The following is a 70735-nucleotide window of genomic DNA, read 5'->3' on the forward strand; positions in this document are numbered from 1 at the left end:
CACAGCGCAGTATATTAAACCACCGCTGCCTGCCAATTTGCAGGGGTGTTGCAGGTGTCAGTGTGAGTGTGAGGTGAGCTGAAGCTGTTCAATGGCCCCATTATGAACCCAACACGTACAGAAAAGCACAAATATCCTGAAAAAGAGCCTCTCGCCATGATTAAACTGCATCTGTTCAGGGCTGCAAGTATATAACCACTCACACATACATGCACACACATACATGTGCTGCACACACTGTGAAAAACCACGTTATGTGAGAAAATGTTACGCATTTAACATCAAATACTGGTTCTTCTCATATGCCATGAATTAATGCCATGCTTGCACCATAGGTAGACATAGACATAAATGGAAAATCTACACAAACATGCAAGCAAACACATGCATGTGCACACACATACATACAGTGACACAGATAACTGCAAGGTTGCAGCTAAGTTTAACTGTTAATATATTTCATTTGGATGGAATTTTGTAAGGAATTATTTTGTTTTAGGAGGAAACAACATATAGAATACTCCTTGTACTTTCGCAGCATGGGAAAAATATTTTACACAACTTAAAAGTGTATATTGAGGATTTAGGAAACTTGACACATTGTCTGAAGTGTCAATGTGGTTGCGTAAAGATTTCTCCAGTGATTTTATCTTTCGTTTGAAGCCCAGAACATGAAAAAAAAAAAAGAGAACAAAGAGTACCAAGATGGCAAGAAATGACAAAATAGTGTAGCATGAAATATGGAGGAGTAATGTGTTGGGAGGGTTTCGTTGTTATTGTCCATCAGTCTCAGCCAAGTAACTCTAGCCTCTGTGGGAGAGGGGACTAAGGAAGGAGACAGTCTTTCAATTTTCCCTGTCTGGTGTTTCTCTGTCACTATCCCTCTGTTGATGTCTCAGAGTTTCTCTCAAAACATCCCTTAGAAAGTACAATTCAGTAGCATATTTCATTTCAACTCTGGTAGGTTAGTGTTAAGCACTAAGCTTTCTAATTTAACCCGACAGTCAATTTGAGGGTCATTAGCCATCAGAAAGTTAACGTTTAAGCCTTATTATGTTGATTTCCTTTTGATGTCCTGGACCCTGAATTATGGATCTGTTCAGTTCAATTTAATCTCACAATAACCAGGTGGCACCACAGAGGGGTTGGTGCCAAAACGTGTTCTCCTAAATCTCACACATGAACATAATTCATTTCCATCTGTCACTACAGTTTTGACTGTTACAATGTCAAATTGTGTTCCACCCTCTTCCTATCTCATCGCAGAGTCAAAATCCCTCTCAGTGAATCAAATCAGCTCCGTTCATCGAGTGCATATCTCCGCCTGCTCTCCATGTGTGGGGATGCTCCCTCATTTTGGTAGAATTGATAGCTGGTTTGCATGAGGAACAGTAGGCTGCTCGTTTTCACTCTCCTCCTTTGTACACAATAAAATGTCTCTAACATGTCAGGGCCTGGAGCTGAACCCACATTTGATTTGTGAGTTAAAGGAGCAGAGATAATCATAGGGCCTCTGTCTTAAATGACCAAAGCACTTTGTGTTTATGGGCTCACGATGCAAGCCAGTGCAGCAGACTAAACTGTTTTTAATTTGTCCAACAAGGTTTTAGTTAGGGACCCAAGGAGTAGGGGACTGGGGGGGAAGGAGAAGGGGTGGAGGGGAGTCGGGTGAGAGGGGGGGGTGGCAATGAATCAAACTGAAAAGTGTCGCCACAGGAGCCTCAAGATGCCCAAATGGAGTCAATTACCAGTAAAAACTCACTGTTTCTGAGCTGCCCAGTGGGAGACAGTCGAAGTCCGAGGTGCCGAGGTTGCATTGTCAGACAAAGACGGTGAAAGAAAAGAAGATGATGATGGTAACACACATACACACACACACACACACACACACACACACAGGGCATGGGAGAGAGAGAGAGATTCTCCTCATCCCCTGTGAAGTATCTGCGATGTGAAGCTCCAGCTGCTGGGCCCAGAGGGTGTCTGAGTTTATTTGGATTTGGGTTTCCTTCATCTATCAATGCCAATTATCAGAATAGGGTATAATTGGTTGTTATGAATGCCCCGTTCTTTTCTTCTACTTTTTGTTTAGTTGGCTTGAGGGCCCATGACAGACAACAAAGAGGTTTGTACTTTCTTTGTAGTTGTTTTTCCTTCTGACAATGACCTCACCATTGTGCTGCAATCTGAACAAGACACTTGAGGGCAAAACAAATTTGGCTTTGATTTCAGCCTGGACTTAAACCTTACAACAACAAGCTTAAATATCACTCTTCATTTGCTAACATTAACATCCCCGGGTGTGCCTGAAATGACCTAAACCTGACAACTGTAACCAAGTCAGTCTAAATGTGAAATGACGTCTCAATACATAACAGACAGATACATACATATAACAGGGTAATGATGTTTAACATTCTTTAAATTCTTCTTTTGTAGTGCAGGAAAATGAATGAGAAACACTCCTCTCCTTCAGCATCTACTGCCGAGGTGCCTTTGAACAAGGCACTTAACCCCCGACTGCTCCAGCGAAGCTCAGTGACCAACAGTAGAAGACTGTGCAGCTCTCAGGTGAGAAAGTGTGTAACTGTGCGAGTGTGAAACAGGGCGTTGCTGAAAAAAACCATGCATGCTCAGTCAACTTCCCCGGATAAGTAAAGATAAAAAAATAAATAAAAAAAATACTCAGCACTAACATCTGCTGCTGTAATTAGAGATAATGCATCCCATCCATCCTGACTGGGCCTCGCATGGAGAGGAGCAGCAATAGGATCAGGATACACACGACTGGAGGAATCAGCTCACACTTGCTTCGGCACAGCCAGTCTCATTAGCCGGCAAGAGGACAGGACTGCACGTCAAAAATGTGATCCAAAACTGTTAGCCAACCTGAGGGCTGTAATTCGTGCTGAGCTACTTCCAGACATAATCAACTCTGACTGGAGCCTTAAGGAGGACTTCACTTCACTCTGCTTTCCCATCACCAGCAACCAGCCACTGCAAACACAGACTGCAGGGAGAGAAGTGGATGGTACCAAAATAGCCAAGGGGATCAAAAGAAAGGGACCAGATAAAGCATGGGATTAATAGATTATATTTTAAAATAAAGTCATGTCAGCCAACATCTTTAGATGAAATCCATGTAAATGTGTGTAATACAGGTGCACTAATACGAGGGATTCTATTCTTTCTTCCTTAATATCGCTTTCATAGTATTCATCATTGGAACTTATATATGCTTTCTACGAACAACCTCATTTTCATGTATCACCCTTTTCCTCCCTTGAGGTGAAAGGTTTTACCATGAACTAAATCATGAGAGGCTGCACATGCTATACATTTATTCCTCCAATTTTCCATTTTATGCCTTATATTAATGACTGATATTCCTCTTTTATATGACTGGAAACAGAATATTGGCCAGTTGATCTGACAGGCCACTAAAATGTGATTTATGTTCAAAGCTCCCCGTTTGCAGCATTTCCTCAGTCTCCAGGCTCCACAAGGCAGATTCTTGACATATCTGAAAACCTTAGCAGATACACTTGGCCTTAAACGGTGAAGGCTGGTCTCAGATAATTTATCTCTGTCTTAAGCTACCAGTAAATAAAGAGCAGACACGCTACTGTGGTAACTGTATTTCTCTTTGGAAATATTGATTTACTTTGTTCTATAGCTGAGCCCTGTCTCAGTGGAAATTTAAAAGTAGTATAAAAGAAGAGTATAAAAAAGAAAACAATGAAAAGGATATGGATGCACTCAGTTTAAGAAGAGCTCATATTATTTTACACCAAACTATTAATTTTACCATGAAATTCAATGACTATGATACTGTAAAGTCATATCACAATCATTTTGACAGAGTAGGCAAAATTGTTATTTTTAAAATACAAAACATAATACATGCTTTAATATGTGAAGTGTATTTTTCATTCAAATTAGATATATTTACATGATATTATTTGACTGTTTTTGTAATAATATTTGATAACGCTTTTCCTCTTATGTCTCCCATACTCTGTGTCCCTTTCAGCTTTCCTACTGTCTGAATAAAGAAAACAAAGACTTAAGTGAGTGGACTGCCTGCTCTAATCAAAACATTACAACAAAGCAATAAAATGATTGTAGAAAGTCCTTCCCTATTATTTACGAAGTATGCAGTAAAGTATTATAATTTACTGAAAATTAGGCCTAAAATGTTGTTAAATTACAGTGTGCTGTCATACACACAATAAATTTGCTTTAGAAAAAGTTCAAAAGTGCAAAAAGTGAATCTGCTCCGATTATGAGGGTGGGCTGTACATATGTATGAGGGTGGGCTGTTTTACTTTCTATTTGTTCTATTTGTGATTGTGAGCTCTATCGGTCAGTTTTGGTAATAAAGTTGCCAGCAGTGTGTGGAAGGCAAGGATGTGTGAAAGTCCACTGAGGTATTACATTCTAATTCACAGTATTTCACTAACACTAGAGTGATTTATAGGTGTGTATTCACATTATTTAATTGTCAAATTAATTAATGATTTTTGTAGACTTTAGAGTAAAGGTTTAACAGAGCATCTCACTCTGTTAAATACCGCCCACCCCCCACCCCACCCCACTAACCGGTAAGCAACCTCAATGGTTAATTCACTGTGAGTTATAACTGCTGCAATGCGAATCAGAATTATTCACAGTTCTGTCATTGCTATGTTATGCAAACATACTGCACATGTCAGCTTCATAAATCTTTACATAAAATATCTGGTGTGGAGAATTATCATAACACAGCGAGAAAACAAACAGAGCCTTTTAGCTGTTGAGGCAGTATTGATTTGATTTGCTTCTTAAAAGGGGAAATTTATAGATGTGTGCTGTCTTCTCCAGAGAGCGATATTAATTTCCCCATGGAGGAAAGGATACTGTCTGAGAGGCGTAAAGAATTGGGTCCAGACTCTCCAGGAGCCTGGGCCCCAGTGTAGACGTATTACATGTTATTAAAGGGGAAAAAGTTGTTACAGGGCTGTTTCTCTTGAAGGTAACCCAAAGCTATCCAGTTCTGTGGTCACACTAAGAAAATTTATTTCTCACAGCACACTAAGCACCAACACAGCTGACGACACTAAGCCCCCCTCTTCATTTCCCTGCCTTCCTCTCCTCTTTCTCCTGTTTTCTTCTTTCACACACTCTATTCACGGGAGTTGCAACCTCAGCTCTCACTTTCTCGCTTTTACACACCTGCACACACACACACACACACACACACACACACACACACACACACACACACTGAGAACAGTGCAAAGGACAAATGGTACACGCTTCTAACTAATCTTAATAAAACACATTGGGAAATGTACACTTGTGCTGCAGAGTAAGAGCATTTTTATAGCCCAGGCAGGAAAACACTATCTTGTATCTGGAGAAGGGATTTTTTAATTCACAATTTATTTGTATTTCCTTTACTTTTAATTAAAGAGTTTTCATCATTTCTATGTGATCAATGAGGTTTAATGAAGAGACTGACAAAATTAAAAAATTTTTTTGAGTGCATAGACTTACAGTTATTGCATTTTCAAAAACATCATCCATTTTTAAAGGTAATTTCAGATTAACTCCAGTAAACCCCCTAGTGCTAAACTTGGTCTAGATTGCCCCCCCCTACTTAACAACTGCTTAAATCCTTCCTGCGTCATTCGAATCAGTATAGCCCGTATTGCATCCCCCATTGTAAACATTTAGTTGAATTAATTTGGGGATGCAGGATGGTGTGGTGGGAATTCATCTACAACAACACAGCCCAGATAATTACATGTACGTTAACAATCTCTAGTGAAATCTAGGAGGTAAATTTGTCCCTACAGTAGCTCACATTTTGATAAACCTCCCCTTCTGTCCTCTCTTACCATACACATTTTTTGAGGAATCAATTCAGTGTCCTGGCAGCTACAGTCCAGTGGACCAAATAATGCGTGAGCTGCATCTGTGGAACAGGAAGTTCTTCCCAGCTAAAATCGCCGGTGGATGCTGATAACAGAGTTCCATAGGGTCTGTGTAATCAGTGTTTGGGGTGACAGACAGACTGAGGAGGTATAAGAGAGCTGAGCTGTGAGGGAGAGACGGTACATCTATTCTACAGACTGACACCATGCTGCAGAGACTGGCCTTGTTGCTGCTTCTGGCAGCATGTGGTGAGTAGCATGTCTTGATTCGAAAATCCAAATCGAACAGAAGTAAGATAATTGTTCCAAAATACAGATGTCAGGCATTGCAATTAATACTGAATCAACTATGGACAATTAGCTCTACTATACACTCTCAAATCAAAATCTACACATAATATGGCATCTTTTATTGTGTGTTTGTAGTTTATGGATGTGGTACACCCACTTTCAAGCCTAATACCAATAGAGTGGTGAATGGAGAGGATGCTCGCCCCCACAGCTGGCCTTGGCAGGTAAACATATATTTTTTAATGAAGTCCTGAAAGTAATCATAATTGCATATTTCCCATGTATTCACAACTCACAATTATTTTTCTCAGATTTCCCTGCAGGTGAAGCACGGCAGCCGTTTCCATCACACTTGTGGAGGGACTCTGATTGGTCCTCGCTGGGTCCTGACCGCTGGCCACTGCATCTGGTGACTAACATTAAGACACGCTGGCTACTGTATGGTCCGAGGGCCACTCTGGCCTCAGAGTAATAGCTGGGAGGTTAATGAGTACTGGCCAGAGAGAGGTCAATGACCCAGCAGAGTGAGCCAGCGTTTAGTGTTGTGCTGTGAGGTTAAAACAGTGCTGACATTGTGACGCAAATGACAAAGTTATGAGGAAAATTATGTTAAAATTTTGAAGGGAGAGAAATTGAGTGACATCTGGTTTACAGGCCTGGAGATGTCTACCGTGTGGTCCTGGGAGAGCATGATATGAGCCAGCAGGAGGGAACTGAACAGATCAGAGATGTGCTGCGTATTGTTGTCCACCCCAACTGGGACATTGACCATGTGGGTGACGGGTGAGTGGTTGTCTTATTGGTCACTTAGCTCAACAACATGCATCCCTGAATCCCCACCAGCTCCATGGGGTGCTGTTCTGTAGATGACCTGCACTCTGACCCCCCTATGGAGGGGACAATGAAAAGGGGGAGGGGGTCAATAAAGAATCATGTTATCACCTATAACACCCATAATAATGACTTATGTTGCTTGTTAATTAACACCTGTAGGCAATGAACCCAACAAAAAAATACTATATTACAAGCTATTTAAAAAGTACTGTAACCTACTTACCCATATATACCATAAGCATTTAACATTATCAGTGAATATCTTGAAAAAATCATCTGAACTATGTTGATTTTTTTCACAGCAATGATCTTGCCCTGCTGAAACTGGATAAGAGTCCCATTATGAATGACAGCGTTGGCCTGGCTTGTCTCCCTGAGGCTGGAGAGATCCCTGCCCATGGGGCACCATGTTACATCTCAGGCTGGGGAAACCTTTACAGTAATGTCACTGTGTCCTAGTTCTGACTGTCATCTTGTCTGAATGCTGTTATATGGTTATGCCACTATGTAGCATTTCAATTTGTATGGACAATGAGTAGGCTTCTCACTTGTGGACAATGTCAGCCCTTAATAATGCATGCTGCCACTGCCAGTTGCCATTCATGTTTGACTACAGAAGTAAAACGTATAAAAGCTGCACAAGGCTTTTTTGCTCGTTTAAAACGTATAGTCCAACATAGTAAAATCAAAATACATAAATTGAAGATGAACACATTGTACAATCTGCCACTTACACACAGCACATGATATATTTATGTGCTATTGACCAGCTTTATCGTCTCTGTGTCGTAGCCCATGGCCCCATGCCTGATAAGCTGCAGCAGGCCTTGCTGCCTGTGGTGGAGTACAGTGTATGCAGCCGCAGCGACTGGTGGGGCATCAATGTAAAGAAAACCATGATCTGTGCTGGAGGAGACACCGTATCTGGCTGCAATGTGCGTGAGGCACCAAAACAAAGCAATTTGTACCTGTCATAACCAAATCACCTGTCATGAACAAGGACAACTACACTATTTTCACCCCTCTATCCCCCCCCCCCTCTCTCTCTCTCTCTCAGGGGGACTCTGGAGGTCCTCTGAACTGCATGGGTCAGGATGGTAAGTGGTACGTCCAAGGTGTAACCAGTTTTGTTTCCTCTCGTGTCTGCAATGAGGTGAAGAAGCCCACTGTCTTCACCCGCACCTCCGCCTTCACCGAGTGGCTCAGTGATGTAAGTTAGTCAACACACTAAGTGTATTTGACCTACAGTAACACCTCACCTGCTCGAATGTTCTGTCTGTAGATAAACAGACATGTACTGCATTGATAAATCAAAAAATTTTATTCATCAATGGCACATGAGAAAACTTCTGACTTTGTCTCCTCAGATCATGCTTCGCTACTAAGGATCTACTGGACACCAACAGATGATCAACTATGAAAAAAAGTATTGTCTCATGTCTCAATAAATTTTATTTTCACTATCCAGATTCAGCTAATTCCTGAGTTTCACAACAGGGTCAGCATTTTTTCTTGTCTTAGAAAAGATGAAAGAGAAGTGTAGTAAAAAATGACCACCTCTGTAAAAATGCATCGCACCACTTCATATTTCATCCCTCCCGTTGTGTGATAAGAAGATGAATGGCTGACCATCTTTACGCGTGGAGGACTTATGAACCAGTGTTATCGATCAATCATCACCGAGGCCGGCCAAGTGTCAGCGTTGGTGAACCTGCAGCACACCCCAGGTGGGAGTTGAGCTGGGAAAGGGGCTTTTCACATCAGATAAATAGGCAGCAATAGCTAACCTTGATGCCAAAATGCTCTCCCTCAGCAGTCTGCTGGATCAGATAGCAGGAGCATCTCCAGCCATTTTTGACAAACCTATATATCCAGTATCTGACAACAGTTTTTATGTTATTTTCAACATGATACATAATGATAATAATGCAATCTGATCAGTCCATAATCAGCACACAATTTTGTGTTATGAGTCATATCTGCAATGTGATTGATGGGAGGAAACAAACTGACATGTAAATCAGAAGATAAAGTGTGAACACTGCCAAAGAAGCGTAGAAAGATAATTTACTGTAGCCTACTCAGCTGTGTGATTGTTGAGTTTAACTCGGCTTATCTGACAGTATGGTATTACTGTGGGTCTAGAGAGAATTTATCTAGCCCGCCGTATGTCTGATTTGTCAAAGGTCAGTGTTAAAAGCTAAACTATTTGCTGTCACATGGTTAAATTTGTAATAAGCCTACATTTGTCATTTGTTACCTTTACTGCGGTGAAGCTTTATGCCCAAGGACATACCACATCGTAGCTTACTGTATAAAAATCCTGGGCCCTGTTTTCATAAGATATACCAGACTGACCCATGTTTGTCTTTACCAACCCCAAACTGTTTTCATGACAAAATTGTGGTGTAAGGAATTGTTTTAGGTCTTCCAGCTGAGGAAGACCTGTCCCAGTTACAGATAGTGGGAGCACACTTTACCACCTAACTTCACATCCTTACAGGACAGAATACACCCATGCTGTTCTAAAATTTCAGACAATTCATTCTGGATTTGTCAACATGAAAGTGTGTGGCAACAGTGGCGTGTCCAAGCCATTTTGACTGGGGGGGCAGAGGTGGGGCACAGACACAGTGCAGGGTGGCACTGTGTGTGGCAGTTAACACAATTAGAGAATGTAGAAGAATGACTGTTTTGGTCATAGATTCACTGTTATCTCTCTGCCTACAATACAGATAGGCAAGGAATTCTGGACAAAGTCATATCTAACAATAAAAATATTATCAGATTTGGGTCCACTAGAAAAAATATAATCAAATGGAGGTCCATGACCCTAATGTGTACTAAATTAGGGGTCCTTGATACGAAAAAGCTTGAGAATCACTGATGTAGCCTATATGTCCCTTATGTTTGTTGCTATGTAAATGCAGATGATTGAGGTGTTATGGACGCTCCTCTCAGCACTTGTTAGTCCTTTGCACAGTTATTTGAAACTATTTATGAATTCTCAGGTTACATGGAACAGTCTAACTGGAGATTGTAGTTTAGAAGGAAGGAATATAAGAAGATGAGGGAGGCAGATAACTATGTTAGGAAGATTGTGGACATGGACTCTTCTGCCCAGAACCAGGTCCAGTTCATGTTCCTGGGCTTGGCCGAACAGGTCCAGGCGCAGGAACAGGTCCAGAATAAATGGAGCAGCCAGGAACATCTGATGATGATAGAGGCAGAAGAACATTTCAAGATGCTCTAGATTCAAGATTCTAGAGGACTTTTGGAAGTACAATGAATATGCCAAAACAAACATCTATGCCTACAAAGTCAGTCTCCACTTCATTATACATGGAGCAGACAGAGCAGCTCCAGACACTGTCTCTTAATGAATTAACAGATCAGAGCTTATGTTCTGGTTTCTAGCTTTTGGAGAGAATTGTTTGTGTTCGTGAATATTGATTTAACTATCTAAAATCTTAGGATTAGATTTCTATTAAAGGCTGATGTTTTGCATTAAACTATGTGTGAAATAAATCTCCTAATCTTTATCTGTCCCCATCTGCTGGTAGATAGGGGAACCAGCTGGATTGTCACTACAGTGTCAGAGCAGCTCCACTCAGTGGAATGTAAAGGAGCTAGAAAGAGGTCACTGCATTATGTCAACTACTATGATCACTACTAACACTCAAAATTATAGAAATCACAGACATATGACATATATGATATATAAGTGACAATTAACTTAATGACAAAAAGCCATTTTTCTTTGATTAGATTAAAGGTATAATTCCATTAACATAACATTATTTACGTATATGATTCTGTATACTTAATCAGAATACCACTGGTCTTACTCCATTATTATCATCACTACTTTAGTGACCAGTAAAAGATGTTAATTGTTTAATTGTTAATGATTATTTCCTCATTGGTAATGTCCCTATTACAGCATGTGGGCCATGAGAGTCAACACAACGCTCAACACCACCTATTGTACCTCAGTATACCATCTATGCAACATGCAGCATAGTGAGAAGACATCGCAAAACTCCAGAAGTTAAATTTTCTATACTCCATCAAATCATTTGTTAATGCTTCAGATCAGTGAAGCCAAAACAATATAACTAATGATATACCAGTTGTCAGTAAATTACACTCAGGCCAGTCGGGGGCAGTAGTGTCTCACACAAGTCAACAGCAATATTATATTGTGGAAAACATCAACACATTTTGACATAATTCAGCACCTAGAAAAGCACCTTATTCTTCACAATAGTTTGTTTATTTGTTTTTTTTCAGAATTCATTAATCAAAACATTCACAACTGAACTAAAACAATAACTAAAGTAATTTTAGTTTGCTCTCTCTAGTCTTACAATTTTTAAATCTTACTTTGCAGAGTGTAGGGTTACCCCATTATTGCAACATGTCCAGATGCCAAACAGACCCTAGATGTGACATAATGAATCTATAAAGAAGAAGGTGTTTTCCATGCTGCTAAGGTCAATGTAGGTGAGGTTATCATTACTGTCAAGATCAAATAACATTTTGCCTTCTAACAAGAAGAATCCAAATATGGTGATAGTGGACAATTAGTAGTTAGTAGAACACAGGCTGAATATGCTGAATCCTACTCTCCATCACATCCAAATTCATTGTCAGTTTGGTGCTGACCTTCATAGCAGCTCAGACTCACCACCCTCAGAGATTCAACCAGTTCGGACAAGTTCTGGCAGCTGAGTTTTATGGCTTTATGGATTACAGCACAGCCTACTCATAGTGTAGTACTAGAGGGCGGCCCCCAGCGGTAACAAGAGGGCAAACTCTTTGACCTTCGGTGGACTGTGCCAGCATGGCAGATACGTAGCATCAACTCAGTGGCCCTGAGGGCAATCATTGACTCTGATGCTGTCATGGAGAAAAAAACATAAAACATTCAAGACTGAAGGCAGTGGAGTTTATTTTGATCCATAAAAGGAGAGAATTGGTAAGCATACACTTAAAATCAATCTTGGAAAAAAGAAAAACATGCTGTGCTGACTGGTCTCATTGTGGGTTTTTTTTTGTTTTGTTTTTTTTTGGGCAAAAAGCATTGTGTGGTTACAGACATAATTTCAAAGCATTTTGATTAGAGTGTGGGTGGAGGGACAATGAAAGCAACATTCCAAAGGTTAAAGGTAAGGCTCAGCTGATCTTTCCATCGTATGTGGGTCCTCTGGAGTCACATGAGGAAAAAACCATTGCATCAAACCTAATGGGTTAGTCAATGAATAACTGGGTGAATTGTAAAATATAGCCACATGAAGATGCTTCTTTACTCTTAACTCTGGGTTACATTTTTAGTTTCAGTCAACGTTATCTCCTGCACAGCACCATATCATCGTGTCAAGTATTTGTGTACACTTTGGATAGGTCAAGGACAAACCTACACAGACAGTACTCTAGGAAAAAATCAAATAACTATCACACAATATTATCGGGTCATAATTGCACAGAAGCTAACTCTCTGGGTGAGCGATCAAACAATAAATTCTAGGTAACTCATGATAAACAGGTATTTAATCACAGCACTGCACCTGGATATATTTGTTTATTATCTGTACAGTGCTTAGTGGCTAATAATTACACCTGTTTAAATGCAATTACACAATATTTAAAGAAATCATTTTCATAGTGATTTATATGAAGATGGCGCTTTTACCATCAACAGGCAATATTGCCTTAGATAAATATTGCAGTTTGTATGCTTATATAAAAAATTAAAAAGAAAGACATTTGAGCTTTTCATGGTCAGATTCACACATGCTGTGTGGGGAGTAGATGAGATGGAATAATACAAGATATAAACTCCATGAGATGCAATAAAAAATATTTTGTGCCTTGTTTAAAAATGCATTATTGGTGATGCAGGGTAAATCAAATCTTTCTTTTTGTGAAGTATTACGTAATTTCAATCAGGAAGACTACTTATCATTCATTCATGCTTTCCCTTTACCCAATCAGAGTTGGTGAACACGTTCCCTCTTTTTCCAGAGAACCAATCAGAGTTAGCCGTCACTTCCCTCTCTTTTTCAAAGAGCCAATCGTCTAAGTGACGGGAGTATATACACGTCACCTTCTATGCTACTGTCCTTCTCTCAGATCTATGCCGTATGCTGCTGTCATTCCAGTCGCTGTGCTTACCTTCGTCCCTCCACCACCCCATCACCACCAATGTCCAGGCTCCAGAGGAACTCCCCAGGGGGACATCCTAATTCCTACGTCTATCCCGGATGTACTCCTAACTTCACGAATGGGAGGAGTTCCTGCATGGAGCTTACGCCAAAGTTTACATCTTGTTTCATGTCATGAATAAACTTTTTCATTCGAGCATTCATCCTAGTCTCTCCTGATTGAAATATATTTAGCCCCCCCAAAGTATAAGCTACCTGGTCAAAATAATCAATTCAATAACATTCATATGATTCAAGGGTTTTAATGCAGCATTATATATTTTTTATCAACCATTATATGATTTTCAGCGTTATATTTTTTGTCATGTACACATGTAGTCATAGTAGAAGCCACACTTTTTACTGTGGTGCTGCTTGTCACAGTGCAATATAATTGTTTCTCCAAACCCTGAGTGAAATTGATTTTGAACTCAAAATGTATTGTAATGTAATAGTCTCTTTTGAAATACGAGTCTTGTATTTCAAAAGGACTTTGGCTGATTTTCATCTTACCTTGCAAACAGAAAGTTTTCTCCATTAGTGGCCATGCCTCTTCTGCTTCACTGATTATGTGTGGAGTGCCTCTGGGCTCAGTACTTGAGCTTCTTTTTAAGTACTGTCTCCTAGCTATATTATTGTTTGGGAGTGCATCTACTTTAACTCCTATGCTGATGATATTATGCTGTATCTCTCTGTCAAACATTCGCAATAGGTTGGCACTATATGTCCTATATTGCATGAGTGGATGTCCATCATATTATTGGTTGCACATGGCATGGGAATTTAAATTAGCCAAGAAGTTAAAGTAATTTTCAGTAAAGGTGTTTAGTTTATGTGTTGACTGAAGGACAACTTCCACTGGTTTTCTTCTGTTGTGTATGTAATGTGTGCTACAGTACATGGGAGCTAGCAGCTGGCCTGTAAAGGTTACTACCACAGGCGTTCCAGACATGCAGTTCAACAAGGGCCTCAAAAAACCTTACAGTCACTCAGTGACTTCAGCAGATCTACAGGCATCTAGATGTAGAGGCTTGTCCTGCTGGCAAGCATAAAAATGTCTCTAGGGGCAAAAACAGATTAGATGCATCATGAGGGACTCTTACAAAGGCTGCCATGCTTGGAGTTCAATTTCAGAGACCAGTGCACCATCTAAATCATAATCACCAAAAAGGAGTGCTCAGCTCAAACTACAGAGTATTCCATGACACTCTAAAACTTTAATCATTAACATGTTTACAAACTTTCATTTCAAAGTAAAACAAATCGTTCAACTAGTCTTATTAAATTCACTATATTATATGTAATACTTTATAGAATTAATTGGAGAATTACAGAGATTGAAGTCATAGAAAAGATTGCTGACGTGGGTAACCTTGAACTCAAATGCACTGATCATCAATCAATTGAACAAGTAAGAAATACTTTGCAGGAGACCTGTCAAGTTGAATTATTTTCCAACAACTCAATGAACTTTTTTATATTCAAGCACAGCATTAGGCCTGTAGTTATTATTTTATTACAGTTTGGATCTAACAGAAAATGATTCTTGTTTAATCATTTACTGATATATAAAAGACTATATACTTGATTTAATTCCAAAAGTAATATGCAGTGTTGTTATAGCCATATCTTCTGCCATAAAGGTAGACTAATAAGCAGAAAATGTGTGTGTGTGTGTTATCTCAGAAGCCATAACCGTGTGTGTGTGTGTGTGTGTGTGTGTGTGAGTATACGTGTGCCCACGTGTGTGCCAAATATAAGAAGCTATAAACATGTTTGCGTGAGTGTGTGTGTGTGTGTGTGTGTGTGTGTGTGTGTGTGTGTGAGAGAGAGAGAGAGAGAAAGAGAGAGAGTCTGTGTGAAGGGGGAGTGTGTGGAGAATGTATAACACTTGAGCACTGTTGTTTTAAACTAACAACAGTGACAGTACAAATATTGCAGTTACAGTTGTGGTTGCTCACATGATGATCGGAAAAACAAACAAATCCTGCTGATTTTTTGTATTACTGACAAACTGACTGACAATTTTTAATTTTCTTCCCAACGCATGTGGTATTTTCATGCAGACTTCTTGACTGGAGCACTGCCCAGATGCAATACGCCCAAAAGACCCAGTTATTGCTCCAATGTGACACCAAATAATGAGTGCATAAATATGAAAATTTGGAGGAATTTCATGTAACTGTGCGGCATGGCAACTTAGGAAAGATAGCAGACCGATAGAAGATTTATTTTGTAAAATTGATATGAGGGAATGCACCCTAGTGCCCCATTTACAGCCACCAGGGGGCAGCTTTCTCGAGGTAATTCTTGATTTATGTATTGGCCTATGCCCTGTGCCTTGGGTTAGGCTCTATGCCTGCAGATTGCTGCTGTATTTCAGTGGCCTACAATAGTTTTATACTGATAGCTCTGTGTTTTATCCATAGTCTACTGGAATCAGCCAACAGTGTTTCACATTTTCTTCAAACTGAATCTTGTTAGCAATTATTAATTATTAACACCAAAGCTCTCCTATTGTTTTTCTTCCCATGGGACATTGTGATGGGCTTTAACTTTAATACAGTTTTCCACACATAATTCAGAACATCTTCTGATTGGTGACTTTCAGTTTTATTATACTGCAGTGTGCCCCACATTTCATAAGGATGCACCTTAAGGTCACTTGTAGCCGGCACATGTGTGCGCGACCTTTGAACGGCCAGCAGCGGGTTCCCCCTGTGCGGCGCTGTATAAAAGCAGGACTCAGCCTCTGCACAACAGGTAACCCAGGTAAAGCCTCCTAAGCCTCCTCTTCACCGCTAAGGGCTCCTGAAAAACAAGCACTCCGCTGCAGGTGCGTATGCTGCCATCATTATTATCCTTATCGATAAGCCCAGATGATCACATATTCACATATTATATTACTATGAAATTATTCTAATTGAAGAACTGTCTCTCTGACTTATAGACTAACTTTTTACACTTTGTAAGAGCCTATGGTTTAAATAATTTATCATGTAGAGCTAAAGGTCCAGGGACCGCGGGAGAGTGTGTAGGGAAAGCTACTGTGGGATATTTATATGCACAATTACTTTAATTTGTGTTTTAATTAACTTGGAGATCCTGAATCCTGTTGATAAAGTGAAGCTCGCTGCCGGTTGCTGGCTTTTGTGTTTCTAGTTGGCAGGATGTCTTATTTTAGTCTCATTAATCTTTGAGATTTAGATTACCTGTTGATCAGCTAGGTGGTCGCGATAGGTGGTCAGGAAGGTGGTCAGCTAGGACGGTGATCATTATTTTGCCTGAATTTGTCTTTTCCTCTATTTGTTGTAAAGCACTTTGAGCTGCATTTTATGTATGAAGAGTGCTATATAAATAAAGTCTTAGTTATTATTATTTTGATGAGACGCTTGTCTTTAACAAACAATATTTTGACAAGCACAGGTTGATACCAAAATAATGTCAGGAAATTAAAACGTTACAATATATGCTCCAGTTTTGTGTATTTTGAGAGGGGCTGGTGTAGTCTAGTTACACAGGTGCATCATTACTACTTTAGCAGCCCAAACTTTTGTTCTATTGTTAGACTTCAAATTAAAGGCTGTCAGGTCTTATTATTATTATTTTTTTTTATTGTTTTAATTTTTTTACTTTTTATTCACCAGATAGCCATGGCTCCAAGGCCAGAAGTGGGGAGCGATTCTTCTCCCTCTCTTGGTATGTTCTTTTCACTGGGATGGTTTATATCTCCTCTAACAGTGTTGATACCCCCTCTTCTAACATGTCTCCCTTCTCTCCATTAGATGAGAATAACACTCCGACTAAAGATGCAGCCATTCTGCCGGCCTACTCCACAGTGGACCTGGTGGATGGGGATCCAGATGCAGCAGATCCCTGGGATCTCCCAGAGCTGAAAGACACCGGGCTCAAGTGGTCAGGTGAGGCATCTCGCCATTCTCAGTGCACAATGATGTTAGGGTAGGGAATGCCTTGACGTCTTTGTAAAACCCACTGCTGATTCACTTCTTTTTTTTTTTTGTTAACAGATCTGGACACCAAAGGAAAGATTATGAGGGTAATGTCAGCTATAGTGAAGTTTGCCCTGCTGCTTGGATTCCTCTACATGTTTGTCTGCTCCCTGGATGTTCTCAGCTCTGCTTTCCAGCTAGTGGGAGGTAACATGAACCTCTCTCAATTCACAGGATGTTTATTTTATGGCATTTAATATCTTGATTATTAACTGTCAACACAGCATAATTGTGTAGCATAGAAGTCAAGCGGAGATAACCAGGGTTTTGATAAAGACTGTGACAGGGATTGTTGGGTCATTATCCACACCCATCACTGCACATTTAGTTAATTTGTTTGATCACGCCACAAACTGTTAGTGTTGGTGGACCTGCTTATGTAATGCGTGAGTGTGTATGGAGTGGTGTCTGCTATGTTTTTGACCTGAGGGTGTTTGTGTGTGCACAGGCAAGGCTGCTGGTGACATCTTTCAGGACAATGCTGTGTTGTCCAACCCTGTGGCTGGACTGGTGATCGGGGTGTTAGTCACTGTGCTGGTGCAGAGCTCCAGCACCTCCTCTTCAATTGTGGTCAGCATGGTGTCCTCTGGATGTAAGTACATGCATGGAGATAAACACACACACACAAACACAAACAAGCAAATATCGGCACATGCACAGGCATGCACACAGAGCCATAGTTTATTATGTATTAATATAATGTAATTTAATTTCTTTAGTGCTAGATGTCCAGTCTGCAGTGCCGATTATCATGGGCGCCAATATTGGAACATCTGTCACCAATACAATTGTGGCCATGATGCAGGCAGGAGACCGAAATGAGTTCCGCAGGTAAATGTGTGTAAAGTGTGTAATGATAACCTGCCTTTGACACGTGTAAAATAAAAACTATGGCACAGTAGTATTATGTAAAACAACACTTAAACTGATATTTAAATCAATCTTTTTCCTTCCAGGGCGTTTGCCGGTGCTACTGTCCATGACTTCTTCAACTGGCTGTCTGTGTTGATCCTTCTGCCCTTGGAGGTCGCCACAGGAGTTCTGTACAAACTCACCAAGCTTTTGATCGACTCCTTCAACATCCAGGGTGGAGACAACGCCCCCGACCTGCTCAACGTCATCACAGACCCGCTCACCGACTCCATCATCCAGGTAGCATCAGCGATATTGAAAATCTCATCATTAAAGAGATGTAATTACAACATAACTAAGGCAGTGACACTACAATGAAAGCATATGCAAATGTACAGATATGAAAGCTGTGTAGGATTAAGAACTTAGAGCAACAAATATATTAGGAGAAACGCCTCACTGACATGTCCTTTTTGTCACATTTGTGTTCCCTTAGCTGGACAAGTCTGTTATCAGTGGCATTGCCACCGGTGACCCGGCAGCCAGAAACAAGAGTCTGATAAAAACATGGTGTAAAACCAAGACCAACACGGTAAGGAATCAACAACAGCTTCATCACACAACTGAACACATCTGTTGTGATTTACATGTTTTCAAACTGTAAAAACAAGATAAAGCTGTGGTATGAGCAGGCTATATTCTTACCGCTGTTTTTTTCTGTTAATGATTGATATTGTCGCTGTTGTATCCCGGCCACAGGGATTCTGTTGTTCGATCATACTGTCAAGGCGTATTGACTCTGCTATTTCATAGAAGGTGGAATGTTGTGTGTAATAATTTAGAGATTATAATGGTGTTAAGATTATCATGGCTCTGTTAAATTCTTAACTATTGTGCATTTGCTTTCCTTGACCTTGTATACTTACATACTATACATTCAATGCCTCATTTTGTGTGCATTCTTTTCTCCCAGACTTATATGAATGTGACCGTGGAGAACTGCACAGGCAGTGCCCTCTGTTGGGTGGAGGGCAACCTGACCTGGACCCAGACGAATATGTCTGAGACCATTTACCTCAAGAGATGTAAGCATGCCTCCATCACTGAATAGCCATGATCGCAAAAAACAGCTACAAAGCAATTCGGATTACCTGATCTACCGAAGCTCTGTGAAATATGAGCGACCCATTCTGCCACAGCAACCTCCTTCACCCAGACTTTCTGATATAGGGACAATGACTACCATTGAGTTCTTATAGTGACTCAGCAAATGTCCTCCATTGCCCTCCCTACCTGCTCAATAGGTCTATTCATGCTGTCTTGCCAAAGTACCTGAGTCCCACATGACCATAAAATGGACCACTGCTCTCAGGTCTTACACAGCCAATTAAAGCAAATACTTTGGTGCTTGCTTCTAAAACAGCCAAACAAAATAAGCAAATTGCCCATCTCTCTCCTGTTTGCTCAAATCAATCCCTGGCTTTGTGCAATATACCACCCTGCTTTGGGTCATCGGCCGTGGGACTGCTAAGTGCTCTATGTTCAAATTAAAGGGACAGCTATGTTCAAATTAAAGGGACAGACAGTACTTTCCACAGAATACCATTATTGCTGTTTTATCAGCTCCATTTATCCGGGAAGGTTTGTTAAGGCCATTTTATGAAGTGACTCATCCACACGAGGCTTTAGCTGCCGTATACTGCAACCCTAGAGAGAGAGGCCAGTTTAATGCTAAACATGTCTTCGATTTGTCCGTTGCAGGTGCCCATATCTTTGCCAACGCTAACTTGCCTGACCTGGCTGTGGGCCTCATTCTTCTCGCTCTGTCTTTACTCGTCCTCTGCACCTGCCTCATCCTCATCGTCAAGTTGCTCAACTCCATGCTGAAGGGACAGGTGGCTGTGGTCATCAAGAAGGTGCTCAACACAGGTACATAACAAAAACGTCTCTCTATACTCTGACAGAACATCCTGTTTGATAGTCAGCACCTCTCCTGCGATGGTGGTGCTTGATGAGCAATACAGGTAAAGCCTCTCTGTCGCCTCTGGCTCACCTCCAGGTTCATCAGTCCTGTTGTGTGAAGGAGAAAGCTCAGGCACAAGAACTGATAAACAGAAATCCTCATTTGCTGTGGTCATGTGGTCCTATAGTGTGTGCAACCATACTATGTTCACTTCATCAGGTTTATTGCTCACCTCCTGTCTTTCTGTTTGTCTAGACTTCCCATTCCCCTTTGCCTGGGTCACTGGCTACATTGCTATTGTGGTGGGAGCAGGAATGACCTTCATTGTTCAGAGCAGCTCCGTCTTCACCTCAGCTATAACTCCCCTTGTTGGTAAGTCAGGTTCTTTATTTCTTTATTTCATTATTCAAAGGTCATTATTTACCTTATCATTTAAATCTTTTTACCCAGTATCTCTCATTGTTTTGACATTTGGAGCTGAAATACAACCAATATCTGGTTAAATAGTTTTTAATGGCGCTATATGATGGCTTATGTCTTGTCACAAATTGCCTTCATCAGGTATTGGTGTCATTAGCCTTGAGAGAGCTTATCCTCTGACACTGGGGTCAAATATTGGTACGACAACCACTGCCATACTTGCTGCTATGGCTAGTCCTGGTGAAACACTAGCCAACTCCCTGCAGGTTAGTTGCAATAAAAAGTTTCCCCTGTGTGCCTGTATTTTCTCTCCTAACCGTGTTTTCTAGCCTTGTTTGAATCTGACTGACTCAATTTGTGTTCCCTCTAGATTGCACTTTGTCACTTCTTCTTCAACATAATGGGAATCCTGTTGTGGTATCCCATCCCCTTCACACGGATACCCATCAGGTTGGCCAGAGCACTGGGGAACCGTACGGCCGAATACCGTTGGTTTGCTGCACTCTACCTCTTCCTTTGCTTCTTGGTGATGCCTCTGACTGTATTTGGCCTGTCGCTGGCCGGCTGGCAGGTCCTGGTCGGTGTTGGCGTGCCCATCATTGTTTTGGCAATCTTTATAATCATTGTAAATGTGATGCAGTCTCGCTGTCCCCGCTACCTGCCCAGTGGCCTACGCAACTGGGACTTTTTGCCCCGGCCCCTGCACTCCATGGCACCCTGGGACAGAGTGGTGACCTCTGCCATGGGCTTCTGTGGCAAACATTGCTGCTGCTGCAAGTGCTGCAAGTGCTGCAAGTCCACTGAGGACGAAAACATTAGGAAGAACAGCAAGAAGAGTCTGGAAATGTATGATAATCCAGCAATGTCTAAAGATGAGGAGGCAGAGGAGACAGCCAAGGAGACTGTCAAAGCAACACATCTTTAACATAATAATCAATGTTAACTGCTGTATCTATAAGAGATACTCTATGCAACAACCTATTTGTAACACACTTGTAATTGTTCACCACTTCTCAGGTTGTAGTATATTGATGATTCCCCTTTACTGGATGATATACCATCCACTGTAGTAAACACTGTAAACCATCATGCTGGAGAATATCACCAGAAGTGTTGAGTATACACTTTGTATTTTTTGAGTCTAGGACCTAGCTGTCTAGCTGTGCCTGTGATGTTGTTTTATGATTTTTTCAATTTACTGTTCGGCAGTTCTGGCTGATTGTCTGTAAAGCAGAGCTATGGCTTAACTATGGTTGGTTCAGAATGTTCTGAATTATTTTTGTATTTTTTATGATATATATATGAGGCATTGGGTTTATTGCAGATTATATGAGGAAATGTTTCATGTAGCATTTAAATATTTGTTATTCAGTATTTAAGAGTATATGATATTTGTAAATAAAAAATTATTATTTGTAAAGGCTGTAGTATTGTCACTTTTATTGTCTGTTATTATCTGTCATTTCAGCATTTGAAGGTACATTATTATGTAGGCAATATGAGCTTGGTATGTATTGCCTGAAGTCAAAGTAATCTAGAACTATTGATATATAATAATGATCGATTCACTCAAAATTCAGCCCTGATACTGATGGGCTTGCATACACTATGAATCAGAAGATCTACTGGCCCCAGATGAATTCGCTAAGAGAAAACGACAGTGGCTTTATGAGATTCTGTAGCAATAGCTGCCTGCTGGCCTATCTGATGTGCCTTTGAACAGTAGCTTGAAGAGAGAGGGACTTTGCTTGGTCTTGCAGCCCTCTGACCTCCTGAGACCAATGAAAGAGTCTCTGCTCCTCCCACACCACCACCCACACTCCACTTATCCTCTACGCTGCCCTACACCACTATCTTTATTTATGAGGTCCAGGAGCGCCCAGTGGACTCCGCAGTATGCTCAGATCAAAGGCAGTCTCACTACTCATTTTATTGTTTTTATTTTTATTACTTTATTGTTACTAACAATCACTAAGTGTCATTTATGAAGCTTTATTAGGCTACACACTTGTACTGTGGATAATGCTGATACAGTTATGTAATTAAAAGTTTTTCCACAGACTGCATTGTGTTTCCAGTAGCTTGAAATGCAGTTTTAATTTTTTTTGCAGACAAATGAATGGAAGTGGTATGTTAATGATTCCAGGTCAAGATCACCTTGACTCAATCAACAAGCCATGGTGACCCCTATCAAGTCAATTAACTCAGAAATAACAGTAGTCCTAAGAAAACAATCATTGTTTAAAATAATTAATTGACCCCTCTCTTACCTAACATGAACTCAAGTTTATAACACATTTATAATGCCTAAATAACATTCATGATTACTGATTCAACCCATATACTCATATGTCAGCTTTGATTAGTGCATGAAGTACCTGATTTTTGTGACACAGCAATGAAAACGTGAGTCAATATCTTGAGCAAATAATTCAAAATAAAATACCAGTGTTTTTAAGTCAAAAAAGCAATTGCCAAGTACAGCATTATCTGAACACCTAATGAAAGCTAAAGGACCAAATCAGCGTTCATGAATGTGCCATGAAAACAACTGTTCAGGTGAATGTGTCCTGGAGTTCATGTAAAGTGTTACCCAGTTTTATCTTCAGTTTCAGTTGTTAGAATAACATTTGTTCTGCTTCTGTGTTGTGCCACATTTCCAGCCTTAACTTGAACCACAGACACGTTTCTGGTGGTTGCACAATGCAGAACACAAAGATGGAACATAGTGCAGCGCTGGAAGCACTGTATTAAATTCAATGAAAACAATTCATTGTGTAAGGCAGCAAATATAATGATATCTAGTAAATGTTGAGCCAACATCATAGAGTCAGATAGCAGCATGTTACAATGAACTTGACTGACCAGCCTTTTTCTGCCAAAGGTGAGATCATATGCACAATCAAATTAATAACTAAACATTTATTAGTAGTATTTAGCCATATATATAGGCAGAATTTTATTGACATGAGTAAATACCCGTTAAAGCGTATGTAAAGTGCTCTCACCTCCATCAATGGGAATTCATTGATCATTTCTATTGAAATTAAAAACAGACACTGACACCAAAAACTCAGTTTTTCCAAAACCAAACTTCATTATCACTTATCACTCATTATCACACTAAATTTTGACAATATACTGTAAGGCTGTTACCAGTGAAACAAACCATGGTTTCAGTTTCACTTTGCTGTAGACTACTTACAGGATAAAGGACCAAATTAATATCCTTTAACCCACCATCCAAGAGTATGGAATTGAATTGAAATATCTATCTATCCATTCCAATTCTGTGGTCATAGTTCAGAAAAAAGACATATTAGAAAGAAATCATCACACAGAGAAATGACATTGTTATGACTTTCAGTGATTATTGACGGCTTGTAGCTGTAAATGTTGCTTACCATCATCACCCTTACTTCATCCTGGACAGCTGTCAACAGTCTTGATGTGTGCTGTAACTCTGTCATAGCAAAACCTTAGCTGCCAACATTTTGCAACAAAATGGCTCAGGATTGTTTACAAAGAAAATGGAGTTGCCAGTACTGGGGATTGGTTTCTATTGGCTTGCATTGCCAAGGGCAGAAATGGCAAAATTGTTTTGGAGCGACTCCAAATTGTTTTTCCTGATACAAATTCCAAGTGAGTGTTCTTAAGAGACAGCAAGGGCGTGACAGCAATTATAAATAACTGATACAGATGAAAGAACAGCATGTTTTAGTTGTTTTGAGGAGTTACCCTTACTGCTAGTGAGCAGATCATGTTGACCTCACACATTGAGCCCTATCACCGTTCAACTTGCATAACTCCCTGACTCTCATATATTATTCCATTTCTTTTGGGGACGCATCATGAGCTGAGCTCTGATCACATGGGATTTGTAAATGTAACTGAGTTAGTTTTGTACCCACTTTCTTTCACGCCTCACATATTTGGTGCCACTGAAGCAAACACTGGAGTGTTTACCCTCTCTTCAGTTTGTTTGGCGAGGTGAGAATACCAAGATGGACTCGAGTGTGGACCACCAGCCACTCTCTCACGGCTGAGAGGTTTCTCTTTGGTGGCTGCTGAAATTAGCAGCACATTGACTGTAACTAGCTACCAAAATGAGAGGCAAAGGGTAAATGACAACGACAAAGGTCCTGGGCCGTATTCAAAACCAAGACGTCACAGTTATATGGTACGCATCTTAGACAACTGAGCCACCAGGCGCCATGTGCTCTGTGTAATTCTAAGTGAGATGATGCACTGGTAAACACAAAATGAGCATTTGGTAAAAAGACATATCTGCCTATCTTGGCAATGACTTCAGTGCTGGCTGGCTACACCCCTCGCAACACATGTGCTGCAGCAATAACCAGTGTTAACCCTTAATATTGTACGTGTACATGTATGTGAGTCTTTTTGTTTTTTTGTTTGTCAGTTTCCAGATAAAAAATAAACATTTGATGCCTAATAGTTTGAAGTCCCAGGAGGTTAGGGTTAGGTTTTGGTCATGGTTAAAATAGAACACAGTAGAAAACGTCTTGGTATTAGTTGGGAATTGAAGCCAAGTAGTCGGAGGGTAATGGTACCATCTACCACACCGACCATAACTTCCTTACTTTTCAATGTGCTACTTCAATGTCAAACTTCAACCAGTTTCTAGTCGTTTCTCCACACAGCCTTTTTGTGGTGGGAAAACGTTTTTCTCTCACTTTTTAGTGCAGGCATTTGCATATTAAGACATTGTGCTCATTTCATCAAATGGGAGTCCATTGTCTGCAGGTTCATCAAATTTAGGATTTTAAGACCTTTTTTAATGCCAGTTAGAATTAGATATATATAATAGTAAAAGTCAAATTTTAATTTCAATTTAAATAAATGTGAAAATGAAAACATGTCAGAATAGGTCTGCATGACTGGGCTGATATCTCACTGGAAAAACAGTCTTACAAGAAATGTCTCTGTCATGAACTGTATTGAAGACCTTTTATTATGAGGCCTTGAGCTTGGATAATATAATTTAATACTTTTTCATGGCCTGCAGACATCCTGTTCTTAGTAGCAGTCAAAAAGCAATAAAACTGAAATACCAATATTCAAGGTCGCATCAATCAGCATGTTATCAACTCATTAAACCATCACATGGCAATTCAAGGGATCGGTCACTGCGTAAAACCTTTCAAATAAGAATAGTTCTATTGTATACCAAAGCACAAGAACAGGCCAACTTTTATTAATTGATGAACTAAGAAATTTGTCTGTCTGTCAGCAGGATATTTAAAAATTTTATGACAGATATATGACAGATTTATAACAGATTTCCATGAAATTTGGTCAACAGATAGGCCTTGGGCCAAGAAACAACTGATTAGAGTTTGATAGTGATCATTAACAATTATGGTTTTTTAACAATAATTATAAAACTAACGGAGAGAGAGACTTGACTCCAAATCCTAAGGCTTCGTTTGCATGGCCAAGAAATCACTTTAATTTAGAAATTATGTCTTTGAGTGTAACAGCAAGTTAGAAATGTTCAGCATTGGCAGAGGTTTACGCCCTCCAAGTACCTTCTAATTTAAAATGTATAATGCTGATCAAACAAATGTAACTTTTCACCCGTATGTAGCCTACTCCTGCAAGTCAGATCCCATGCTTTGCATCTTCTATTTCCTACAAGCATTGCACCAGAACATTTGGCTCTACAGTCCAGAATAAGTTACTGTGGTTGATAAACCTCTGGCTACACTAGATAATTTTCAAGGTTTGGTAAGGTTTGTTTTTTATCTCAGAATGTGAAACATTTTATAGACCTTAAACAAGTAGCCTACAAGAATGCACATGGGATTTGCTTTTTCATTGGGACATACTGTATTGATAAGCAACAGCGTGATACAATGCAGACTGATGAAAAATAAATTAATTCATACAGGACCTCATATAAGGTGCAAGGACTGGTTGAATGCATACATACAAATGCACTATAAGCCCATACAAAGTATCGGCTGTCTGTCACATGGATTAAGACCCTTCTCTGGTTCTGACTCGTCTCATTGCCGTTCTGTTAACTGTGAACCTTGAATACAGCAGACCTGTAAAAAATAAGCTGGACAGCCACTAAACATATATTCAACTTATTACTGGTCAAACATATAGCCCAACAGTTGGCTGTAGATTTGTGTTTGTGCATCTACTTCAAAAAAGTCAGCAGCCTACAGGCGTTTTATTCATTTTATTCATGACACCAGGCTGTGAACAATCCAGCTGAGGCTAAGGAGTTGAGGTGTTAGTATATTTTCCCCTGTGTAACTAGCCTAGAGGGCAATAAATCATACTTAATATCCCAAGTCCTCAATAGATTGTCTACTGATATGAATATACAGTAGGCATTGCCAGGATAACACTTGTGATAATAATCATAGTTCAGTAGTGCACTACAGCACATTTTTATGACCTGGTATAACCTTATGTCTGGGCCTTTATACAAACCAAATCTGGCAACACTATCCTCAAACAAGGGACTCAGGCTTACCAAGTTGACTTCTTACATTTCTGCTCTGGTTTCCTAGGTTTCTCAGTATGTGAAGGCAGAGTTAAAAACAGAGGCATCTGAGGTGATCAGGCATCCTGAGATGACACAGCCAGAGTTTAACTCCCCATATTGACGCGATCCTGTCAGAAGGCCAAGTTCATCTGATTGTTAAAGGTAACACCAATGGTGTTACAGCGATAGACAGGTTAGTGTGTAAGTATTGGCGGCTGATGGGTGATGTCGCCTGTGTGTGTGACCGTGGATGCACTTTAAGTGTGTACGTGAACTTCACCAGTATTTTGTGTGTGTGTGTGTGTGCGTGTGTGTGTGTCTTGTTTGTAACCAAAATATTTCCAAATAGAAGTGGATTTGTCTCTCTATCAACAGTGGATTTATCCATTCTTACCCAATGTTTGGACTAATATCAGTTTATCAGTTTTGGCTATTGACTCCAAGTTCAAGTGCTAGGCTGCTCGTTTCTCCTGCCAGCTGTGTGTTTTGTTTCTGCTATGGCTGTGCATGCTGAAGTCACATAGAATGGCTCTCAGTGGCAGTGATTGGTCGCAGTGCTCATTGGGAATAGCAGAAGAATTTAATGGAAAGTCAGTGAGGGTGCTTATAGTACAGCAGCCGTTCTAAATGATATTAAATTAGATGTTTACATATTGTCAAATTCTATCATTAATAATGATGGAAACTAAAATTACAATAGCCTATGCAATTGTACACAATTAATTGTGCAGCCATAATCAGGTCAGAACCATAAAATGCGTTCTTTGCATTTTTTGTGAGGTTTACTGATAGCACATGCATAATAATAAACATATGATGCCAGTGGGGCTGAACCCACAGGACTTTGACACTTCTACAAATGAAATAAACAGATTTATTCTTGACAAGAATGCACTGGCGGTCAAAGTTTTGATGCCACCCTGTTGCTCAAACAGAGCAGCAGGTTCAGTGAGAGTTTAACTGAACTGAATAACAATGTACAGTGTGAAAGCTGTAAATCAAATGTGAGATTCTGTCACTTTGCACTAATGTTGGTCAAAGTGTCTGATAGCAATGAACTGAAATACAGTGCCATGACACAAGGTCACATCCATCAGTATGTTATCAACTCATTAAACAATCAAAAGGAAATCAAGAGGATCTACCGCATAGTTTAAAGCCTTTCAAATAATAATTACAAGTCCAGGGCAGATGTGTTGATCAATCATAACCTCAGATTACCTTTAGCATTAGAAGAGTGTTAGCTTTCCTGCAGCATCTCCATTTGCTTGCATGACCAACCAGGTAACTTTAATTAAAATAACTTGCTAAAACATTTAAAATGCTGAAAACACATAATAACTAACGATTGTTGTTTACAGCATAATTAAGAGTCTCAGCAATAGAATTGTGTTTTAGAACCATAAAATTGTACATCTTCAGTGACAAATTGTGCATTATGGTTTCTAAAGATAAATGCATATTTCCTATTCACTAGATTCAACATCAATGTCAATATAATTTCAACCTTTGTTTCTGTGAATTTAGCAGTAATGTTTTTGTTTTGTGTTGTTGTTTTGTTTTTCTAAATATTAGCCGGTGGGCATACAGGCCAATAAAATTACAACAGAGCAAACTGTAAAATGAGGCTGAGGTTACAGTGCATATGCGAAACAGTATGTAATATTTCAGATTTAGTGACCTATACTTAACTGGGACAAGACAGACAGAGAGAGAAGGCAAGAAGGACAAGGATAGAACAAGGAAGAGGGAGATCATTATTCCATTCCCAAATTACACAGGCATCATCAGTCTGAAGTGAAGGAGCTCCAGATACTGCTGTTTACACTGTGAAACTCCTTATTTAACTAATGACAGCTCCATGAATACCAGGCAACAACACACACTGCTATAAACTCCACATCACCACAACAGTCATCTAGAGCTGTAAATAACAGTTAAGGACTGAATAACACGGCCTAGTCCAGATATTTGTCCGAGCGCACAGAAACAGAATCCCTCTATGGGGTACAGGCCATCAGATTATCTTCATGGTAACAGTAACACCACAATAAAAGCACAAATTTTTGACTTAAACCCAGGAACTGGTCTAAAGGCGTGTTGCAGGTATTGTCTTACATTGCTATGGCAACTCAGCTTTTCGAGCCAGGCTTCCTGTTGTAGTCTCCCTTAGTGATGGGTAAGACGGATTCTGTTGCCTTGTTGCCTTATCTTATATATTGACTGGAATTAAAGCACCTGCCCGCTCAGGGACTAAATCAATAGCCACTGAAATGCCACTGCAGTGGCCTTGGATAAAATGCTTAGGAGGAGCCCTGCATGCTGTTGCTGCATGTCCAGTGTCCTGTTAGACACTTATCATCAACATGTCACTGATAGGGCCAGGAACAAGTCTTAATAGCTGACCTATTAGAACTAAGCTTCCTGTCACCAATCCATCACTGAGGCTCTGGTCGGCCCTTTGTGTTTATAACCCGACCATCACAGCATTTGCCAGTGCTTTTCAATTATAACAGTGTGAAGCCATTATTGAAGTCATTAATTCTCACAAAAGAAGTCACTGCATTAAAAAAAAAAAAACATTCCAGCCCATTAATTGATGAAATTGTGTTATTAAACTTTCAGTGTACACGTTGCATAATACAGGCTTCAGTGTCTTCCCCTGGCACCGCCTCCCCAGGACAATAAAAAATGTAGGTCTGTATTAATAAAATGAACAGCGCGATAAGTATTTTACACAAGTGAAATAATGGAAAAAATGGCGTATGAGGAAATCATTATCAAGTGCCTGATAAAGCAGCACACTCACATTCCTGTCAGCACCTCTCTTATTTCATTCTCCTAAGTTAAAATGAGTCAGGTGCCTCTAAAATACAAATGTGTCATATGAATAGCGTTGTAACTCATCCCCTAAATGCACACTCTTATGTACTGTCTGGGGCTTTACTGCGGCTATTGGATCACTGTATTGGGTATTGTATGTCATAAGAGATGATAGAGCAGTGTGATCCAGAAAGCACACAGACACACGCCTGACACAGTCACGGCCAAATCACTGGTCTGCCGGAGCCACTGCTCACCATTCAGTATGGTAAGCCAGAGATTCTCAGCCATTCTTGAGATGCTGCCCAGCCTTCCCATGATGCCATCTTGCATTCTATTCCAGTTGACACCGGCTTGATTGACAGCCGACGTCCTTGTCCTCACCTCCACTGCATGGCGATTGGCATTCCTTTGTTCTGTGTTAATTTGCAAATGCTCTGAGGATGAAAAGAGGTAATTATATGGTCACACATTGTTTAATGATGTCAGTATAATCATTTACATGTTTCATATAGAACCAAGGAGGTTTCCCACTAGTGGCAAACAATTTAAGAGAAAACGATAACAAGGAATATCAATAAGGTGATAGCACAAGTTATCTTTTTATGTAGCGTGCAAGTCAGGGCAAGAGTCAGTAAACCAATGTGTGGGGAAATTACACCACCTTGTGGCAAATACGTGCCACGTGATGCAATGGAGAAGATTACAATTACTGACTTACCAAAACAGATTTGCACTGGAACAATAATGATAATGATGAAGAAACTGAGAAGAGATGCGTAAGCCTATAGAGGAACAGAAAAGGGAGTTTTAAATAAATGATCACATTTTCATTCTCAAAATAGCAGTCTATAGTGTCTTTAATTTCTTATTCATGAGGAAGGTGTTATTTGCATTTTCACTTATACTGACTCAATAGATGGAGGCTAATTCAGGATACATCATATTATCAAAGGAAGACAACACAGGGGCGCAGCCTGCAGTGTGTTGAATTTCTCTATTATACTACAAATTAGATGATTGCCTTATGCCTACCAACGCGAGCTGTGCACCGTTCTGAGTCATTTTCCTCAAGGCTTTTCCCATCTGGACTCTGAGCAGGGCTAAAGAACATGGCGTTACCGCTTTTTCATCCTCAATCTCTACACATCTTCAGAAACAAAACAATGAAAACCATGTTACACATCGTAGATATCACACCTCCATATTATTTTTCAACCTATACAACTACAAGCATAACATACTGCCAGTATCATTTCCTATCCAACACTCTAATATCAGTTATCTATACAATAATCAGAATATTATTCATTTTTCATTGTTGTGTCCGTCTTTCAATTAAAGAAGCACCTTTGTAAGATCTTCTCCGCCAAAATGTCCAGGTTATCATGACTTGACACATTCAGCAAGCCTCGGAGGCTCAGTGGATGAACGTGCCCTTGTTGTGCCAAAACAAACAAGTTGTACATTCCCTGCGAGTCAATGTGAAAATAAAAATCATGAGACTTTAACAGTGGGTTGATGGGTTGTTCACCGAGAAAGTTTCTAAATAATAACGTTGTATAATTCTGTTTGTTGTTTTTATTACACCAGGCTTAAGCCAGTGCAAGGCTAATTAAGTTTATCATGGGGTGGGTGGTGAGATTACAGCCTGAGTAAATCTGTCACCTGAGGACTGCCTGCTAGAGCTGCTCTGCTGTACATCGATATGGCCCGGCCAACCAAGGATAATGAGTCTTCTCGGCTGCTGGAGGAATAGTAGTAGTAGTCTCCCATTTTCAGTAGACCTATAAAACAAGATAGGTGCTTGCTGTTTATCAACCTGATTGACAGACAGGGAGGTTAAGGCAATATGACAAGACAGGAACTCACCAGATGGATGGGGATCATAGTTTAATAGGGAATAGTTGTGATATCTCCACTGACAATCATAACGGAGATTCAGTGTCTGCAATTGGGAGAATGAGTATTGAATGAGATGGAACAGAGACTTTCAGCAAGGGTGAAGGTTACATTATAAACTGTTATATTTTCTCCCTAGCATGGTTTGAGGGCTTCCTGTGTGACTTGATTTATGTGCAAATTTGTTCACCAGCCACATTCAAACGAATATTGAACTCCATTTATTTGACTGTGATTTTAGATGTGTGCTTAAGATCTGATTAAATGGACTATCATTGTTTAACTAATGCCATATTATCTCAAGGACAGAGACAGTGGGTTACAGTAAAATCAAAGTCAACATACCTCACACAGGTGAGCGACATTGGTCTGGGCCAGACCCAGACCAGTTTCAGCTGCCAAAACATACTTTACAAGAGCTTCACCCCTGTGAAATGAATGTTTGGAAATGTTATAACAATGGCACACAAACTGAAGCTGAAGACAATTTTAGCCACTTTTTTTAGTCACTATGGAAAATTATTAAAATTAGGACAAATGAAAAGTAGTTAAAATGAAAATCCTTACCAAGAGCCCTGGAGGTAGGCCTGCAGAGCCTCTCTGATCATGTATCCAAGGTGTCCATTCCGCTCACAGACCCTTTTCAACAATCTACATGGCAGGTAAAGGATGATAAAGTATTATGGAATTTAATTACTCGCATAAATGCTGAATGGCAAGTTGTGGATTTCACAGCAAAGTGATACGACACTGTAACATGACCTAAAATACTTTGTGATTACTCGAGGTCATTCTGAAAACAGCCACTACAACACCTTCATCTTTAAATTCAAAAGACACTAAAGTCACATTGCTAAGCAGGGTCTCTCTAAGCCAGACAATAATGCCAATGACAATGGCATTTATTTTTAGATATGCAAATACCAGGTTCTGACCTTGAATTAGCCACTGTCATTGAAATTAGATGCCACTGAGCTGCAGGCTACAGTGCAACAGCCCATAACAAAGCTTTCTTCACCAAGCTAATGAAAGCCTCTTACATCACAGCCCTCTCCACATCCTGAGACACCCCTTCCAGGCTTCCTGTCGACAGGTACCAGGCCGCCTCCACTGAAGCAGCTACATGACCGAACCTAGACGCATTCAGAAACTGCTGGAACGCGGCCGTCTGTGGATCACATAACAAACTCCGGCTAGATATTTCATCAACCTATATCAAATATTAAAACTTCAACTCGCTGTTAATTTTGACAGAGTGCGGGACTCAAACCTCATTCATCCACGGACTGTCTGGGTTGTTCCCAGTGAGGTGATAAATTCCCAGGTTAAACATGCCATCATCACTCCCATTGCGTGCAGCTTGTTCAAAGTATTTCACTGCAGTTTTGTGGTCTTTCAGTATAGTGCTGTGGTACCATCCTAAACCATTCAAGGCACGAATTGACCCCTAAAGCATGGAGATAGAAACTGGTATTCATAGTAAAGGAACACACGGAAAACATACAGATTGATTAGTGCAAAGTAAACCTGTACCATTGCTGCAGCTTTCAATAGCAGCTGAATACCGAGGGTAATGTTCTTTTTCACCCCCTGGCCCTAGAAGAGTCAACATCAATCAGTCAATCAATAACTGTCAAAACACACACACATGCACACACAATTTCCAGTGTTCAATTCTTTGTAAACGAATTACAGTCTTTATAATCTTACCTTCAGCAGTAGAATGGAGTAGTCATACATGGCTGAGGGATCCTCCATCTGCATAGCACTCTTCTCAATCCACTTCACGGCACTTGCTATGTCTTTCGAGGCTCCATTTTTTCCCCAGAAAAGAATTGTTCCCAGGAGTTTCTAAGGTATTCAAATGTATTTTTTAGCCAGTTCTGTAGACCCTGACCCTGCCTACTGATAATACCTTAACTTTAACTTTATCTAAGCTATTTGTATTGCTTTTGGCACCAAAGATACATAGTGTGTATGCAGTATCTTCATAAAAAGTAAATTGTTTTGTATATTACACATACCTGAGATTCTACATGTCCTCTCTCTGCTTGGAATTTCAGATACTGAAAGGCGTCACTTGACTCATGTTTCAGGCTTTTTAAATCCTCCTCATTGTTCAGATAGATGTGGTCAGGTGGGTATTGCTTGAGAGAAGATACAGGAAGGGGAGATATCGATTTAGTACACTACTACTACTGCTACTGCTACTACTGCTACTACTACTTTTACCACTGCTACTACTACTACTGTTACTGCTGCTACTACTTCTACTACTACTACTACTACTACTACTACTACTAGTATTACTACTGCTACTACTACTATTACTACTGCTGCTACTACTACTGTTACTGCTGGCTGCTACTACTTCTACTACTACTACCAGTATTATTACTTCTAATACTATTACTATTACTACTGCTACTACTACTAATGCTACTACTTCTACTAATACTTCTACTTCTGTCACTGCTGCTACTACTACTGCTAGCACTACTACTAATACTTAATTTTAGACCATTGAAAGTTCTGTAGTTCTATAGTAAATTTACCTGATTTTCCTGTATGTTCCAACTGTCAATATTGCTTTGTGCCCCAGCATTGGAATAGTAGCTATAAGCCATGTCAAAGTCTTTCGGAAACCCGTCGATTCCTTGTGTGTGCTTGTACCCGACATGCATGAGGGTGAAACGGTTATCTCCCACTGCACCAATCAAACTATAGACATGACCCTGAAAGACACAGAGGCCGAAATGAGTCATCATGACAGAAGTGCCATTACCTTTGATAAAGTAACAAGGAGGGTGTTGACTCTACCTGTTGTTGGTCCATCGAGCGCCCCAGGCCAGCAAGGTGGATGGTGGCCAGCAAGAGAGACGCTTGGTGATTTCCAAAGCAGCAGGACGCCTGCAGCAGAGCTATTAGGGTGGATGTGATTTGGATGTCTGTCTGATCCAAATTGAACATTATACCAACAGCCTGCTCAAACAAACTTGTCCTGAGGTGCTGAAGGTTGTTCATGCCCCAAGATCCTACAGATATCAGGAGATAGTTGTAAATAACTATGTGGATAATATATTAATTCTATCACTGATATTTGGATAATTCATACAATTTATGACACCTGTTCTGAGGTCCTCCTCTTTTGTTTGCAAGAAACGAAAAAGCGCAATGTGCTTAAGTTGTGTTTCCCAGGTCCATGTCTGTTGACAGATATTCTGTCCGAACTGGCCCCACAATGTTATGAAGTGAGGGATACAGAAATCTGAAAGAAAATATTTAAAAATAATGTTATCTCGCAGGGCCAACTGTGGTCTTGTATAGCTGTTTGGGTAGAGTATGGCACTAACACTTCCAGAGTCAATTCCCTCTGATACCACCCACAGTAAAACTGTGTGCACTCTAGAGACTGTAAGGTGCTTTGGATAAAAGTGTCCACAAACTGTCATATGCGGTGTTATGTTGTGAGTATTGCTAGGTTGGTATTCAATTCAGTGATCCCTATAGAAGGGTTGCAACACCCATTAAACAGACTCATTAAAATTATATTTCACCTTTATTTAAAGCTTGGTGACTCTGAGTCACTCCCTGAAGAAAAGCTGCTGTAAATCCTTTTATTTCCTCACACTCGCGATGAGTCTTATCCAGATCCTCTAATGTCGGCTTAGGGAAAAGTGGATTTTTCACCTGTAACATGGTCGTAATAACATCCTATTTCATCACACTGGGATTAACAGCACACACAGGTATTTACATAGATAATATCAGAACAATGGGATCACTGTGTGTAACTCATTCACAGATATTTGACTCATCACTAGAAAATAATTAACAAAAACATTAAGACGCCGTACCTTTTTAGTTCCAAAACGATAGTATTTGATATTCCCAAAATACCCTTTGATGCCTGGCATGTACTTGCCTCCTCCAATCGCAAAGTATCCACTGGTGTCATCATAGTGGATATTGTTCTGAAATCTATAAGATATTCAATAACACTCAAACCTTTAAAACAATCATGATTATAGTGTGAGCCATCCCTTTCTGTCACCATTTGTCTAGCCATTGCTGCAATGCATACTCTTGCAGAACCTCTCAGCCAGAAAGTATTTTGCAGGGAGTCAAGCCTGAGAACACCCAAACTGATGGCAGAAAGTGTATCACTGGGTTTATGTTTTGTAATGGCAACAGTTATGTGTTTTGCTTATTTTATTTTGTCCTCACGGCTCATTTCACAATATTTGAATCAGAAAAAACGACATGTAGCATCTTTAAAAAACAAATCCATAAAATGTCTTACTTATATATATGTCTGTGAGTTTCATTATCCCACGTTGCATCCAGCATCACCTAAAAGTCAGACAAAATAAAGCATGAGATCTTGACACAGATAAATCTACTCAGCTGTGAACGACTCCAAATTGCAGTACACACTGCAATCGCCTGGAGTTTCCCAGCTGGAAAAGAACCATCTTACAGGATCTTACAGCTGTTCCTAAAGGAAACCAAACACTGCAATGCCAGGATTCCTAACTAAACTACGATGAGAGAGGATGACTGGAAGGTTTTGTCATGAGCTGGATTTGAATTGCCATTCCTTATCCCACCTCCCGGAGGCACCTACTGTAGTTCCATACCTTTGAGTCCTGTATGTAACAGTCTAATCTAATCCATTTCCACAGGGGTAACACCACATGGGATCGGAAAGCTTCATCTCCTCCAGTTGTCAAGCGTGCCTGAATTATTACATCCCCTACACAAGAGATGTGACAGTCATATATTTCACCACAGGAGAAGCAAAGCTCTTTATTAAAACATATTGCAGCATGTTTCACAATCTCACAAAATACATATCATCACTCATAATAATCACATGACACTTCACTTTCATCCCCTAAACTGGTATCAGGTGTATCCACAAGCTGCTATGACCCACCTGTGTCTGTAAGCTGCATCAGAAGGGAGTCATATATATTTCTCCTATCAACATGATGGATGATGCCACAGAGTTCCCTGTGACACCACTTCAGTAGGTAGATCCACACAGATATGGTGACGCTGAAAACCAAGCAACGAAACATGATTTGACGAAAACATATTTCTTTGGCTACTGAAGCATAAGGCTGAATTTGAATCACTGTACTATATGCTGAAAATGACTGACCTCAGCATCTTTCATCAACCATAAATAAAAAGCTTACGCTCTGATGAAGAGGCTTCATGAAGCCTATAAAGTCACTCATAATGAGAGTGAAGTAAAAATAAAAGTGGGGTGTGCTGTAACAGCTGGCAGCACTGAGAAGGAAACAGTCATGACCTGTGGTCCACATCAAACTGCTGAGATCAACGCAAACCTCTGTGACTGGAACCTGATCTGGCTATACTGCTTTAAAGGATAAGTTTGCCGATTTTGGACCTGTATGCAATTTGTCTCTTACATTCCTGTAGTATTTGGACCCGCAGACATTGACTCCAGAGTCAGCTGTCGGTTAAAACAGGGAGCTCCATTGCTAGGCCTCTTGGTGCTAACAATGGTCCAAATAGTCTATGTCAAAATATCTCTAAAAAAGCCATTTGTAGGCTCAACGGGGGAGTTGAGAGTAAACATGACACAATTCATTACGTGCCATTATGCACACTTTCACTAATCAGGAAATAACAGAAGTATTTGTCTCTGCCGCAGCAGAGCCTGCTGTGGGGTGAAAGTGCGTTACTGGTGGCGTGATGTAGTTTTGTGGATGGTCAAGTCAAATTGTAAACAGAGGTGGGTAGAGTTTGGGAGAAGACTATCCACTGAGTGGAAATGGTGCGGTGCTGCTGATTTCCAGGCTGTGAATATAAATACATCGGTTGGTCGCAGTTGACTTGGGAGTCAATATTGTCTGCAAGTCAAAGTACTAGAGACAAATTATATATAGGTCCAAAATCGACAAACTTACCCTTTAAGAACACTGGCATTATATATAGCAATATATGGTGATTTGTCATCAGTATTAGTTTTACTGAGGGTGTGTGACATTGTTTTGTATGGTAGTTAACACCTCAGTATAAAATGTTGCAATTCAGATTTCTAAAATTTCTAAAAATTTGTGTATTTTACAGTAACTTTATTTATTTATTTATTTATTTGTTTATTTGATAGGGACAGAGCACGTTAATGAACATCAGCATAAAAATACAAGATGTAAACATGCCGGAGTTAGCAAAAATGCTAATTTACAGAACTTCATGCAGGTTAGCCAGGAACCGAACTGAACTGAAGCACCAGCTAAAATGAATTAAATAAGACTGGCTGTTGAGTGAAGTGTAAGTCCAACCTTGGCTGTGTCACAGCATGGAGACGGGCTCTCTCCAGGTCTCTGTTGATGAAAGGCTGGAACTTTCGGACCACTCCAAAGCGCTCACCGGTGCTTGCCAGGGGGAACTTTAGCATATCGATTGTGTCTGTGTAGAAATAAAGGAGGCAACAATTAGATTCAGCGAGCATATTTGTCTTTGCCAGTGTCCTCTCCTGGAAAAAAAAACAATGTTTTCAGGCTTCCATTAAAAGCTTCAGGTTTCTCAGCGTGTGACCTGTGATACCGATGTAACCTGGACAGTATGCGGTATGAAAACATGACAGGTTGATTGAGGCCTGACCTGACTCATGTGGACACTGATAGATTCTGTCTCTGGTCATCTGCCACATCAGTTCGGCAGGCCATGAAGGGCACTCAGTGGGAGGTTTAGTCGGACGTTCAGAGAGAGGCACAATCTGTAGCACTTTGTGGATCCTCACTGCGGAGTCATGGTATGTGCTGGGTTCATAGTCATCATTAAGATGGTCTAGCCAAGCGCGCACTGTCACATTCTGGACCTCCAAAATGTGCCTGTTGAAAAAGTCACGTTGATATACAAGGGATCGAGGGAATCTGAGCCGCACCTCGTGGATCCTGGGGACTCGGTGGGGTTTGCTGCTGATCCATTCCCTCCTGAACACCACCAGCCCCGTCCTCCTTGGTGGGGATATCACCACCACCTCCACCGCGAGCTGACATGGCCAGGAACATTGATACTGCACACGGATCGCTGAGCCATCTGTCACTTTGTCAGGGACAGAGTCAAACACTATGAAATTATCGTGCAGGCTGTCACCACTCTGGGACGAGGACGTTGACATGGCTTGTAACACACATTGTCCCTGTGTGAAATGAAAGACATTGAAATGAAATTCTAATTTAGAGAATGTAATGAATGTATTATTCACATCAATGTCCTCTTGAATACAGGTGAGCGTACAGTCTTCCTCATTCAAACACATCAGGCAGCAGACATATTGGGTGGACATATTTTTGAGAGGATGTTTTCTTGCTTAAAAAAACATACCAAGCCATAAAAAAGGATTAGCCATTTTCACAATAAACATATTCCTGTTATTAGGGTTATCATATTCAATCAAATATCATATATATATAGTAAGATGTAATAGAGTTCCTTACCATTAATATTATAGCAGCAACAAAGGCATATCCAAAGATGTTAGAGTGCGACACGTTCATTTTGCAACAGGAACTGTATGTTATTCTGTTAAGTACTGTTTGTTTGACTTCAGATCAATTAAAAAAATAATAAAAATATATTCCTTGAGTTGATTATGAATCCGCTGTAGTAAGTAGTAAGTAGTATATAAAATGAAGTTGCCCCTCTGAAAGTATTTTCAGTGGTTGAGACTTCACCCCATAGTTTCAGTACAGGTGGCAGTTGTTGCAGCAAACACCCTGTGTGATGTGGGACTACCTGATATTCTGGTGCTGCAAGTTCAGCGATTTGCATGAAGTGCCTCGTTACCTACCTTAAAGGCTTGGCTGGATTTTCTCTGCTGTGTGGCAGATTGACCCACATCTAGTCTAACAAAAATGGTTGTGTAAGATTAATTTTATTGCTGATTCTATTGGGAACTTTCCATACCAGTGATTCATTAAAGCACAGAGTCTGACTAATTTCATAACCTCATTCAGTGCCCCAGCTTAGGCTTTGCCATCATGCTGTACGTGTCCTCTTTGGCCTACGCCCACACAAAACTTTGAAGAAATCACATTTGAGCAAGAACCTGATCTCAGAGCCAAAATTAATTACCCATGGGCGATTGATGTTAAGGCGTCCAAGTCAAGGTAATGAGGCATTGGTAACTGTTGCTGATAAGTTGTTTTAGATGACAACATTATAGATGGAGGCTGCCTCACCATCTTTGTTGCCTATATAAAGGGTGACTGCTTTTAAAATAGGCATAGTCTACAACTGTAGATGGCATATGAATCCCGTCTTAGTCAGAGAATTGGTATGAATAGTTTTGATAGGGCTATAGAGCGGCTCAAGGGAGCAAAGAAGCAAATTAAATGATAAGACATTTTACAAGTTGTTTGGGGTATTCAAAATTATCAGTCTGTGTGATCATATTCAATGGCTTTACAGGATCTATGTAATATCCAGGATAATTTTCTTGACAGTTTTGCCACAGAACATTCTTCAATGCCTTTTGGAAAGAAGACTGGATATAATTATACGAGTGGTTTGCCCTTGAGCAACAGTGTGAGTCTGTTTAATTTTTATATACCAGTTGCAGAGTACCTAGATGAAAGCCCGATACAGTTTGGCCAAATCAGCGCTGTCCAGAGCTCCAGTGCCATCTCATCTCAGGACTCCATCCTGCCAACGCTCTCCTTGCCCGTTGGCCTTCCTCTTGCTCCCTCTCACGCTGTGCCTCTGCCTTTCCCCATGTCTCATGGCACCACCACCCTGGCCTTCACGTTCCAGGGCGGCGTGCTGGCCGCAGCAGACACCCGTTCCAGTTGCTCTGGGCTTGTGGCGTGCCCGGCCGCCCAGAAGATCCTGCCCATCCACAGCCACTTGGTGGGTACCACCTCAGGTACGTCAGCCGACTGCGCCCTTTGGAAAAGAATTCTGGCTCGAGAACTGCGGCTTTACCAACTCCGCCATGGCAGACGGTTATCCACAGGCGGGGCTGCCAAACTGCTTTCACACATGCTTCACCCATTTAAGGGAACCGAGCTGTGTGTGGCTGCCACCTTGTGTGGCTGGGATGGAGGAGAGATAGATGGATGCCCTCATGGAGGTATAGAGAGGGGTCTGGAGGACCACACAGAAACAACAGAGAATCAAATGATTGACAGGGAAAAGTCTGTGAGTGCCAGTCTGGAAAAAGTCTCTCTGGCAAAGACTCAGTGCCTCTCTTCAACCATCGGTGAGCAGCAGTGCTTTCCTAAAGGGAGACAAGGTTTCTCCGGACCCAGTCTGTACTATGTGTGCAGTGACGGCACCCGCCTCCAGGGAACGCTCTTTTCTGTGGGCTCAGGATCGCCCTACGCCTACTCTGTGCTGGACCAAGAGGTGCAGTGGGGGCTGACAGTGAAAGAGGCTGTTTCAGTAGCCAGGGAAGCTGTGTACAGAGCCACGCACAGGGACGCGTACTCAGGAAACTGTGTAGACCTTTATCACATCACTTCAAAAGGTTGGACCCGCAGGAACAGAGAGGATTTGAAAGAGGAGTACTACAGAGAGAAGGAGAGGCGAAGACAAAAAAAAAAAGAGAGGAGGGAGAGACAGGATGTGACATAGTCTCAGTGAATACATGAAAGAAATAAAAATGGTATGAGGAAAGTGAGCAAATGTTTTGGATTAGACATGATGGATTCTTAGCCGCAGATACAAAATTAATGAACTGAAATAATTTGGTCCCTCTAATAAACAGCTGATGTTATGTTTGCACTTATCATAATAAATGTATTACAGCATTTACAAATTACTGGCTGACATTTCAATTTAGATGTTGAATCATTAGTAATCATTTCAAGTGTGTTAGATGATTTCAACTTACTATGTGTCTGGTTCAGATAAGTGTTAGAGGGGAGCAGAAAAAAGGAGCAGGGTGCACAACAATATGTAGCGGGGATAGTGAAAAGAGAAAAGGTCTGGAAGAAATTGTAATGAGAAGGTCATAATGTAGTGCCGCATGGATAAGAGAACAAATTTTGCTCTGGGAATAATTGGTTAGGTGTTGAATACAGAATTGTCTGCTGACAGAATTCTTCAAAAGTTTCTCTTCAATAAAGACACTCTTCAATAAATTTTTTAATAAATGATCTTTTGCTGATCTTGCCTGTTCATTCTGTTTGAGCACTCTTGTAGTAAATTAGAAGTAAGCAGAAAGAGACAGTGGTGTTCATCCTGAGTGGGGAATTTCTTTTTGAACTTCAGTGAAGACAGACAAAGTAGAATGGTGACGGGTTTCAAGGGCAAGGCTATATCCACCATATGGGAGGAAAATTCATAGCAAATTAATTAGGCTACTACAGGTACATACCGTGGTGCTGCACATGCTGATATGATGTGCATGTTCTTACAACTTATGACTGAATTTTTAACAGCAAGTGTGTGTGTGTGTCTGGCCCACTGTCCAAGATGAATGATGGACATGGTTTGGTGACCATGCTTTAGTTTAGGTTTATTTTACCAAGCAAATTGACTGAGCACATTGATATGAGAGCTGCCTGAGCAATGATCATCTCCACTGGAACATCTGAGAGTGAAGTGTGTTGTTGGTTGACTGTAGATGTTGAGGGAGAGGGGAAAGAAGGCTTCCCATTCACATCCTCCTCACCCTCATCCAGGTTTCCCAGCTGGATTCAGGGGATTTGAAGAGCGACCCTTGGGTCACAAGCTATCAGTCAGGTTCAAGGATCAGCTGGACAGAGTTCAAGACTGATCAGAAAAATCTCTGTGCAAAGCAGGACTGCACCATGTAGACGAATATCAGTTTCTCTATAGTCAATCAGAGTGCATCACTCTGCCATAGAACTGAACATTTTTGTTTTCATCAAAGAAGCAAACCCTATCTCGAGTCCAGCCCCAACAAAAAATCACTATAATATTTCTGTAATATTCCTATATGGGGACTTGTCTGTAGTGCTCACTAGTCAGTTTAAACCTTATCCTATGTAGCCTATGGTATTTAACTGTAATATTATTATAGCCTGTTACTTTGAAGTTTTGTTACTTTGCGATATTTGTACAGCATCCCTGCATATAAAATCATATATAATAATCCTATGATAAATAAATATATTATTATAGGGAGAAGAAAAAAAAAAAAAAAAAAAAAGAGAGAGAGAGAGAGAGAGAGAGAGAGAGAGAGAGAGAGAGAGAGACCCACTGTGGTAAGTGGACAGACCACACGTCTTGCTCAGAGAAACCCTCCGCATCCTTTCCCACGTTGGATCATTTCAGTTCACTTGAACCAGCGGCCAGTTGGAGGAAAAGCCAACACACATCTGTCTTGGACGGTAAGATCGATACTACACTGAATGATTTTTAAATTATGATAGACTGTAGTTTATTTGAGGAAAGCCCCCTTGTCTATCGTACGTCATAGTGTACATTAATAGATGTGACAAGTTTCCAGTCATCGGCTATAGGCTACTTTATCTATCGCTCAGTTATTTATTTTGGAGGCTACCGGTCGTTAGTCACTCGGAGGCTAAAACTGTTTCAGTGTGGATTTGGAGCTGAGTGCGCTCGTAAATAAGATATTGTAGAAGCAAACCTTTCGGATTTTTCCCCCCCTTTTGGAGCCATGAGCAGATGTTACCGTGTGCTATTTAAGGTGAAATAATAGGGAGCTGAGCGAAAGGTTTGGAAAAACAGACGATATTCTGGGTGACTGAACTAAGCGCCAAGCTTTGACAGATGGTACGGATAGTGCTTTGCTTCCCTCCTCGTTTCCTGGCTACGCACCGTACCTGTGTGTGTGTGCGTGTGTGTGTGTGTGTGTGTGTGTGTGTGTGTGTGTGTGTGTGTGTGTGTGCGCGCGCGCGCGCGCGCTTGTCCGTGCGTGCGTATTCACCTGCCGCGTGCACTTTCACACGGAAACGCACTAGGCCTACAACAAGAACGATGAGCTCTCTGGACCTTGGTCAGCAGCCTACAGCAGCCTATTTGGGGCATTGCATTCATTATAATAGTTAGCCCAAGTGTGTAAATCACATTAACATGCATCAAGGAGGTCATTTTTCTAGCTCTCTCTAACAAGACAAGGTCATGCTCCAGGCTGTTTGGTGTATCTCTACTATATGCTAATGAACAGCCCTGATGTGACTGTGTGTGTGTGTGTGTGTGTGCGCGCGCGTGTGTCTGTGTGTTTCTGTGTGAGTGACCAAAAAAAGAGAAGCCAGATGAGCCATGTTATGCTTTGAGAAATGTTATAATGTAATTCTGTGTCTACTACATAATGTAATGTGAGATTATTATCAGCTAACATCATTCTCAAATCTCAAAAGTGTAATTATTTTAGCACAAATCACCACACATCTGCACATGCTGACACACACACACACACACACACACAGAGTACCTTGTAACTGTAGATATTGCAGTAGACCTACCACAGAAGCATATTCATTTGACAAATAAGTACATGGCTAAACACTTGTTCAGCACAGCGCTTTCGCTGTGGTATCACTTGGGGTTAAGCTGTCTGAGTGTCAGCTGTTGACAATAAGGAGGTGACTGATGTGCTGAGTACAGTGGGCCTCTCCTCTCTTCTCCAGTTTGATTTGGAGAGAGACTTAAAAGATTTCTTCATCCACATTGAGCAGAGAGAGAGAGAGAGAGAGAGGGGACGGATGAGCAGTCTTTAAACATTAAGACGAATGGCAGTAGGAGAGAATGTCAGAGAGATGCACGAATGGAGCAGAGTCTCTCCGTGTCTCGGCCGTTTAAGCCAGGCAGGCTGTCCCCGTCCAATGTTCTTCTGCCCCCTCCCTCCCTCTCCCACCTCTCTCTCCCATTTTTCCCTATGTAAAGGCCTGACATGCACAGGCTATTTTTAATAAAAATGAAATAGTCTTGTTGCAGTGAAGCGACTCGACACAGAGTGAAGTGAGACTGAAACAGCGATTTGCAATTTAGAGCTATGTCACCACTCATCATTCCCTCCTGAGCCGGCAACAGCGAATCACCCTCAGTCTTTCATCCTCTTTGCCTCCCTTACATTTCACACATATCTCATGCACACTCATATCTCTAAAGACTTCAAACAACAGTGAATGACATGTATTGCTGCCAATGTGATTTTGTCACAAAGCTTGCATAGAAAAATGTGTTCTATGAATTCAGCCCCGATGTGGATGCTAATGCACAATAGCAGAGAAAGACAATCTTGTTTTGGAAGAATGACTACTTGGGTGGTTAAAAGATGATGGGAAACAGAGACACTGGTTTACAGTGACTGAACATTAGGCATTAATATTGATGAGATGCTATAATGTGTGTGCAAAACTAAAAAAAAAAGAAATGCACTCACACAAAAATTAGCCTTTTCAAGGGTAATTTCTCTTTTGAGAAGAAATGATGTAAAGAGAATAGAATTAACTCCACAATATTTCCTATGATCAAAAGCTCAAATTCTCTCTCTGTTCTCAAGCCTACTTTTTTAGAAAGTAGGTCAATTTAAGTTGTGAAAAAGAGTGAGGTTTATTGTTGTGTCTCATGTGTCTCATGTGTCCTGTTTTATAAACATTTCAATTTGGATATATCTGGTTCATATTAGACAGCACCATCTAAGGTTAATAGTGTCTTACCATAGGCTGACCCTGTGCTCATTTGCATCTATATTAATGTATTTTAGAGCAATGATGCACATTTTCATTGCACCTCCATTTAGCCAGAGAACACAGATAAGGCTAGAAGATTTGAAAATGCAGAGTTATGAGTTTTCCGGTATACACTGTGTCAATTATTTTCTATAGGCACCACGATGGTCAAGTGCATATCATAGCAGCTCTTGCATGAACATTTGATGATTTCTATAGTTAAACATTTTTACTTAAACCTGTTCTTGAGAAAATGCCTGCAAGACATCTTTGGTGAAGTTAGTTCTTACGCTTGTTTGAAGGCCAAATAGGTGTGTATCTACATATATTTGTGCATGAAGTGCATTGTGTCTTAGTATGTGTGTGTGTGTGTGTGTGTGTGTGTGTGTATGTGTGTGTGTGTGTGTGTGTGAGGGTACTCATATGCATACAGGTGAAAAACGTTGAACAGAAGATTTAGATTCATTGCAGGAAATAGTGAGGCAGAGTGATGGATGCAGGTAGGAGGCGGATGGACAAATTGTGATTACACATTTTCAGTCTTGTTAAGCCGTTGACAGTTTTCAGTACATCAAGTCTCAAAGATCGATGGCCAGGATCTGACTATAATACTAACGAAACTCAGATCGTTAAACTTTTGGGAAATGAGGACAGAAATTGATTACATTATTTATGAGCCTAATTAATCTCTTAAGGGGGAACTTCTTTCACCACTGGGCGTTGAGGCATGGGGAGACCATCTTTAGGAATGACATCAATCACCTGATGGCCAGGCAATTGCCTGTGACAAGAAACAGTAAAGTACCTGTGCTCTTCCTCATTGCCTGGCCTCCAGGCTCAAAACTGATTGAAAAATTTAAAGCGCACACTTTACCCAATGAAAATACCTGAAAATACCTAGACCTTGAAGCTAAAATTAACCCAAGCAGGATTCACATACAACAACAACGACAATAATAAGAATAAGAATAATATCTGTTATAGTGTGATTTCTCCTTTTTCATATCAGATATTCATAGTTATTTATAAAACTCACAACTGTTTTTGCAATAAGTCATAGGGAACTCAGCATAGGCTACAGGAGCAGTATCAAAAAACAGTATAAAAATAGTCACATTTTCTCCACAAATTTGTCTCGTAAAACATCAAACCTTCTGTTTATAAGCTAATGAGAAATGTGTCAACTTCTTTGCGTGTGTTCACTTCTCTACCTTGAAGCAGTTTTCTTTAATTTTAATTAAGACAGCAGAGATTACACTAATTATCTCTTCTCTCAGGTAATCCTGTTCTGACTGTGGGATTCCTTGCAGCATGTGTACTGCATGGGAAAATGTGAGAAAAGAAAACAACATGAAGACTGACCCTGGAGAGAAGAAACGAAAACATGATGGAGGAGAGGGAAGAAGACACACAGAATAAAAAAGACAGGATGGAGCATCGTGAAAATCTGCCTCTGATCAGCCGTTCTCCAAGCAACCATTGAAACGAACTGACCAGTGACCCTCGGCCATGGCAGCGCAGACTGTGCTTCTGTTTCTTTTAGTCTGCATGGGGGAGAGGCTGAGAGATGGCACTTCAGTGGCTGCGAGCCTTTCAGAGGAAGATGATGAATTGCAGGTAACATCTAAGAAAAGTCAAAAAGTCCCACTACACCCAAAGTTCATCGATACTTCTGTTTCTTTAGTGAGAATCAAAGAATTGGAAGGCCATGTTCAGAATACCAAGGGTGAATTGAAAACCCTGACAGATGTGGCTTTTAAATTGAATGAGAGAGAGACTAATGGTTTTGACTTTGTAAAGAACCCCTTAGCAAGGCAAGAGTTCGCACTTCTACATTCAGAATCTGCTGCCAAATCTCAGATACCAAACCGTACCCTTCAACCCTCTCTGACTCCTGAAAAAAGGGGCAATTTGACTAATAGTGAGGATGAAGTTGTAAATAACGGTCACAGTCTGGACCCCGGTTCAGACGAGGAGTCTGCTGTCCAGCCTGAGCTCCATTCGCAGACAGGTGTTGACGTTCTGCCTGAGAGGACACAGGGCCGGGCTAAATGGGTCGTGGTGTCTGAAGACAGTCGGTCGGGGCTGCGCCTGCTGCAGGCCGAGCCTCACTCTCGCCGCCGCCGGAGCTGGCTCTGGAACCAGTTCTTTGTGATCGAAGAGTACAGAGGACCCGAGCCTGTGCTCATCGGACGGGTAAGCTGTTGTCACAACTAGTCAGCATGTGAATCACCTTGTACAGCAGGCCCCCCGCCCCACCCCACCCCACCCTGCCCCACTTGTCAGTTCACATACTAAAGCTCAAGGTTGGTGAGTCTCTACTGTCGCCACACCAGCAACATTCAACTGCTGTCGGTGTCGCAACAAGAAAAGTGTCTGAGATGATTTAATCCAGAGTACACCTGAACCATTTCGATCCCCGGAGGTTACTTGTAGCACTTCACAGGCAGGCACTCTGCAGCTAATGCAGCTGCTGGCAGCTTTACTCAGAGTGTGGATTATATCAGCTGTAACGCTAACAGGGAACGCTGCCAGCCACTCTAGCTGTAGCTAGCAGCATACTTTATACTGGCAGGCTAGATTGGATTCCTACCAATGCTGTGTACACCTCATAAATGTTTAATCTTGCTCTCTGGCTGTTATTGATACAGTCAGGGAGGGATGTTATAGCAATCAGTAGACACACGAGACTCTGCTCACTGTAAGCGCCGTCCTGAAGTTGATTACTTGTAATAAAACATGTCTGCGTCGTGAGGGGATTGGATGTACTATTCAGTTTTCTTTTTTTTTTTCTCAAATGTTGCTGCTTTTATTTGCTATACATACCAGAGATAATCATGTCAAACTTATTACCAGTGCAAGGTTTAAGGTGATTAATCAACAATTCAAATCACAAGATGCAAGATTAACTAATGTGAAAAGCTAGAATTTCACTGCCAAAGAAAGCAGCATATAGAGGATAGACTGAAGGTGGATGTACTGTAAAAGTGAGAGGAGGAGAAAAATTCTGATTACAGAGAAGGAGAGAGTGACAAAGGAGCAAGAAGAGAGATTTTTTTCCTCCTTTTTCTCCTTTGTTTTTATGGATTGGATGCATTTCTTCCCCACCGTGAGTGTTTTACCATGCCGACTGCTGCACAGCAGGACTGAGCCAGCAATTAGACAGAGAGGAGAGTGGGGCTGCAAAGAAAGAGGGGCTGGAGAGCGGGGAGTGTAAGCAGGAGAGTGAGATAGGCACCGACACTGACAAAGATGTCTCTGGTGGTGAAGTGTGGGATCAAAACCGAAGCTAGCTTTAAGGAAGAAAGAGGGGGGGGGGTGTGGGTGTAGGAATGAATAAAAAACCCTGAGTCCCTCATCTAGCAATTTGTAGGGTACGCTATCACGAGTTTCTATAATCCCCAACTTTATCCTCCAACACACACCACACACACACACACACACACACACACACACACTATTTTTTCCTGGTGTGTGCCTGTGTGTCAATGTGAATTGTGTGAACTGGAGCTGGGATGAACATATCATCTTGGAATGTGTAAACACTTTCAAGTACAATAAATGGACATCCATCTTAAGGCCACACATGCTTTGACTCACTACAGATTTAACATATAGACAATTAAAATCTAGCTGTGATGCAAATAAATTTCACTTGATAAAATGAATAAGCCCCGCAAAAATCACTCTACACTGCTCAGTAAATATTAATCACTCAGTGTTGCTGCTGAATTTTAAGATTCCAGGTTTTAGTTGGCTTGAGTGTGAGTAACTGAGGTCCACAGCAGAGGGTGTGAGTAAGCCTTGTGGATTATGAACATGTGCAGATGTGCCTTAAGGGTAGAGAGATGTGAAGGTTCTTGGTCAGAAAGCTCTATGTGATGAAGGCTGAGTAATCTCTTTAGCTTTCTATTTCTGTGTGTCTGGCCTTTTACCCATCTAGCTCACACTAATATCCTCTTGCCATTAAATACTGAACAAGCACTCTGCACCAGAGAGCAAAATAGATAGTTCAAGGAAGAGGGAGACAGAGAGAGAAATTTGAGCAGATGGACACTGCGTAACAGAGGTAGCTTAATAAAAAAAGAGGAAGACACAAGAACTGAAAAAAGGAGGATTAAAGGTACAGGAAAAGGCAAGCAGATGGATTGAAGAAGGGAAGGAAGAGACAGATGGATAGAAGAGACATAAAGACACATACAGATGGATACTTTGGCTATGTCAATAGTATGCATCTGTGAACATGGGACATTTGCAGGGCCACTGTCCACATTGATGTGCTCTTGCCCTCAACAATCCCCCAATGGCATGCTTGGTCCAATGAGTTAATTAGCTGTATGCATCAGTACTCATCCTGGTCCCATATGTATGTTCCACACCTGGTACCATTAATTTCAGACTCACTGAGCACATCTTGTCTTAACATAAATCACCCATTTCACATGGTCATGTTTGCAGTACTTGCCAGACAAATGGATGAGCGTTAATGAGGGATGCGATATGTGAATTACCATACTGTGTTGCCAGTGTTGTGAAAAGATTCACAGCATGAGATCAGACGGGAGAACAGATAAATCGTGTTTGCATTAATTTAGTATTTTCTGTATGTTCTTTTCTTACAGCTGCACACGGATATGGACAGAGGCGATGGCCGCACTAAATATATATTGGAGGGAGAGGGGGTGGGCTCTGTGTTTGTTATTGACAGTAAGACAGGCAACATACACGTCACCAAGTCCCTGGACCGGGAGGAGAAGGACCAGTACCGCCTCATCGCAACAGTAACAGACCGCCAGACCGGCCGCGCCTTGGAGCCATCCTCTGAGTTCATCATCAGAGTGCAAGACATAAACGACAACCCGCCCGTCTTCCCCAACGAACCCTATGTTGCCATGGTGCCGGAGATGGCCAACATAGGTATTGCACTATGACAGCATTAAGATGGCTCCAGAATCAGCCACCGCCTTTAATTTACGTTTCAGGTGCCTAAGAGTCTCCCTGTCCTTTTGAGAGGTCTCCCATGGCCTGTCACCTATGCTGCCTCCTCTCTCTAACAGGGACGTCCATAGTCCAGGTAACAGCCAGAGACGCCGATGATCCGACATATGGGAACAGTGCCAGGCTGGTGTATGCCATTACCCAGGGCCAGGACTATTTCTCTGTGGATCCTCAGACAGGTCTGGTCATGGCCACACAAGTGCCGCACATCCCTTCAAAGCTATTTACCATAATATGCCTGGCTGGCTGATGATTACTACTGTATACAGTAAATCCCAGCGGTCTATTTAGATAACATATGTTGTATCTGTGCTGCCATATGTCCAGTTGACCTTATCTTTTGCAAATGCATCACTGGCATGGAGTCGTTGGTTTTGCCTTATTGTAATTCCAAAATGCATGCTTGTGCATCACTTTGATAACTTCAAGAAGCATTGTGTCACTGTGATCTTTGTTACTGTAGTGTTGTGATTCACTGCTCTCTGTCCTGTCGGCCCTCCCCACCAGGCGTCCTGCGCACAGCTGTACCTGACATGGACAGAGAAACCCAGGATGAATATCTGGTTGTCCTTCAGGCTAAAGACATGGGGGGGCATCTGGGTGGGTTATCAGGGACGACGACGGTCACGGTGAAGCTGAGCGATGTCAACGACAACCCCCCTCTCTTCAGACGGAGTAGGCACTGCTGTTATCAGATCACCACTTAACTGCTGGCTGCTTTCAATCTCACTAACTGTAGAGTGTGTGTGTGTCTGTGTGTGTGTGTGTGTGTGTGTGCGCGCGTGTGTGTATAAGATTAAAATGATGAAACATCTTGTAATGGCATTTGTGACAGTAGTCTGATATTCCCTGCCTCCTTTGGGTCCTTGTTGTCTGGCCTGGTGCAAGATAAGATATAAGCTCTAAAATAACTCAAGCTGAACAGTGTATCAGTCAATATTTCTCTCTCATTTTATGCTTTCCTCCTGTTCATTGTTTTTAACATCGATTGCAATATCATATCCTCTGCCGAGATGATTGGCATTAACATGTGTGGGAACACTTTTCCATTTGGTCCCTGAGGTTCGAATGGCCTGCGCCTCGAGCAGGAAGAGTGAAAGATCATGTCGGTCTTTTCTTATCCAAGCTTTTCCACGTTCCACACTATTAATATTTCATCCTAAAGTTCAGTGCTTTCTGCTTCAATAGGCAGTAAAATCACTGCAGAATGTGTCTAACACTCTGAGACATACAGTCCATTTCTCTATGTATCTCTCATCTCTCTGCTTTCTTCCCCTCTTCTCTACTTCTTCTCCGGCAGCCTCTCCTTACTGCCATTCATCTTAATGTTTAAAGACCCCTCCCCTCCGCGACTCATGTTGATATATTGCGGTCTAATACAGTGCTTTATAGAAGCAATTTAATATTTCCAAATGCCGAGAGTTTATTATTTATTTACTGATATATGACTGAATCTTCCCTCCCACACCACCTTACTCTAGGTCATTATTTTCTATTTGACAATAATGCGACAATTCAAACAAACAGCTCATCCAGTATTCCCTTTGAATATGAGAGAGGTGTGATTTTAAATGTTCCTTATATTATGGAGGCTTTGAATTATTAACGTTCAGGATTAGATTGAGATATGCCCTGCTCTGCTTTAGATGAAAGCACTGCATTGATTTTGCAGCTAGTTTAAATGTAGCATCATAGAATGATGCAGAGATCGTCGTGTAATGCCAAGCAACTGACATGACCTGCCACAGATCATTGGCTGCCTTTTTCATGCCTGTTAAATTTTGTAATGCAAGCAAAACTGCACCACCAAAAGACAAATGATGGGATTTAAGAAGGTTTTCATTCTCAGATTGATTAATAGAACTCTTGATGCATGAACTAACTATATGTGATAGATAAACATCAGTTTCCAATGTATTTTGAAGCTTTGAAACGTTATTAGAGTTGCAAAATGCTTACTTCTATCTACAGGTCAAATATAAAAAAGAAAATAGCTAAAATTGAAATTATCAAAATAAGTTGCATATCAAGGTTTCAGTCATTAGTGGAATACTGTTTACTAGGAGAGTGAGGCACTACTTAAGATATTCACTGCTCTTGTTTTATAAAATATGCAAATGAAACACTAATATAATTGCAACCACTACAGCAACAGCAGTGACATAAAGTTAGTCAGTTAAATGTTTTTTGAAACAACTGTTTTTGCACACAGAAAGAGAGACGATGCTGGCACCGTCCTGTCTTTTTCTCCTGTCTGGCTGTCTGGTTAGCTTCTTTCCATGTCCTGTCTTTCCTATCTGTCTTTCTCTATCTAGTGTTTTTCAGACAAATTCACCCTAGTGAATGGTTTGAGGATAGGGACCTGAATCAACATGCAGGGCTCATGCCCAAAATCATTCAATTCATTCTTTTCTTCTATGCTGTGCCCATTGCAGGTGCATGGTCCTTCTCTGTATCTGAGTTAGCAGCACCAGGAGTGGAGGTGGGCCGCCTTACTGCCACAGATCCTGATCTGGGGGAAAACGCTCAGCTGGAGTTTACTATCCTGGAAACTGAGGAAGGGGACACATTCAATATAACTGGAAGAGACCAAGAGGCGGTCATTGTGCTGAACAAGGTGAGTGAAGAGACAGGATGAAGAGAGGACACACAGGTACAGACAATCACGCATGTGTATACAACAACATTCATTTCATACCAACAAAAAGTGTAGAAACAGGATTCAACAATGCGGGTGACACAGCTGATTAGATGCGCTTATGCCAGATTTTTTCCATAATGTTGTCACAGTCACTTTCTATTTTCCTGCCACAGAGATTGCATTCAATATCATTTCAATCAGCCTCTGTCAGGGCTGCTGATAGACGCAGTAAATAAACAAGATATCAGACAAAAACAGATTGGACTCCAGTCCTGCAATGCAGTTCACCAGGTCTGCTGTCACACCAACATAATTGAAGCTAAATATATTCTAACAAAGCTTGCTTTCACCTTGGTTGGATTAGAAGTACAGTGGAGCCTCATTTAGCTGAAATGGCCACTCTACCAAATTAGCACAATGTGACATTGTTTTGGAGCGCTTTAGAATATGAATTTGCCTTTTTACTTGCTTTATATGGGTGTTTACAACACTGGACATCCATTGTACAGTGCAAGATTAAGGAAATGAGGTAAGGATGAGAGCCTGACGGAGTACAGAGTAGTATATGACACAAAAGAAAGAGGAATATGTGTTATAGAAGGAGATATCGAGTGAGAAAAGCAGGACAAAAAAAGAGGAATATGTGCATTATAGAAAGAGACATCAAGTGAGAAAACCAGGACAAAAGAAAGAGGAATATGTGAATTATAGAGGGAGATATTGAGTGAGAAAAGCAGGACAAAAAAAGAGGAATATGTGAATTATAGAGGATGATATAAAGTGAGAAAAGCAGGAAGAATTTGAATGAATGGTTATACAGTATATATGCATATATGAATATATACATATATGAACAATTTATGAAAGGGCCTCAATAAAGCAGACAGACTGAGGCTGAGTTATTTTTCACTCTATAGCTGCTGGATTATGAGACCCGCAGCTCGTACTCCTTCTCTGTGGAGGTTGCCAACCCTGTGGTGGACGCTCGCTACCTGAGGAAAGGTCCTTTTAAAGACCAGGCCACAGTGCGGGTCATGGTCCTTAATGCTGATGAGCCGCCGCGGTTCTCCAGGGCTCGGTACCATCTGGACGTGTCGGAGAACTGTCCCCCGGTCTGCTCCGTCGGCCGGGTCTACGCTGTGGACCCAGACACCGGACAGAGCACCAACATCAGGTGGCCATTACATGCTCGCAGTCAGTCAATCACTCACTCACTCACCACCTCACTCACTCACTCTCATTTCTCTCTCCTCTATCTCTTCCCTTCCTTTTCTCTCTTCTGTCTGTTTCCGTATCTCAGGTATTCCATCGATCCCCAGTCAGATCCTGAGGCGCTTTTCCGCATCGCCTCTGACACGGGTTCATCAGCACAGTGATGGAGCTGGACCGCGAGCGGGAGCAGTGGCATAATATCACTGTCATCGCCACACAGAGGGGTATGTCAGCCCTTCTGCCCTCCGGCGCTACGGGCGCCGCAGCCGAGTCGAGAGTCATATTTCACTGACAGCATGGCCTGGGGTTGAGAATAGAAAGTGAGGAATAGAAATGTTGGAATTTCCAAGATAATTTCAACATAAGTGCTGGTTTCCTTTCCTCCAGACAATCCCAATCTTGTGTCAAGGGTTGTGGTTGCCATAGAGACACTGGACCAGAATGACAATGCGCCGGAGTTGGACAGGCAGTACACAACGTCTGTTTGTGACTCTAGTGCCCCCGGTCAGGTCAGTTTCTGTCATCATTCGCCTGATATTCCATTTCACTTCAGATTGTTTTCTGCGTTTGATCCATTTTCTCCTGAGCTCTGGCAAGTCACATCAATTTTGAAAGGATTTTTTTTTCTCATTTCTGATTTGATGTTGGATTTGATTTCTTCTGTTAAAACATTATATGATGAGACAAGGGGTATAGCGGAGGTAAACCCACCTAAATCTTGGTTTACCCCCTCCTTTAATTCACAAAATAGTTTTGGGGAATTTTCTTTTTCTACAGTGTCTAAGAGTTCTCAAAATTTTGTTGATTCATTAATAACAGTGGCTGTATGCCATATTTTCCTCACCTACTAAGGTTCATCCTCCTTTGCTTCAGCACTTGATCATTAAAATAATCTATACTTGCATTAAAAAAGGCTACTAAAATTTTAAGCATAAGGTTGACATTAACTGAGTTGTCTCTGTGGTCAAATAGAGTATCCTCTTCTATGTTACGCAGGTGGTGCAGGTCCTGCGAGCTGTCGACAAAGACCAAGGAGGGCAGGACACTCCAGTCCACTTCAGCATCCCTCCTGAGTCCAGCTCTGCCCTCAACCTCACCATCAGGGAAAGTGGAGGTAGTACCGATTTGGTCTGTTTTTCTATTTCATACACAATCACAAAACACGACGCCAGCCAAAACTGATGTGTTTGATGTTTTGTTTTGGTTTTTTTGCCCTGTTATCAGGTGTGACAGCCAGCCTGGTGCTCCAGTCAGCCTTGGAGCCCCTCCCTGGCTTTTCCTCCTCCTTACTCACCCTGTACGTGCCAGTTGTGCTGCGCGATGGGGCCTCTGGTCTGACCAACACTGGCACGGTCACTGTGACCATTTGTCCCTGTCTGAGGGGGGGCATGCAGACAGAGGATAGGGGGAGACAAAGGGACAGGAGATGGGAGAGACACATGGTTTGTCTGCCCATGCCTTCTGCCTCTCCATCTCTCATATTCAGCATGGTCACATTACTAGCCATGCTGGCCTGCATCACCACTCTGCTGGGTACGTTTACTCTACTCAGTGCTGTCGTTCTATCCTTGCGCTTCTGTATGTCTCTGCAGTACTAGCCATATGATTTTCTTGACTTTTTGAGCATTTGTGTCAGGTTGCCTCTAAAGAGTCTGTGGTCATGTGTCTGTTTTTTGCCCTTTAGTGGTGTGTGCACTGTCGCTGTCATTGCGCCATCAGAAGCGAGACTCCCACTCACCCTTCGAGGAGGATGATGTCAGGGAGAACATCATATCCTACGATGACGAGGGGGGAGGGGAAGCAGACACGGCAGCTTTTGACATTACAGCGCTGCAGAGCATGCACAGAATACAGCACATGCAGAACAACAGGAACATGTGAGCTGTGTCCTAAAAAGTTTATCCTTGTGATGGTGGCTTATGGAAGTATCTGTTTGTGTGTGTGTGTGTGTGTGTGTGTGTGTGTGTGTGTGTGTGTGTGTGTGTGTGTGTGTGTGTGTGTGTGTGCGCGCGCGTGACACACTCTGACATTCATCTCTTGGCACAGATGGTACACCCAGCAGAATCCGCCAAGGGCCAGAACGTACAGCTGGAGTCGTAACCCCCGCCCCGGCCTGGACCCTCAGCGGCCAGGCTCTGCTCCTCTCTACGGTCGTCTCTGCTACGGCGTCCACACGCTGCCCGTTCTCAGAGATTATCCAGAAGGGCCGCTGGAGGCAGGTTTGCAACTAGCCCAGCTGACCCACGGGCTCACCGGCAGCCACATCGGTAACTCCCTCGTCATCCAGAACCAGAGCACCTTCGAGCCCGTGGAGCCTGGGGCGGCTCACTCTGCTGAGCTGGGTAGTTATGAAGCAGAACACATGCTGGCAAAGAGCAAATCCACAGTCAGGAACGGAGGCAGTGAGGCAAATTGTGACGCTAAACAGACCCAGGACCAGGTCAAGGTCAGATATTAACAGTGTTGATATAAACAGATGAAACTATGCCGCCATTATCCTAAGCTCTCCAAGTGTCTTTCTGTGTCGTCTAATTCCCTCCCTCCCTGCTTTCCTCTGCAGATAAACCCAACAGAAACAGAGGCGACACTAGCAAACAAAGCTGCAACTCTGACCTACTGTGACCCAAATGAATCCTCGTGCCAGAGTCACACCAGCTCTTCATCAAACCAGCCAGAGGGACGACCGGGCTCATCCCAGACGCAGATCAGCACTGGAGCGACCAGCTCTACAGTAGATGAAATTGATACAGATTCCTCTATTCCCTCCGTCTCTGAGAGAAACGACTCCAACAGCAGCCAGATCAATACTGCGAACGCCCCTGTTTACCTGAAAGGGGACACGTACAGCATTGTGGGCTCTCTGAATCCAAATAACAGAGGGATGTCTGTGAACGGGACTAGCAGCAGTGGTTTGTACCCAGGGGGAGCGCAGCTTCTGAACATGTACAGACTGGGGAGGAAGGACTTGACCCCACAGCCTTTGCCCTTACCTGGGGCGATGTTTGGATACAACAAGGGTTGGGCGTGCGGGCCGGAGCATGCACCCGAGAGAACGGGCGCTACCAACCCACTGCCTCTCAGAGTGGAAGATTTCCTGAATTTCCGTCTGGATCAGGTGACCTTTGACCTGTCCCAGCCACCCTATGACTCACTGCAGACTTACGAGTTCGAGGGGCGCGATTCAAGGGCCGAGTCACTGAGTTCACTGGAGAGCGACGGGGAGAAGGAGGAGGGAAGAGTGGCGGGAGGCATGGAGGAGTTAAACCAGAAGTTTCAGAGGCTGGTGGAGATCATCAAGGAGAGGGAACAGGAGAAGGAGCAGGAGAAAAAGTTGACAGAGGAAGAGACACCTGTGGTAGAGGAAGGCCAGAATATGGAGGCTACTGTCAATGAGACACATAAACAAGAAACTGAGGAGGACAAAGAAAAAGAGCAGCAGAGATGGGATTTCTAGAGAATGTGCGCTGGATAAAAAGGAATGTTAGAGAGAGGAGAACTGCCTTGACAGTGATGGATTTTAAGCGCGATAGGGTGGCAAAATACACAGCTTCTGACAGAAATGTTCATGTTTTTCCCCCCCAACCAGAAAATCCAGGATGCTGAGAAGGTAGAGCCAAGATCCGTGGCAGAATCAATGCACACCTCATAGATTCACCTCCACTATGTTTATAAAATGCATATGAAATCTGTCACTTTTACACTGCTCTTGTAACTGATATTAATAATGCACTTAGGCTTTCAAAGCTAAAGTTATGAAAAATTCACTTTCTGAAATATTGATTCTGAGCCCTGAAAGCTGCATTGTTAGAAAATAGGCCTCATAAAATATTGAGCGGAATTGTGATATTTAATATTGATAGTTTAATAGGGGCACACTCACTAGAAACACTTTGAAATGCAATTTTTGCATCTGAATTGGAATTGCTAATGTGAATCAGACCATTTCTTAAGACTACACAAGCATATACAGTATGCATACTACAGGCCTACACTGCCACACACATGCACAGAGCCTCTCCAAATGAGTATATATAATAACTGCGTACATTGCTCTGTATACATTCAGTTTGTAGCCCTGTAGACTCAGTACAACATGGAACTCCAGCAAGTAGTAAACATTATGGTAGCAAAACCTGCTCACTATGCAATTTGCACACAGACTTAGAAATGATTAGATTGTTTGATATTTTAATAAGCACTGTCAAAGACTGTTGTGTACTGTAGTGAAAGTACAGTAAATGATGTCCATATGTAGATACATATCGACCTCGGCTTTAGTGGTTATTGTTCAATGGTTGACACTTTTTTGGGGAAACACTTCCATGGTATTCACTCACTGGAAATTAAATATCTGATTTTCAGTGATTAAACTGTTGGCGATGTATACTTAGAGTGCTATTCATTGTTTCCCATAAGTTCTTTAATGCAAAATTTTCACTAGTCGCTGTTGTGTTTGCATTTGCTCATCTAATATTATCTCCAAAGGCTTACTTATCTTTAGGACCCTTTAAAGATGAAAAATTAGGCAACACCATATCATGATGCAATACACAGAAGAAACCTTGTGAGGAGCCCAGGAGACTAGACCAGCTAGAACAGCAGCAAAAGAATAATTTACTTTGAAATTGTATAATGTTATTCAGACAATCTGTCATTTGACAATGACTCATTTCTCCAGCTATTTCAAAACTCATTTATTATTTAGAAGGTATCAGAATGAGTTATTAAAATAATATAACATTATTTACAGTTATAATATGATAAAATGTATTTGACTTGCCACATTGCCTGCCACTCTGGCTTGTTTATTCCAGCTTTCTGTTTACAGCTGTGGGAAATTAAATCTTAATCAACCCACCATTCTAATGAGAATACAATGTTTTCAAACCCAATTTGACGGAAAATCGTTGGCACACTGGAAAGAAAAATGAGGCGCAAGAAAGACTGGACTCCACTTCGGGCAAGAACATGAAATAAAGAGGAAGGGAATGGAATACTAAATGAAGTGCCAAATGATAAGCAGTCATCATTATACTGTATACTGTCATTATACTGTGGTGGGTGACTGCTGCTGTAATACTACAAGCTGCAGGAACAGATGACAGAATATTCTAGTATAAAAGACACAGAACAAGACATTTTCCTCACTTTATAATAAAACTTTTCATAAAAACGAGTTGCAATGTGAAAGGCTGACTGTATAACCACTCCAGAAAACACTTTGAAAAAATAGCTAAAATAAAGTCAGTTATAGATTTGTATTATAAATGTTTAATTTATGAACTGTATACAATGTTTGCTTATAATATATTTGAAGTATTACAAATGTTAAAAAGCATATTGACATTCACTCATACTTTACGCAGTGCTAATTCTGTGAAGTTGAGGACATCAGTAACCAATTTGTAACCACAGCAGTTGACAGTACAATGTTGCCACCTACATCTTAACAGAGGAATTGCATCTGTGGAAACACCCAAGCAGGGTGTGATCAGCACAACACGAGATACGGATATATTTGTGCAAAAAAAGCAGGAAAGATAGACTCAGTTATAATAATGATGATTATTCTTATAAATATGTGATGCTCTATTAATTCCTGAGCAAAGACAATATAATTTGTAACCGTTTGTATCCATTTGTGACCTCCTCCAAAGGAGTCAGACTGCAGTGTCTCAACGTTTCAATGTTGTTTGACCAAAAAAAAAAATGACAGAAAAATCTTGAAGAAAACTCACATCCATGTCAAGTCTTCATGTGGGGCTTCTGGATGAGAACCGAACGAGCTCTTCATGTACTAGTTTCATAGTTACGCCATTACGGACTAGAACACAGTGAACACCTGGGGAAGCAGAGAGATACGGGGTAAGTTGTCATGTTTTGGTTTTAATACTTTAACTATTACATCCTGTGTCTGTAGAGATTTATGGTGCGCTCCATTTGAACTGGGAAGTCGGAATTTCCGAGTTCCCAGTCGGAAATTTCAACTGGAACGCCCCCTGAAGTCAGATTTCCGACTCGTAAAGTCGGAAGAACCTCACCAAACCCCGACCTCAAAATCCAAGATGGCTGCTCCACGCCTCAAGCTGTAGTAATATTCTGTTTATTAGCACTTCTGTCTTATTTGTGTCTCATTAAATCAGTCGTACACACAGTACTATTCACTTATTCACAGAGCTTTAGAAATGTCTGGGGTTCACTGTGTCTGTGTGTATGTGAGTGCATGTTTGTTTTGTGTGACCATCAACGGACATCTTCATTACCATTCAACACAGAGCCATGAAAAAGAAAACACAACACTCAGTGAAGCCAAAATGATGAACCTATTACCTTACGCCAACTGGCCAGCAGGGGGCAATATAATCAAAGATCAAATTTAAAGTTTTAAAAAAAATAATCTGACACAATAGTTCATGGAATTATGACATTTGGTATACACATACACAGCTGACTTTTCTCTATAAATATGATAATTGGAACAACAAAGTCTACCATATTACAATTTATGTTATTTCTCTGTTTTCGCTCTAGTTTTCTCCATTTTTAACTCATCCACACAAAATCTGGTACCCCTTAACCATGAACCTTGACAAAGAGTGTGGCCGATCACAAAATCAACCAGGAAGTCCTAAAACTTGGAAAAAAGGTTGAGTACAGCGAAGGTATTATGTCTGCAAGGGCATTTTAAAAATCTTCCCAATAGGGTCACCTCAAAATCAGGCCTTCATCTGGACCAGCAAATTTCATCATATTTTGAACACATGCTCCAAGAATTAGGTAAAATATAACATCTGTTTTTGAGGGAGGCCACATAATGGTTAATACCTCAAGTTGGATTTGGATTTATCATTATAAAGGTTTGTGCATGTCAGGAACTATTTTGGACATGCATAACAAACTTTATGCATGGATTACAAGAAGCTCTGCGTGTGCGTGGGATGGTGCAGTCCTCTGACTGTCATGACAGGCCATGTAAATGTCTGTAACGATCATGATGACAAGTCTGACAACCACTGAATTAAACAATAATTGCATTTTTTAACTAGCTCAGCACAAAATCCCAGTACCGACATTGTTGCAATATAGCAGTTCAGCCTATCACTCTTTGGACAGCTGCTCTATTGCAGCGAAGCCAGAGCCACGTCTCTCTTAAGTAGGTAGAGGAGGCTATAAATATTATGTCTGATGGTCTACGATGGAGATGTGCGTGAGATGCGTGATCATCAGGTTGTTTGGCTACTTCAGGTAGGGACTTGAAAAAGTCATTTCACAAGATTATCTCTGGTGTTGTAAAGCCAAGTAATGACAACAAGACGGATGCAGCAGACACCCAGTGAAACTAAAGGAAAATACTCAAGATTTGACTTTCCTGACCACTTTAAATTGATAAAATGACAATTAAATTAATAAATATAGATTGTGTACAGTCCCACTGTGCATTTGTGCGTATGTCATATATTTGCATTTGACCTCAGCTATGAATGGAACCAAACACAGGCAAATCCTTGAGGGAGAATCTGCGTCAGAGTGCCAAAGACCTTGGACTGGGGTGACACTGGAATGGATCCAGAAGAATGTGGGTGTCCTTGAGTTGCCCAGGAAAACCCACTACATCATCCCTGACTGACCGACCTCAATTTGCCTCTTGACAACCACAGTGCCATTGTAATTATACATATATATAAAGTATATATGTCAGTATGGGGTAAGAGAGGGGCGACCCCGGACATGTCAGACTGAACTACACTGAGGATGAATACCTAGTCGACTGATGTCTGAGATGTTTCTCTGTTCGTCATCGAAGAACATCATTTCGCTGTACTGGAATCCGCTGTCGGCTTGTAGCCTGGGGAGAGAGAGAGGAAGACAGGTCCGTATATTACAAACAAACTCCGACTGAGTGGTTCAGTCCACTCACAGCACACGTCACCCATGGGCCCAAATTGTGACACATTTTGATTGTAGAATTTTGTGTTGAAAAATTTGTAGTGTCCGTTAAATTACTTTTTGATTTTTGATTACATGAATATATCAATATCATGCATTCTATATTCCTCATCAAAATGACATTTTAATATGATCAGAAATGCTGAAATTATAATTAATATCACCAGGGATATTTGAAGGTGTGATTCAAGTTAAATAATTTTTAACACACACACACACAAACGTCTGTTTAAACTGCATTCAAGATAGAGGCACTAGTGGCAAGGTAATACAATTCTTGACTGCATTTTCAGACTTACTTTTTAAAGTGGGTGATCTTTGAACCAGGGTATATTTCTTTTAAGGAGATGTACTGGTTGAGTTTGAAGAGCGACAGGAGCTGATTGGCTCCATTCACCTCCCCAGTGCTGAAAAATAGAGAAAAGACTGCACCATGACATCACTGAAGCAAAAAAAGCTTTAGTATCAGTTTAAGGTAATGCAAAATGTCCTGGATTCTTGATAGCTCACCGTGAGGCAACACCGATCTTTACACCCTGGTTGTGGAGAGAGGTCAGGACTTCCACTGTTTCTTTATAAAGAGACACCTGCTGACGCCCTGCATCCAGCACCACTCCCCTACACAGAAAGAGAGACGGGATATTATCAATTAACACCTCTACAAAGTATTTTGTATACCCTTTATATTTTGCAGGACTATAAAAAACGAGTGTCAGTAAAAAAAATAAAAAAAATGGATATGTGCACAACAGAGCCCAAGAACTACATAAAATATATTTTCAAACTCTTAAAGAAAAATTTCACAAATGTTATTATTTCATAATATAGGTTATTGTAATCTTTGATCTCTCTTATAGTGGTTTAATAATGTGATGATATGATGTAACGTTAATGGGATGGTAGGATGTTAAGTGCTTAACCACTTAACCAAGTGCTAACCCTTGGCTCCACTGTTATTACTGTGATATTAGAGCTAAGTTATAATATCACTTCAATCTAACCTGTCAAAATGCCAGTAGAATAACAGACTTGTAATTAGAATAGTTCAATGAATTATTTTAAACTGCCTTCTTTAATGTCACTCAGACCATTTCCAAACTAACTTGTACTTGTTTTGAAGGAAAACAGGAAAACTACGATTATCTTTGATGGATCAAACAAAATATCAACTCATAAAACCTACAGCCTGGCTACAGTGGCTTTGAGAAAACAAGAAAACAAGAAAACAAGAAAAGTGTTTCAGCCCGGCCCCGGAGGTTTTCAGTTTGATATTGGTTGTGCATGTCAACGACATCGGCAATTAAGGGAAGTCAGTACATGTCAATAAATGACAGTGACTGCCAATATATGAACATAATGTTTCTGTTTGTAGCTACTTACTTATCTTTACGAAAAGGCGGGTCGACATGGGTATCCACCCAGAAGGGCCAGAGAGTATAATCTGGAGGTAGAAGATACAAATCACTTGAAAGGGCGACTGCTAGGTTAGCTAGCTAGCCAGACAGGATAACGTTAGGAGCTTACCCAGGTCGAACACGACCATTTTTGGTTTGTTCATAGTTAGTGCGACAGTTTAGCTTCTTAATGAATCAGCATCTGCCGGTTTCCGGATATAAACGCTATCTTCACAATAATCAGGTGAACTGTAATGCTGCTGAGGCGTATGTGATTGTGCATTCACGTGCTGTCTGGAATATCGGATATACGAGTTTCCCACCAGGAAGTAGTATCATGCTGCGTTCAAGTGCAGGTGGGAAGGTCCGACATCCAGGACATCCAAGTCAGCTGCTACACAGCATTGAATTTACGTGCTATTTTGTCGGTTTAGTCAAAAGTTAGGTAAGATGCTTACTGTGGCTAACTACAAATGTATTATAAAGCCCTTGCATTAAAGTGTTTTCTTACCATTAAATGACACAACACCTCACATCATTGAAGACCCACTTTGAGTCCCACTTCTACACAAATGTGCATTCATCAAACAAAACACACACCTAAAAATGCATGGGAAGCTTGTCTAAATATGCATTATGTAACACATTTTAGATTCAAATTCACCCATGCTGCCAAACAGCAGACAACTTATGCAATATCAATCTGACAACCAAAATAATAAAGTGGGCCTGAAAGCAAAATAAATGGACTGTAGCCTTTTAACTTCTTTAATCACAATATGGTCTGTTACAGGGCTTTATTGTGGACACATGGTAGTCTATCTGCCAAATTTCCATTGATGATCTCATACACACCCCCCACACACACCCTCCATCAGTTAGTGGGGTTGACATTTCCATCAATATGTTGCATTAATTCACTCATCTAATTCAATTAGACACAGTAAAGGACCAATAAGGTGTATTGATTTCACTCTCTATTATTGTATATGAATGTTCAGGTTTTTGCAAGCCAAAGTAATAAAACAAGATGTTGAAACTGCATCAATAGATCAGTCATTTGATCTCTCGCCTCCTGTACACTGGACCAGTTAAATAAGACGTTGATTTACATTTACTATACATACTGTTAACATGGTCACCTAAACTCTTTTCAAAGAGCAGGTCACAGATGTAGGCCACTGAAAATTATACACACACACACACACACACACACACACATACACGGAGAGAGTGAGAGAGAGAGAGAGAGAGAGAGAGAGAAGGATGGATTTTTCTTTCATTTATGAACTGTATATAATGTTTGGTTAAGAAATCGTACACCACAAGACATTGCATCACTTTGCTTGGAGAATGACAATACTTGCATTAAAAAAATTCAATGCCAGTTGTGTCAATTTAAGTCTTGCAGGTAGCACATGTAAAAGATTACTGTTCAACACATGACCTTTCAAAAAAATGAAAATTCAGGAACATTGTTAAATCTTTGTCTAGGCCTATTCATTCAAGCCAACAAACTGCAATTAAAAAAAATAAAGCACAGCTTTACTTTAACTATCTTTGCACATTCCTAGATCATAAAAAACAGTGCAACAAAATATCTTTTTTCTTATCTTATTTCTTACATGGAGCAGTTTTTATAGTAGCCTTTACATCTGTGTGAATCGCTCCTCATCTGAGAATGCTCTGTTGTAAACACCATCCTGGTTCTCACATGCAATGCCATTCTCCGCCGCTTTCACCCGTGCCTCTTCTTCATCGTGCTCATCTTCCGTCTTCCCATTCTTTTTGCTAGATAAGGATTAGCCAGGTACAAGAATGACCAAACTCAATAATCACACGTATATTTACAAAATGATGAATGTACTTCATCTGAAAATAATTTGCTCACCGTCTCTTTTGGACCAGAGAAGACACAAGCAGAGCGATGATGCCAGCACAAACAGCACCCATGACCACCCCAAACACAATGAGCCATGGAGGGGTGTCAGGGTTGACTGGGGCTGCGAAGGTGGGATTGATGCCGACAAACTCCAGGGTGCGATCTGTCAGCAGAAAGGCGTTGTTGATGCGATGCCTGGACATTCTGTTGGGCAGAAAGAGGTTTAGATTCAGTATGGACATAATCAATCTGCAAGAAACCACACCGGCTTATTGACATTCAGTAAACAATTTCTAAACATGTATTCCTACAATGGATTACCTGTCATATTGTTGCCATTTTGAGAGTTTTCATTTGCTATTTGGTTGTGAATTTTTTTATTGACTACCATGACAGGGCGTTAACTGTGCACAATTAATATGAATCAAGCTTTCACCAGGCTTGAGCCTTTTGAGTTACTTTAGTGAATGTCCAAAAAAAAAATCAAAAATCAAGTCTAGATAGATAGATAGATAGATAGATAGATAGATAGATAGATATCACACAAGTCCCATTTTTTGTGCTGCATACAACAGTGGACACTCCATCCCCAAGAGGAGTTGTTCGCAAAATATTTTCCAGATCAGGTTTTTATACAGTCTGCTGCAGTACTAATGCAGGTTTGATGAATAATTAGGGACAACTGTAACAGCGCAGAGTAACAATAGTGTAGCTCATATTTTTAGAATCAACTAGGATTCACTGTGGTTGTTTGACAGTTGAAATATTGGATGCTGAAATGGGATTTGGGCAGCATGGTTGCATAGTGAGTAGGGAGACCGCTCTTCAGCCAGAGGAGCCAGGTTCAAACCCCTGAGCTGATAAGCAGCATTTCTCTATGGGGATGAATAAAGCATCAACTCATCATTCTTAGTATAGTTCATTACCTTACAGCGTTCTCCACCTCTGCCTTCTCAACAAGGCGTGAGGCATCCTGAGGTGACACCACCACAAACCAGAAGGACACCCTCGGAGTCTCATTACACACAACGATGCTGGACACACTGGTGAAGTTCCACAAGGCAAAAAACGCCATGTCAGTATCGTTACACGTGTCATTGGTTTAATTAAGGAGAGACGTCATATTATAGTTATCATGCATGTTTTATAAACACATTAAATTCTTACTTGAAATCCTCCGTGTCAAAGTATCTTCTCATGGCAAAAGCCAGAGTTGCTCGGAAAAGGAACATTTCATTTTCATTCCATTCATACTGTAATACCAATAAACAGAACATTATATAACCGTGCTCTTTTGAGAAAGGACCTTCAAGGTTGCTTGATCATCAGTTGGACCTTGTCCTCATAATAAGCAATCACGCTCATTTTCAAATGAGTTATGGGCAATAATGAGTATATTACTGCTTGTAAGGGTAGTTGTATGGATAAACAGTTGATGGTGGATAGGAAATTATAGGCCTAATTAGAACTAGATTTAGAATGGATAAACAATGATTTATGATATAATGCTTGATAATGTGTATATACGTACAGCTTGGTCTCCCAAGGCGGTTTTGATGCTGAGTCGGACTTTGTAGCCATCTGAAGAATCTATAAAAATAAGACATAAATGACATCAATGTCTGCAAAATATCATGAATCTATGTCATGTATGTCAAATAAAGGGCAACATGCACATGTAGGCATAGCTGCATAGTAAAAGTGTCCATGCTGTGCTGATAGAGAGCTGGCCTGTGCATACGCATTTATACTGTGTTCTCACAACAAAGACTGTTACAGCTGTTGACTTAAACATGAGCACTGTGATGAGAATACAACGTCATTTCATCTAAGCAATCATTTTCCAGAGTGAAAATGTGTAAGGTGTTCCAAAATCTGAGGCTCCAGCTACAAAAGCCTGGTTTTAATTTAAACTTTTGATAACCAGTAATGCCTTGCCCGTGCCATTTGCTCACAGGGTCTTAGAAAGGCTACCATGCAGACTAGCACATATGATTTCCAGATCACTTCTGAACTCTAATGGAAGCCAGCGTAATACGGCTAAGATTTGAGTTATGTGGTAAATCCGATGTTGCTCTAGTTAAAAGAATGGCAGCTGCATTCCACATTAGTTGGAGTTGAGAGACAGCAAGGAGGTAAGCAGAGAAACATACTGAACTATAGATTATTGTAAATAAATAAATATTTTATATTGGTAGAAATACACTGTGGGATCAAAGGTAAATAAAACATATTACGCCAAATGAGTATAAGCCTATGATTTCTGAGCAGCAATACCAGAGAAAAATCCCTACGACAAAGAGGATTGACCAAGGATCACTTACTTGGCACACAGAGCGGTTCTGCCAAGGCCAGTGCCAGGCAGATCAGGAATAAGATCTTTTCCAACATCACCACTGAGGATAAGAAGTGAAATAACATAAAATGCTGCAATAGCTGAGTCAAAGTCCCAGTGGCCAAGAATTTGAGGAGGTCAGCAGAGGAACTTGGATGGAGGAAGCCTGCGGGTTTAATGGTTAAGCTAAGACACACCTGAACAACCTGTCCTCTTAAAAATGGCTCCAGCATTTGTCAAAGGGCCAACTTGCCTTCAGTGGAAGACTAGCATTACCTGGAAACAGTTAAGTGGGTGCTGTAGTGAAAATGCTGCTGTTTGTTCAAGCCTCTGAGGACCCAGATAGGTTTGATAATGTGAGAGAGGCAGACCTCCTGGATAAAAACACACTGGTCCAGTCTGCTTCTGTTTACTCAGCGGCGTACAGTATGTGACTTAACCATTGGACGTGCCAGACACTTTTATGCAGAGTAGCAACATCTTTCCCTTTTTTTGTTTCAACAGAAACACACAGATGGTATCAGACCAATTGTTCAAATTGGCTAAGTGACGCGTCTGACCATATCTACATGCTGATATCAACTTTTACTGAAGATACACAGCAGTTGCATTTCCTTCCCAAGGTGGAGAGCAAAAGCTTTGTTTGACAGAGAGGTTACAGAATGCTGATCTGTTGTTTTTTAACATATGGTATGCACTCAATTCAGCACATAACAATAGGCCCTATATGATTTAAACTCGTGCAACAGGTCTGTAGATCATGGACAAAGTTGTAATTAATTCAATTAATTCCTACATTATATAATGGATTTGTAGTGGGTAGAACTGACAAGCATCAACCACAAATGCCCTAGTTTTCTATTTAGTATTTGTGTTGGTCTTGTGTGTCGTGCCTAAGGTTACTGGTGTCAGTTTGCTATAATGTGCCAACTCTTGCTATTTATTATCAGATGCGCTTGCTTCCTATTTCTCCTGGAATTTTTAAGCCCTAGACATGGTTAAGATCAAAGTCAAAGATGGGGCCACTCCCACTAACACACTTCGTTAGCCTAGTTTTATTATGTGATGTAGGACATAAATTGTTGAATAACGTCAACTAAATCTCCCATAGTAGATTGGTGGGCTACACCTGGTTAGTGCGCTCAGGATAATGTAGAATTTAAACATGGAATGCTGTGATGCTGTTATATATAGAGCAAAACATTAGCTAGATCAGAACATAAACTGGTGCTGGAATTACAGAGACAACATTGAAATTTGAAACTTGAACATTCCTCTGTCTGAGCAAAGATTAAAAAAAAGTTGTTAAAGACAATAGACAATCACAATGAAACTTGTATACCCCAGGTAAACATCCAGTGTTAAAGTTAATCATCCATTCTGCCCTGACAGCCACTCTTACAATGTAGTTAATTTTTCAACCACTGTGCTTTGTTGTCAAGGCTGTCTAAATCATTGATGGATAAACTAAAACTAAGTTTACACATTCTCAAGGAAAAGTCTGTGACTAAGTCTCTCTCCTGCTAACAGGCTACTGATTTTCAATCCGAAATGATTTTATTTCACATATTAGATACATCCACTTAAAATCCAGATCACAGCCAGGCACATAAAATTGTTCTCTTCTAGTAAATGATCTTTTGCTCCCATAAAATGTCATAATTGTTTTACATTAAACAGGCAACACCCATAAGGAAACAGAATGAAAACATTTTACTGAGATGTACGAACCTGGTTGAACCACTCCCCGTCACAGATGATAAGACATAAGCTTTTTTATTATGTAAAAAGTAGTGTGTGTCTACCATTGGTTGCAGTAAAAGAGTGTTGTTTTGTGTTGTGTTGTGTTGTGTTGTGTTGTGTTGTGTTGTGTTGTGTTGTGTTGTCTTGTCTTGTCTTGTCTTGTCTTGTCTTGTCTTGTCTTGTCTTGTCTCCAAATTAAACATTTGGTTGCTTAGGAAATTATGATGGAAAATTGTCAGCCAGCCTCAACCAGCCTGGAGTCATTCCATATCGTGAAGAAAAACAAGACTAAATCTTGATAAACATGAGGTAAAATGCCAAAATAACATTCCTAGTAACTTTAGATTTTTGGGGGAAATTTGAGGAACTATTTTAATCTTTCTGCTATTCATCTTTGGATTGCTCCCAACTCAATATTTGCAAGATTGATTTACATTATTTGCTTTTGTTCCACTGTAGATACTTTCCTTAACAGAGGATGGCAGCAGAGGCACTATGGGTACATTAGGATTTTAGAGCCCTATTGATTTTTCCTTACCAAAACCCTTACTTGGATTTGAGGAAGATATGTGGAAAGTACAGGTTAATAGTCAAAGTAAATGAATGAGCTACATTCCTCTTTTTAACATAGTCCCACCTTTAAAATACATCTTTAAAACTAAAATGGACTTCTGTCCGGATTATTGCTTCCACCACCAAATCTCCTTTTGATGGATGGTTTTGGTTGCAATATGGCAGGCTAAATTAAGGCTGGTGCAGCTCATCCATAGTTAATCTTATGATGTGCAGCGCAGCATATGAACAGTCCAAGAAAGAGAAAATCTACTCATCAGGACACAGCTTTTAGTCTAGGTTTATTCATTGACAATAGTGAATTAATGCAGTGGTTTCTAAAGTGGGTTCCTGGGATCCTGGGGCTGTTGAGGGGGTTACATGAAAAATAGTTTAGAAATGGTTTTGTTTTGTTATTTGTGAAATATTGGACAATCATAGAATTGTGAATTAGGCTATTTTTTTTATCCTAGTTGTCACTGTTATCTTCTCACCTACAGTGTAGACAGGTAAACAATCCTCTACTAAAACATATGGAACAACAAAAGTCTTCTCAGAGAGGCACTAAATGGCACACAATCTCATCAGGTGGTGGATCGTGGACTAACACATTCCTACATGGGGGTCTTTGGACTGA

The 70735-nt window shown here is 40.9% G+C and overlaps 7 protein-coding genes across 7 annotated transcripts; 4 read left to right on the top strand and 3 right to left on the bottom strand.

Moving 5' to 3' along the window:
* Positions 1 to 6124: 6124 nt before the first annotated feature.
* On the top strand, positions 6125 to 8428 carry LOC139652562 (proproteinase E-like). Its single transcript, XM_071529669.1, has 8 exons — positions 6125 to 6167; positions 6345 to 6433; positions 6521 to 6618; positions 6864 to 6992; positions 7346 to 7482; positions 7836 to 7978; positions 8101 to 8253; positions 8411 to 8428. Exons 1-8 carry the CDS (start codon positions 6125 to 6127, stop codon positions 8426 to 8428), a joined length of 810 nt encoding a protein of 269 aa, XP_071385770.1.
* An 8471-nt stretch (positions 8429 to 16899) lies between these two features.
* On the top strand, positions 16900 to 21822 carry LOC139652564 (sodium-dependent phosphate transport protein 2B-like). Its single transcript, XM_071529672.1, has 12 exons — positions 16900 to 16948; positions 17035 to 17169; positions 17278 to 17406; positions 17708 to 17851; positions 17979 to 18090; positions 18216 to 18411; positions 18608 to 18703; positions 19085 to 19196; positions 19873 to 20040; positions 20330 to 20446; positions 20636 to 20760; positions 20865 to 21822. Exons 1-12 carry the CDS (start codon positions 16903 to 16905, stop codon positions 21417 to 21419), a joined length of 1935 nt encoding a protein of 644 aa, XP_071385773.1. The 5' UTR covers positions 16900 to 16902; the 3' UTR covers positions 21420 to 21822.
* Positions 21823 to 27611: 5789 nt separating this feature from the next.
* Positions 27612 to 39489, bottom strand: LOC139652567 (protein sel-1 homolog 3). The gene is made up of 24 exons (XM_071529675.1): positions 39227 to 39489; positions 38388 to 38928; positions 38066 to 38192; positions 36685 to 36806; positions 36386 to 36501; positions 36049 to 36098; positions 35603 to 35726; positions 35303 to 35435; positions 34873 to 35013; positions 34566 to 34780; positions 34301 to 34480; positions 33770 to 33892; positions 33456 to 33596; positions 33279 to 33341; positions 33016 to 33192; positions 32786 to 32913; positions 32313 to 32396; positions 32091 to 32172; positions 31716 to 31791; positions 31512 to 31630; positions 31194 to 31315; positions 30879 to 30993; positions 30565 to 30628; positions 27612 to 30280 (listed from the first exon to the last, which is right to left on the bottom strand). Exons 1-24 carry the CDS (start codon positions 39284 to 39286, stop codon positions 30003 to 30005), a joined length of 3381 nt encoding a protein of 1126 aa, XP_071385776.1. The 5' UTR covers positions 39287 to 39489; the 3' UTR covers positions 27612 to 30002.
* A 387-nt stretch (positions 39490 to 39876) lies between these two features.
* Positions 39877 to 47611, top strand: psmb11b (proteasome 20S subunit beta 11b). Its single transcript, XM_071529671.1, has 4 exons — positions 39877 to 39898; positions 40345 to 40830; positions 41026 to 41314; positions 47317 to 47611. The coding sequence occupies exons 1-4, from the start codon at positions 39877 to 39879 to the stop codon at positions 47609 to 47611; spliced, it is 1092 nt and encodes a 363-aa protein (XP_071385772.1).
* Positions 47612 to 50016: 2405 nt separating this feature from the next.
* On the top strand, positions 50017 to 57699 carry LOC139652565 (cadherin-24). The gene is given in 13 exon segments (XM_071529673.1): positions 50017 to 50311; positions 50452 to 50571; positions 50900 to 51067; positions 52828 to 53009; positions 53951 to 54207; positions 54334 to 54386; positions 54389 to 54469; positions 54633 to 54754; positions 55242 to 55359; positions 55470 to 55778; positions 55930 to 56122; positions 56292 to 56691; positions 56806 to 57699. Coding segments are annotated over 13 exon segments (3180 nt in total). The 5' UTR covers positions 50017 to 50028.
* A 1282-nt stretch (positions 57700 to 58981) lies between these two features.
* Positions 58982 to 63873, bottom strand: mdp1 (magnesium dependent phosphatase 1). The gene is made up of 6 exons (XM_071529676.1): positions 63717 to 63873; positions 63573 to 63633; positions 62703 to 62810; positions 62492 to 62599; positions 62006 to 62091; positions 58982 to 60087 (listed from the first exon to the last, which is right to left on the bottom strand). Exons 1-6 carry the CDS (start codon positions 63748 to 63750, stop codon positions 59999 to 60001), a joined length of 486 nt encoding a protein of 161 aa, XP_071385777.1. The 5' UTR covers positions 63751 to 63873; the 3' UTR covers positions 58982 to 59998.
* A 1362-nt stretch (positions 63874 to 65235) lies between these two features.
* Positions 65236 to 69585, bottom strand: cltrn (collectrin, amino acid transport regulator). The gene is made up of 7 exons (XM_071529677.1): positions 69535 to 69585; positions 67793 to 67864; positions 67000 to 67058; positions 66636 to 66721; positions 66395 to 66511; positions 65478 to 65672; positions 65236 to 65377 (listed from the first exon to the last, which is right to left on the bottom strand). Exons 2-7 carry the CDS (start codon positions 67857 to 67859, stop codon positions 65236 to 65238), a joined length of 666 nt encoding a protein of 221 aa, XP_071385778.1. The 5' UTR covers positions 67860 to 67864; positions 69535 to 69585.
* Positions 69586 to 70735: the final 1150 nt, after the last annotated feature.

The sequence above is a fragment of the Centroberyx affinis genome, unplaced genomic scaffold, assembly GCF_046629955.1.
Source record: "Centroberyx affinis isolate AG114_WGS23_722 - 3 ecotype Tasmania unplaced genomic scaffold, CSIRO-AGI_Caff_v1 ptg001831l_1, whole genome shotgun sequence".
NCBI classification, from domain to species: domain Eukaryota; kingdom Metazoa; phylum Chordata; class Actinopteri; order Beryciformes; family Berycidae; genus Centroberyx; species Centroberyx affinis.

Coding starts and splice junctions, on each gene's coding strand:
- cltrn (XM_071529677.1), bottom strand. CDS start 67,859: ATGTTGGAAAAGATCTTATTCCTGATCTGCCTGGCACTGGCCTTGGCA. Junction 65,673..66,394: donor GAGGTGGAGAACGCTGTAAG/GTAATGAACTAT, acceptor TCTGCCCAACAG/AATGTCCAGGCATCGCATCA. Junction 65,378..65,477: donor TCTCTGGTCCAAAAGAGACG/GTGAGCAAATTA, acceptor ATCCTTATCTAG/CAAAAAGAATGGGAAGACGG.
- mdp1 (XM_071529676.1), bottom strand. CDS start 63,750: ATGAACAAACCAAAAATGGTCGTGTTCGACCTGG. Junction 62,600..62,702: donor AAGATCGGTGTTGCCTCACG/GTGAGCTATCAA, acceptor TCTATTTTTCAG/CACTGGGGAGGTGAATGGAG. Junction 60,088..62,005: donor CTCAGACATCAGTCGACTAG/GTATTCATCCTC, acceptor CTGCTTCCCCAG/GTGTTCACTGTGTTCTAGTC.
- LOC139652562 (XM_071529669.1), top strand. CDS start 6,125: ATGCTGCAGAGACTGGCCTTGTTGCTGCTTCTGGCAGCATGTG. Junction 6,168..6,344: donor GCTGCTTCTGGCAGCATGTG/GTGAGTAGCATG, acceptor GTGTGTTTGTAG/TTTATGGATGTGGTACACCC. Junction 6,619..6,863: donor ACCGCTGGCCACTGCATCTG/GTGACTAACATT, acceptor TCTGGTTTACAG/GCCTGGAGATGTCTACCGTG.
- LOC139652564 (XM_071529672.1), top strand. CDS start 16,903: ATGGCTCCAAGGCCAGAAGTGGGGAGCGATTCTTCTCCCTCTCTTG. Junction 17,407..17,707: donor TGCTTTCCAGCTAGTGGGAG/GTAACATGAACC, acceptor GTGTGTGCACAG/GCAAGGCTGCTGGTGACATC. Junction 20,447..20,635: donor AGCTATAACTCCCCTTGTTG/GTAAGTCAGGTT, acceptor TGCCTTCATCAG/GTATTGGTGTCATTAGCCTT.
- psmb11b (XM_071529671.1), top strand. CDS start 39,877: ATGTTAAGGCGTCCAAGTCAAG. Junction 39,899..40,344: donor GTTAAGGCGTCCAAGTCAAG/GTAATGAGGCAT, acceptor TTTATATACCAG/TTGCAGAGTACCTAGATGAA. Junction 41,315..47,316: donor TACTACAGAGAGAAGGAGAG/GCGAAGACAAAA, acceptor TTTGACTAATAG/TGAGGATGAAGTTGTAAATA.
- LOC139652567 (XM_071529675.1), bottom strand. CDS start 39,286: ATGAACGTGTCGCACTCTAACATCTTTGGATATGCCTTTGTTGCTGCT. Junction 35,727..36,048: donor ACTCACAGACATATATATAA/GTAAGACATTTT, acceptor AATATCTTATAG/ATTTCAGAACAATATCCACT. Junction 30,629..30,878: donor ACGGTGCACAGCTCGCGTTG/GTAGGCATAAGG, acceptor GTTCCTCTATAG/GCTTACGCATCTCTTCTCAG.